We start from the raw sequence: 72,089 nt of genomic DNA, 5'->3' as shown, positions 1-72,089 counted from the left end.
TCAGTCGTCTAGGAAGCGAGACGTCACTTCAAGAAAAAAATGTGAAACTTTGAATTCATGATGATGGAAACAACGGCCGGTCGTGACGAAATAAACCATCATGTGTTTTATAAAGACGCCGTCTTGTCTTATGATAATTACAAAAAGGTAAAGTGAAATTGTATTATACATTTGTGTTATAAAATGTCTTTTCATACACGTCTCGAAATCTCATGTCTACACAATGTCCGAACAGTGAACACTATCTCATCAATCTAAGTAATGAACAATCTCTCATAACATGAACAATCTCTCTAAGTCTCTTACAACAAAATCCCTCTCTCTGAGTCTTTCAACATTCCTCTTAAACACTCTCTCTAAGATACAACAAACTATGTAATAAGACTCTTTCTAAGCATCACTTATAATAAGACTCTCTCTGAATAAGACACCTATGTCTTAAGCTCTAACATATGTGCCCAAGATTGTTTAATATGAAGGGACCAATTCTCCTCCATGAAAACGCTCACCTGCATGTTGCTCAACTGACCCTGCAGAATCTGAACGAATTGCACTACGCCATATTCACTGGACCTCTCGCCCACCGATTATCACTTTTCAAGCATCTTGACAACTTCTTCCAAAGCCGAGATGATGCCAAATCGGCCTTCAATGATTTCATCGCTTCCAGAACTCCAGATTTCTATGCTAATAAACTTGTTTCTCGTTGGTAAAAGTGTGTCGATTCTAATGGTTCTTATTGTTATGTAATGGATGTTATTTTTTTAGAAGATACCAAATATGTGAGTAGTATGTTACATTGTTCTTATTTTGATGACGACTTATTTATCTGCTGTTGTTCATGTTAGTAAAAGTCTTAGTGTGATAGAGACAGTCTTAAGAGTGTTCATGTTGTTGAGTGTTCGTATGTCTTAGAATGTTCATTTTGTGGATATATAATATTGGAGGCATAAACAGGGTATATATAAAGAGAGAGACAGTTCTGTATATATATAATAGACCGTATACATGTTACTACAATAGCCAACGGCATGTAATACACAATGAGAGGAGATTTGATATATAGATAGATAGACCGAGAGTGCGTTTGACATTTACGTTGACAGTTGTACATTTTTATAAGCACAAAGTTCATATTAATATTTATGAATATCTTGATAGATAGACCGAGAGATAGTGCTTTTGACATTTACGTTGACAGTTGTACATATAATATAAACACGTTACCTTTCTCGTTGTAATGATAAACACAGAAAGACGGCAGTTATAAAAACACTTTATGATACGTTTATTTCTTCTTCGACCGGTCGGACATGATTTTGTATTTCAGGGATTCAAAGTTGTTACATAGTTATTTCTACACCCTCCCGCTTCCAGAGGGTGCCTTGACTCTAACGGTGAATCGGTCTGATCTCTCGCTTCTCTGGTCTGACTCTTCTCGCTTCTTCTAACTGACTGATTCTGATTCTGACTTCTCTAACTAAATTCATAATTAATGACATCACTGCATGACCCACGTGCCTCTCAGACACATTGTGTGACATACCTCCGTGTTTAAGCATGCATTGTTATTCACGTGTTTCTTACAAAGCCGACCCTCTTACCTAATTTTCGTAACCCACTTTACAAGTAACATTTTCCATTGTCCGTTTTTAAATTCCTTATTTTAATTTTCATGTTTATAACAGAAACAAATTTCATCATTACATTCCTTTTTCAATAAACAGATATCTAACTATTTTGTGTGAGCTAAACAATGGCAATTCCACATTCCTTATTTTCAATAACATTCTGTATTTATTTTAACTTATGATTGAAATTCTCAATTCCAAGTCTAGCTTCGCAAGTTCGAATCCTTGACTATCCTAGTTCATATTTACATTTAACTAATTCCCTATGTTTTTACTTACATGAAAAGGGGACAGCCCTTATCATGCAACATTATTTCGATTAATAAAGTTTATTATGAAAGGAGTTATGATTTTTTTTAATTGAACGCCAAACAACGACATTATTTTTGCACTAACCTAATATTTTATTACGCATACACAGGGCTTTTCAAACCGGAAGCTGCAAACTGGACAGATGATTTTAACACATGAGCAAGATGATTTGAGTTTTATAATATAATAGATGGATAAACGAAAACTATTGAATTTCAAGTGGAATAAATGGTACCTACGTAATTGTTATGTCACAAATAATAACATATCCAAAAATTCTCATTTTACCAGAAAGGTAATTGCCAGCTAACTATTCTTCATATCTATAGAACGAATGTCACGTTTTGAAATGCATTTATTTAAAATTGTAGTTTCAGTCGATGAAACAATATAATTTGATTTGAGAACAATTCATTTTTAAATGAGTTAATTCGAAACTTTATTTTAGTAACACCAGGTTATTCATCACTCATTATATTGCTGATAAAATTAACTTATCTTTTTAACGTGTGCGAAAGGTAATGGCGTATATGCTAACATGAAGTACATTAGTGTATACGAGGGGCATTCCAAAAGGAATGCCTCCTATTTTTTTTATTCTGCCCGAATCCATTAGTATCATGCCTGAATTTATGCATTCATTACCTGAAAGTTTCATTTCTCTTTTGCAGATATGGACGATGTGATTTTCTAAGAAAGTAACCCTGTCATGGACGTGCAGCAGAAGCAGAGATGCATCATTGAATTTCTAGGAATACGTGCATGGAGAATTGTGGTGACTCTGTAGAAAAATAATTTCTAAAGCACAAAACAGTCGCCTTTTTTAATGGTACCACGTCCATCTTTGTAGTTCTTCAATTTTTTTAGTAAAAAAAAACATAGGAGGCTTTACTTTTGGAACGACCATTGTAGATAGTCAGTTGACTATACAGCACAATCATATTGATACACATGTTCCCGTTATATCACCACAGTTAAGGGACGTTGAGTCTGGTCAGTACTGAACAGATGACCTATAGGAAATAACAGGTGCTCCATGTTCTCTCCACTTATCTCGGCATCGTTTCCAGTATCCCCATCGGCATTCTCTAGTAGGGGTGTCTCAGGCAACAAGCGATAAATTTGCTCTGCCCCAAAACTAGGTGGCAAAGCCTGGGCAGGTGGACCTCCTAGGTAATACCCAGACAGCGTACCTCAGTCTGACAGTTACTGGGCCAGTTCCTGGACCTGCGCCTGTTGATATGATTGTCAAGAATAGATCCTTGACTGGTACTTTTTGTCCAGTCTCCAAGCAGCCGAAGCAGCAAGATATGCTTTACTTTGATATTCGATATTGATATAGTAATAATCAAAAGAGTAACAGTCTAGTTTAACATTATTTGCTATGTAAGCTCTTTTTAGAGTGATAAACTTTTATGAATATCCTAATATTAACATACTAGTTTTATCTACTAGGCTTTTCCAGGGAGTCCTTTGGTTTATACATAAAATAAAAAAAATAGTTAAATTGTAATATTGAACATTTGGAATATCTCATGTAATTCGACCAAATTGATAGAAAACATCATGGCTCCCAGCTATTAAAGTATTGCATGTCAGTTACTATTAATTTGATTAATGTTTTACTTAATTATTAACTATTGATTGTTATTGTCATTCTATGAATAATATTAAACGTTGAAGCATCTATTTATCAAAGTCACAGTGAGTCAAGAAAAATAGATATACATGAATTTGTAAGATTGTAAAGTAATCAAATGAAAATTTTAATATTAATTATGATTCTGTTTTTCTTTTTTTTTGGGGGGGGGGGTGTAGTGGTAGTAGTGATGATGATAAAGCACCAATAATAGTAAAGCAATAATGCTACACACACTGGGAAGGAGGAGAGCTTAAATAAATAATAGGTTCCCTGGAAAGCAAGTAAGAAGAAAGAGAAAAGAAAGATTAATTAGAAAAGAGTAAAAAAGAAAAAGAAAAGAAAAGCGAATGAAAAGGTGTGTATTGAAAGGGAAAGGAAAAAAAGGAACAAGTAAGAATTAGATACGTCCAAAGATGTAGTATTGCTGCCACGTCTGAGGAGGCGGCGCTCCTTGCGCTTTTTTCTTGCCTTGATAAAATATATTGACTTCTTATGAGAGAGGATTTATCCTTTTCACTATACCTATTTTTCTCTGCAGAAGATATGTTGCTAGTCTCTCTTTCTACTTAATAGTTGTTGTCATGGAAGAAGCTCGACTAAGGCCCAATTTCTGATTACTCTATGTAAAACATTCACAGCAAGCACTCACCATCTTTAAACCACTGCTAACTGTTTTTAGGTTACCTCTTAAACCAAACAGAATGTTCATGCACAGAGTTTTTTTTCCAAGAAGTTCCCTTAAGTAGAACACATAACCACGAGATTGCTTCCCTGCAAACTGCAACATGGTTGTTCTTAAGATCAATCACAATAATTTGTCAAGCTGTCCAATTAAGTAACAAAATTTTGTCCGTTTACCTTGTTGTGTTCAATCCTCTCATAGTATTGTTTATAATACAAGTTACTATCTCATTAGTCTTTATCCTCGAATGGCTTTTGGCATTAGAAAGTGCTAACTCATTAGTATAAAAAAGAAAGAATATATAAAAGGAAAAAAGACAAAGAGATATAGAAAATTTTTTTAAAAAAGAATGAAAGAGAACAATAAGGAAATAACGAAAGAATTAAAAAGAAAGAAAAAAAGGAAGATTAATTGAAAAAAAAAACAATAAATGAAATATGGTGGTTGAAGAAAATTACAAATTTTTAAATATTGCATCTTCAAGAAAAGGTTTTTCCATCTGAAAAAAATATAATAACATGAAAGACGAATCTCGCCGTGCTTCCGTACCCAAACCCCGTGACCCCGGTGCCCCTCCTCCGAAATTCGATCATCTGCCTCTTTAAATTCTTCCTTTGGAAATTAGCCAAGGGTGATGAATGGGTAGCGAAGGGTGAATGCTTCACACTGCATCGATCCTGATCCCGAATCCGTCAAGCCCCATCCAGTTGGCATTTACAAAAACCACCTACCCCTTACACGAATTTGGTTCGTCTTTCTTAATCCAGGCGAAAAATCACTCAACTGTGACATTCTTTTATTTAAAAAAAAAAATCATATGATTTTTTTAATAATAATATCCTTGGGATTGAACATTTTAAAGACAAAAAAAAAATTCTTCGTTGTTGGCGTAAAGAAATAGAAAATTAAAAATCTGGAGATGAAATAATGGTTGGGTGGGGGGGGGAGTTGTGTTTATAAAAAGAAAGACAAAATAGCACAACTTTTTATTGTCTTTTAATTTTTATTTTTTGTCATTTTCTTTTTTTAATTCTCTGTTCTATTATTAGTAATGCTGAGATTTTTCGCATATGATTTCTTAGCTATTTTAGTCTCAAAATCAACTAGATATTGACTCCCAGCCTTTAACACAGTTCTATTTTTAAGGTTCTACGTCTATATCACAATTGTCACAGCTAATTTAGAAATAATAATAATAATAATAATAATAATAATAATAATAATAATGATAATAATAATAATAATAATACAACGACTAACGATAATGAAAACGGCTGAAATATTAAGGAAAACCCTTGAATGCGGAGAATAATACACATGAACCACATGCGTGAGGCAGACAAACAGGAAGAAGCATTACAGGGAATGAACAACAAGTTCAGCGAGACAAATAATAAAACAAGAAAGAAAAAAAAATGGGAAGAGAAAAAACTACTCGGAAGATTCATAAGAATGATAACAGATCAGAATAACAAAAACACATGGATGCGAAAAGGATACGTAAACCGAGAGACTGAATCCCTAATAACTGCAACACAAGATAACATAATAAGAACCAACAACATCAAAGCAAAGATAGACAAAGGACAAGAAATTAGCAAATGCAGACTCTCTAGACAAAGAGACAAAACAATAAAATATATAGTAAGAAAATTCAGCAAACTGGCCTAAAAGAAATGCAAGAACAGACACGACTAAGTGGGGAGGGCAGTACACTGGGAATTATGCAAACAACTGCATCTCATACATACAGACAAATAGTACAAGAAAAGCCGGCAACAGTACTTGAGAATGAGATATTACAAAAAGGCTGACTGGGAAGCCATCAAGAATCTCATCAGAGATGCCTCCTGAGGAAATATCTTTTCTCTTCCAGCTGAACAGTGCGTAAATGAGACCACTGAATGGTTCAAAACTGCAATTGAAGCACATGTCCCCACATGGAAATTCTATAGCAAGCCCCACTCTCCCCAATGGTTTACTTCTACTTGTGCAGCTGCCATTGCTCAAAGGCAGCATGCGTATTGCAGATTCAACCGACATATGTCCAATTCAAACAGACAGAAGTATATAGAAGCTAGAAGTAATTGTAAGAGAGAAATAGCGGCAGCTAAGACTGAATACACTAAAACCATCTGAAAATGCATTGAAGCACAGGAATTAGGAACCCGTAATTTTTGAAAAATCTACAACAGTGTAGTAAATAATAGACGGTCAACGATTTCCCCCACTATCAAACAATTGTGAGGTTTGCATGGCAACCGAGAAGGCTAACCTACTTGCCAGTCGGTTTGCCTCTAACTCTCCATTGGACCTGGTACACCACTCCCTGACTTTCCTTTACAGGCAGATGCCACACTAGATGATTTGAAAATCACCCCTTCTCAGGTACATGGTATCATAAAAAACCTAGACACCTCAAAAACATGTGGACTGGATCTCATCACGGCTGTGCTATTAAAAAATGCTCCGCTGAGGTTGTTCCAGTTCTCTCCAAACTTTAAAATAAATGCCTTAATGAATCTAGCTTTCATGACTGCTGGAAAACCGCTTCTGTGGTATCAATTTTCAAGAATTCTGGCGAAAGAACTGACCCATTAAATTATCGCCCCATTAGCCTTCTCCCGATTTTCGCCAAAATATTTGAGTCCTTAATTAATCAAGCTCTAGTCCAACACCTTGCAGCTGCTAAACTCCTGACCAACAAACAATAAGGATTTAGGCAAATCCGTTCCACAGCAGACATCCTAACTGTAATCTCTGAACGTATATACCGTTCACTAGATAAAACAGGGAAGGGTAGAGCGGTAGCCCTCGATATATCTAAGGCTTTTGACAGGGTATGGCATGATGATCTTCTTAGGAAAATTAGATCATATGGTATCACTGGAAGAATACATAATGTAATTAAATCCTTCTTCAGTAAGAGAAAAATCCAGGTTGTCCTTGACGGTCTACATCTAAACAATATGATATAAATGCGGGAGTACCTCGATGGTCTATCCTTGGACCTTTATTATTCCTGATATTCATAAATGACCTCCCTGATAAAATTATTTCTGAGATGGATATATTTGCTGATGACACTACTCTCTATACTAGGCACAAGGGGAAAACAAATGAACAAATATCCAAGGAAATGGCAGAAACACTAGAGGATGGCGTCAAATCTGTAGTGGAAAGGGGACAAAAATGGATGGTCACATTCAATGCTGCTAAGACTAAGCTTGTCTCCTTCAATAATTACAAGAGACCTTCTCTACCACCAATAGTAATGGCCAAGAACACATTACCCGAAAGTACTTCCTTTAAACTCCTCGGCCTAACATTTACAGGGAACATGAACTGGAATATATATACATTGTGAACATTGCCAAGGCAGCTTTGAGGAAGGTGGGCTCTCTCTACCACGCTAGAAACATAGTTATGCCTGAAAGTATCTTGTACCTCTATAAGGCCACCATTCGCCCATGTATGGAGTACAGTTGTCACATTTGGGCTAGTGCATCTACTATTTGTCTCTCACTCCTGGACAGGGTTCAAAAGAAAGTTAACAACCTGATAGGTCCTGAACTGCCATCTAGGCTTCAGCTTCTGTCTCATCGAGAAAATGTTGCATCCCTCTGCCTGTTCTACAAGTACTTTAATGGTGAATGTTTTCAGGAGCTAGAAGCACTTGTACCCCCTCCACGTGAATACCCCTGACAAACCCGACAAGCCCGACAAGCAGCGAAATCCCACCCCTTCACAATAGAGATCCCTAGGTGTAAGAAGGACTTCTACTCCAATAGTTTCTTCCTCAGAACTGCTAGACTTTTAAACTCTCTTCCGGGATTCTATTTTCCCAACTGTACTGATATGCAGAAGTTCAAGTGTAATGTGAACAGACATCTTGCTACTCATCTCTCTTCATAATATCCCTGCAAATTATGTCCTCGATAATAGCCCCCTACTACAAAGTGGCACTGTGCCTTGTTTGGGGTGAAAACTGAATTAAAAAAAAAGAATCACAAAATCCTATGGGGCATGGACATACAAACAGATATACCCATCCAAGCAAGAAGACTGGGTGTCATAATAATTAACAAGAAAGAAAAGTCCAGTCAAAATCGTAGACTTTGCTGTTCCAGCTCAGCACAGGTTGAATATCAAAGAATAGGAAAAATAGAGCAAATACACAGAGCTAGCCAGAGAGCTGAATGGGATAATGATGATGAAGAAAATCAAGATAATACCTATAATAGTAGGAGCACTGGGAACAATTCCGAAAAGCTTTAAAAAAAGAATGGGAGAAATTGGAATCAGAGGAATGGCTGGAAATATAAAACGAATAACAATAATGAAAACAGCTGAAATATTAAGGAAACCCCTTGAATGCAGAAGCTAATACACATGAGCCACATGAATGGACCAGATAAACTGCTGCAGAGGCAAAGCATGAAAAAGCGTTACATGGAACGAAGAACATTAAAGCTGCATATCTATAAGTTTTCTATCCCTTGCCCCATCTCCTCCGTTTTCTCTATCACCGCCCCCCCCCCCAGAGTGATATCAAATAGCCAAGAAGGGTCAAGGAGAGATGGAAAGACCGAGGAGAGAGAACTGAACAGACCTTCGCTGGACAAGTGCAAAGAGAACTGGAACCTTGTGGAGGCTTATGGCAACTCAAATTCCAGTGGAGACAATGGCCACTGCCAGCATAATTAATGGTAAGAAGCTGTTGCGATCACGCAAATTTATTTGCAAATGGTATCAAAAGAGGTGGAGAGTACTGGAAATCTGGGGAGACTTGTTGTCACTCAGCTTCCAGGGAACACCACAGGATGTTTTCAAAGAGAGATTTTTGATGACCTGTGTGAAAGCTCCTTGTGTGCCAATAATAATAATCATTGTCGTCATCATCATTCATTTCGTATAAATCAGATGATTATTTTTGCCTTTGGTTTCCCTAGATCATTTTAGTGAGAATTCTCTGTAGGAAAAACATTAGGTACCTACATAAGGAATCAGGTGAAGGTTGCCAACATCTTAAGTGAAAGTGTCTATGTGAAATGAAAAGGATTCGAATTAACGCATCCTGGTTGTCAGTTCATGCTATTAATCACTTGATCACTGTACGTTCATTTGAAATACTTGGAGAGTGTATCTCGATAGGGTTAGAGACTATATATTTCATTTAGTTCAATTAATGTCACTATTTACACCACACACCACCCAATCAATGCTGAATACATCCTTCGTCCCCCACACTAAAACGTGAATTCACAAATTGTAAAAAATACACACACATATATATGGATACGTCATAATCAAGTTGACCCACCAGTTCCCACCAGATCACCAAAGTTAAGCAACGATGAATCTGATCAGTATCAGATGGGTGATCATTTGGAAATACTAGGCACTGTATATTCTCTCCGCTTATTTCAGCATTGTTCCCAGTCGTCGTAAATTTATATATAGTTGAAACTGGAATTAAAACAGTACCAACTCAGACGAGGTGTGGTCGGAGATTGCACAACTTTTCACACAAAAATTTAATGTGCACCCGGCATATTTCAGTGGGTATTCATACACTGCTGATCAAAAATTTAATGTGCACCCGGCATATTTCAGTGGGCATTCATACACTGCTCATCAAAAATTTAAGACCACTTAAAAATCTTTAAAACAAATAATCAATTTTTGTAAGGATAGATTTTAAACTCTTCCGACTTAAGGTTACCAATACTACAATCTAAAAGGTTATGGAAACATAAAGCTACATTCAAAAGATTTATTTTTTAAATTTATATTTTTATTAAATTAGGCTTTTTACACATGATCAAAATTATAAGACCAGAGACAAAAATTCTATTAAATTGTACAAAAAGTGTATGAAAACATTCAATAATCAAACTTAATAATGAGTTCTACCTCTATTGCTTTTGATGACTTAAAAAATTCTTTGGGGCATGCTAGAAATAAGAGTTTCCATTAAGGTGTGGTGGATCCTGCTCCAGTTTCTGAAGATGGCTTCACAAAGTTCATTTTTTGTTGAATATTGTTTGTCATTTTGATAAACCTCTCTTGTCATCCATCCCCAAACATTTTCAATTGGGTTCCAGTCTGGTGAGCATGCAGGACGTCCCAAGAGATGGACTCCATTTTCTTGGAGAAAGCTCAAGGTCCGTTCTGAAGTGTGGATTGCAGCATTATCCTGTTGAAATAACCATCCATCCTTACACAAACGATGACCCTCCATCATCAAAGATGCTTTTTTGCAGCATGCTAACATAACCAGCTGCTTTCTGACGAGCTCCATCGTCCCTCTGTAAGAAAATGCCCCCCATACCATTACGGACCCTCCACCACTATGACATGTGGAAAAAATTTCAAGGGACATCTTTTTGTCATGCCAATATCGCTGGAAGCCATCAGGACCATCTTAATTGAATGGTTTCTCATCAGAAAACAGAACTTTCTTCTACTTCTCAACGTCCAAGGTTTGGTATTCACGACCAAATCTTAAGCGGTCCACTTTTTGACTTGGAAGCAATTGAGGAATTTGTTTACGCTTTTTATTTACCATGTCTTTTTGTTGTAAGTGTCGTCTGATGGTTATTGGACTGCAATCAGCATCTGTAACCGCCTTAATTTGACTAGAAGAAAGTCCTTTGTTATTCATAACAACCTGTCTGATTCTCCTACTCAATTCAGGAGAAATTTGGCGGGGGCCTACCAAAAGATTTTGGTTTTCCATAATTTCCAATGTTCTTTAGAAAGTTGCAAATAACAGTTTTACTGCGATTTACCTTAGCTGCTATTGCTTGCTGTGACAAACCTTGCTTATGGAATCCTAGAATTCGAGAGCGCTCAACTTCGGTTTGGTTTCTTGCTTTGTGCATGGTAACACCTTTACACAGTGATTGCTAATCTTTAACTGAACTAAAACATTAGAATTACCATAAATCTAACAATTCATGCCCTTGGTCTTATATTTTTGATCATGTGTAAAAAGCCTATTTCAATAAAAATGCAAATTTTTAAATAAAATTTTTGGAATGTACCTTTTTGTTTCCATAACTTTTTAGATTGTAGTATTAGTAACCTCAAGTCGGAAGAGTTCAAAATCTATTCTTAAAAAAAAGTTTCTTTTTAAAGATTTTTATGTGGTCGGAAACTACCGGTCCGAAATGAAATTGTTATGATAAGGTGCAGCGAATAAGAACTTATTCGATGCACAGTTGGGGAGGGTTAATAGGAATTAACTGGGATTAATATTAAATGCAAAAATGGTCACAAATTTTACCTTATTCAATCATCAATTTGGTATAACATAACGGCTATAACTTTTGTCCGTGTTTTAATATATGTTAAAGTGTCAGTTTTAGTCATTTAGAACTGCTTTTAAGCTTCACCACTCACTCATTTTCCGACCAAATTTCAAACAATTATTACAGTTTATAGATCAACTTCTCAGCTACATTGTGAAAATTTTTTCAATTTTCGTTCAGCAAAACAAAAATTATGATTAATTTACTGGTGTTCAAACTCGTAAATAAACGCAAGGAGATGAATGAGGTTTTTTATCACTGGTTTCCATAGCAACTATGTCACTTCAGCGACTACTGTTGTTACCAATTCACCGCTCTCGTAAAAAGAGAAGTAACAAGTAAAACAGAGATAATGAAAGGGAGATAATTGGGGGATTTTATTAAAAGCAGACGAGTGCCGTACATTGTTATTATTTTATATGTGTATGTTATGTTTATGAGAGCAATAAAATAAGACTAGAATTAAACATATATATATATATATATATATATATATATATATATATATATATATATATATATATATATTACAATAGAAAAATGCGAGCATGAAAAGTAATATGGTTAAATTTCAACATGGAAAAGAAAAGGACAAGATATGCTAGTAAAAAATATAATAAATTTATTGCAGCATAAAGAATTGATTATATAATATTAAATTGAATTTTAAAAAAATTCTTGATGCTGGAATATTTTAAGTCATAAATTTATTATGTTTTTACTAGAATATCTTGTCCTTTTCTTTTCCATGTTTAAGCCTAACCATATTACTTTTCATGCTCGCATTTTTCTATTGTAATATATATATATATATATATATATATATATATATATATATATATATGAGGGGCGTGCAATAAGTAATGCCCCTGACCAACTTCCAGTTGTCTGATCTAGCTGAAATTTTGCATGTGCAATGATTTATATCTCTACGGGTTATGTGGCAAATTACAGCTCTGAACTAATTGTGCTTTCTGTTTTATAGGTGTTTGAACAGAATCAGGTGTAAAATGGAGCCTGTTGAATGTCGAGCAGTGATCTGGTTTTTGTATTTGAAAGGACGCACACCACAGGAGACTTTTGATGAAATGAAAGAAACTTATGGTGATAATGCCTCGACATATGACCTTGTAAAATGCTGGCATCGTGAATTCAAACATAGCCGGAAGTCTGTGGAAACAGCTCCCACACCTAATCGCCCCCCCCTTCTACCATTGATGAAGCATCTGCCCGTCAAGTTCAGACTGTCATTTTGGATGATCGGCACATTACTATTCGCCAAATAGCCCAAGATGTCAAGATTAGTACAAGGTTTGGGGAAACTATCATTCATGACCATTTGCATATGCATAAGGTGTCTGCCAGATGGATTCCCAGGTTGCTCACACCATTCCAGAAGCAAGAACGCGTCGAGTGCCTGAGGATGAATTTGGAGATGTGCCAAGAAGATGAGTCAAAGTTTTTCAAAAGACTGATTACACAGGATGAAACCTGGGTCCATCGCTATGATCCAGAGATCAAAGCCCAGTCAATGCAGTGGAAGCACTTGGACTCACCATCTCCAAAGAAGACAAGGGTGCAGCTCTCCACTGGCAAGGTCATGCTCACAGTCTTCTGGGACCAGGACAGAGTAGTGATGACAGATTTCCTGGCAAAGGGTACCACAATTACAGGCGTCTATTATGCTTCACTTTTGAGAAAATTAAGGGAAGCTATCAAAATCAAGAGGCGGGGCAAGATCAGCAAAGGTACCCTCCTCCTGCAAGGCCACGCTCCTGTCCATAACTCGCATGTTGCCAGATCAGAAGCACGGGCGTGTGGTTATGAAATCCTTCCCCATCCTCCCTACTTTCCTAACCTTGCATCCTCTGACTTTCACCTCTTCCCAACCATGAAGTTGTTTTTTGAAAGGAAAGCGTTTCCCAGATGATGCGGCCTTGATTTCTGAAGTCACGTCATGGTTGGAGGACCAACCTGGGGTGTTCTACAAAAACGGTCTCCAAAGCTGCATCAAACGATGGGAGAAATGCATAACTCTGGGTGGTTCCTGTGCAGAGAAAAACTAATAACTGTGCCAAGTTTCGTTGCTCTACTGCTATGGGAAGTGGGTCAGGGACATTACTTATTGCACGCCCCTCATGTGTGCGTGTGTATATATATATATATATATAGTATAACTTACTATATATATATATATATAGTATAACTTACTATATATATATATATATAGTATAACTTACTATATATATATATATAGTATAACTTACTATATATATATATATATATATATATATATATATATATATATATATATATATATATACTACCTAGCTCTACCTACGTATTGAGCACTGTTGAAGTAAATACTTAAAGTTTACGCATAAATCTATACTTTCGTATATTTATTTATGTGATTAAATGAAGTAGTCATATACATAATCTCTGTCTTCCTCTCTCTCTATCCCCATTTATATAACATGAAAAAAAAAAAACACCTTAAAATCAGACCTACCGTATATCAACAGCTGATCTTGCATGCACAAAGCACTCAATATCCATTAAATATATATGAAATGTTGCTTACTTTAATATTTTACTTAAAGGATGTCCCATTAAACTGCGTAAAAGTATTAAGATAAGACCCATTTATTATTGTGTGTGCTAAGGTGCTGTAGATTTTCTTTACTTGCTTTATGTTTTCTTTCATTATAAGTTGGAATAGAAATAGTGAGTAAAATAAAAGATGATACTCAAAGAGGCTAACAAATAATCTGATTGTTCTAAAAAATAGAATGAGTGAATAAAAACTCTAAAAAAATAATTCAAAACAAAAATAGATTGAAATGTCAAAGAAACAAGCAAAAAAAAATAATGAATTTGTCACCATTAACGCAGTACCCACCCCCCTTTCACCCGCGAGATCTGATTTTTTTTATTTAAGATCTTTAAAATGCTTGATTATTCGACTGTAAAAAATTAGCTTTGTGTCATTTTTTTTTCTTCATCCACTCATTAGTTTTATTACATTCATTGAATTTCTTGATAAAAAAGAAAACAAAAATAAAATACAACAAAAAAAAAAATCTATATTTTTATGGATACAGTCACTGTATATCCAAAGATAATATTATGATTTGTAAAAGTCTTAGAAAAAAATATTTCGGAAATTCATTGACCACAACAGTAACTTAAGCCTAAACAAACTTATACTTCATCATAAACGAACATAACACGTTGGTCTTGCATTATATTAATATCTTATTCGTGAACAACTGAATGCTGAGTTATCTTCTCTTGTCGAATAGTAATCAAAATTACTTTTTTATAATGGATTTAATTAAGGCTAAAAGTCACTTGAGGGTAAATGGTTAATGAGATGAAATGTTGAGAGTTAAAGAATGTTATGAGAGGATTGATAATGATTGAGAAATTGGATCAAGCTCGAGTTACTTGTGGCAACGGTTCAGGGCAGAAACCCATGACATTGAATTTGAACAGGAGCGTGTTGTAATCTGCAGTAAAACAGTGCTCTGGTAATGTGTTTCACAGACGGGAAGCCCTTATGAAGAAGTTCTGTATGTGAAAATTACATGTGACACTCGGCACTCAGATGAAGAAAGGAAAGATTTTTTTCATCGTGGTTCAAAACGAGTTCTCGTTGTGAATGTTTTAAAAGTACAAACAAGAGATTGGAGCTCACTGGACCATCTTCGAAGGAAATATCAAAATCTTAAATTTAAAAAAAAAAATACTTGTTGTCATTTTTATTTAAGGTGAAATAATACTATGACTTTTAAGTCTACACAACATGAAATTATATTCAGAAATATTAGCAACTTAGTCCAAATGCAAAGTAAAAAGTGGAACTTGGGTTAACTTTTCGCAGCCATGTAACCCTCTCTTTTCTTGCTTTGTCCTTTAGTCCTCAAATTCCGTGAGTGATGTTTCTGACAAAAGGAGAAGTATTGCTGTATTTTGGGGTCGAAATTTATCCGTCTAAAACTTATTGTTAGATCGTTTTTGATCTTAAAGTGGTATTTTATTTTTACCTCATTACATCAACTGACTTCATGCCTTGTTTGCAGCAATGTCCGTAAAAAATTGAAAAGATAAAGTTTATTCTTGAATAAACCATACCGCATTCGCCTATATATTGTTGTCACATTTGGGCTGGTGCGTCTGCTGCTTGTCTCTCACTCCTGGACAGGGTTCAAAAGAGAGTTGCCAACCTGGTAAGTCGTGAACTGTCATCTAAGCTTCAGCCTCTGTCCCATCGACGAAATGTAGCATCCCTCTGCCTATTCTACAAGTATTTTAATTGTGAATGTATCTCCTCGACAAACCCGAAAGCAGCTAAATCCCACGCCTACACAGTAGAGATTCCTAGATGTAAGAAAGCCTTCTTCTCCAATAGTTTCTTCCTCAGTACTGCTAGACTTTGGAACTCCCTTCCGGGACTTTGCTTTCCCAACTGTACTGACATACAGAAGTTCAAGTGTAATGTTTACAGACATATTGCTGCTCATCTCCCAACATACTTATGTCCCCGCTAGTAGCCCCCTACATCAAAGTGGCACTGTGTCTTGTTTGGGGTGAAAATGGAATTTTTTAAAAATACAATTACTCTATATAAAATTATTTTGAAAAACAACAAGTATGTGAAATGCTGTTGTTGCTATTGCTGTAATTATTGTTGTTGTTGGTGGTGGTGTTGTTGCTGCTATCGTTGATGCTGCTGTTGTCGTTGCTGCTACTGTTGTTGTTGCTGCTGTTGTTGTTGTTGTCACTGTTATTGTTTCTATTATTGTCGTTGTTGTTATTGTAATTGCTGTTGTTGTTTTTGTTGTTGTTGAATGAATCAGATTTTATCGAGCCCATGAAGGTCGCACATCAAAGGTGCCTGGTCTGCATGAAGTCCTCCAAATTTATTACAGCTACTTCTTTGACATACTAGATTGCAGGTGTTTAGCCCCGACACCAATATCAACAAGGCACACAGTCAGATAAGGGTTGGCCTAAAAAGACAAAGAAATGGCAGCTGCAGATGAGTAAGTGTACCACTGCCACCTCCACTTCATTGCTTTGTGTTTCCTTGCCTTACATCCTTTGCCGGTTAAACAGAAAGGTAGAGACGACCAGAGGATATCGACTTCTGACATCGATTCCTCCTGGATTTTCTCCAAAGCCCTGTTAGCTAAGTTGCAACTATTATATCGTTCAGTGTCAAACTTGTCCACCATGCACAGCCTTGCCAGAAATAAGAGATTTAAGCATACTACGATGTTACAACTTATTATTCTAAGATTATGTAGATACATCAATTACTATAATAAAAATATGTAGATACATGGATTACTATGCTAAAACTATGTAGATAAATCTATCACTATACTAAAACTATGTAGATACATCGATTACTATTTTAAAACTATGTAGATACATCGATTACTATTTTAAAACTATGTAGATACATCGATTACTATATTAAAACTATGCAGATACATCTATTACTATACTAAAACTATGTAGATACATCTATTACTATACTAAAACTATGTAGATACATGTATTACTATATTAAAACTATGTAGATACATCTATTACTATACTAAAACTATGTAGATACAACTATTACTATACTAAAACTTTGTAGATACATCGATTACTATATTAAAACTATGTAGATACATCGATTACTATACTAAAACTATGTAGATACATCGATTACTGTACTAAAACTATGTAGATAAATCGATTACTATACTAAAACTATGTAGATACATCTATTACTATACTAAAACTATGTAGATACATCTATTACTATACTAAAACTGTAGATACATTTATTACTATACTAAAACTATGTAGATACATCTATCACGATACTAAAACTATGTAGATACGTCGATTACTATGCTGAAACTATGTAGATACATCGATTACTATATTAAAACTATGTAGATACATCTATTACTATATTAAAACTATGTAGATACATCTATTACTGTACTAAAACTATGTAGATTAATCGATTACTATACTAAAACTATGTAGATACATCTATTACTATACTAAAACTATGTAGATACATCTATTACTATACTAAAACTATGTAGATACATCGATTACTATTTTAAAACTATGTCGATACATCGATTACTATTTTAAAACTATGTAGATACATCGATTACTATTTTAAAACTATGTAGATACATCGATTACTATTTTAAAACTATGTAGATACATCGATTACTATTTTAATACTATGTAGATACATCGATTACTATACTACAACTATGTAGATACATCGATTACTATACTAAAACTATGTAGATACATCTATTGCTATACTATAAATATGTAGATACATCGATTACTCTATTAAAACTATGTAGATACATCTATCACTATACTAAAACTATGTAGATACATCTATTACTATACTAAAACTATGTAGATAGATCTATCACTATACTAAAACTATGTAGATACATCTATTACTATACTAAAACTATGTAGATACAACAATTTCTATAATAAAACTATGTAGATACATCGATTACTATACTAAAACTATGTAGATACATCTATTACTATACTAAAACTATGTAGATACATCTATTACTATACTAAAACTATGTAGATACAACTATTACTATACAAAAACTATGTAGATACATCGATTACTATACTAAAACTATGTAGCTACATCGATTACTGTACAAAAACTATGTAGATAAATCGATTATTATATTAAACTCTGTAGATACATCTATTACTATAGTAAAACTATGTAGATACATCTATTACTATAGTAAAACTCTGTAGATACTTCTATTACTATTTTTAAAACAATGTAGATTCATCGATTACTATTTTAAAACTATGTAGATACATCGATTACTATTTTTAAAACTATGTAGATACATCTATTACTATAGTAAAGCTATGTAGATACATCTATAACTATACTAAAACTATGTAGATACATCTATTACTATACTAAAACTATGTAGATACATCTATTTCTATACTAAAACTATAGATACATCTATTACTATACATAAACTATGTAGATACATCTATCACGATACTAAAACTATGTAGATACATGGATTACTATGCTGAAACTCTGTAGATACATCGATTACTATACTAAAACTATGTAGATACAACTATTTCTATACTAAAACTATGTAGATACATCGATTACTATACTAAAACTATGTAGATACATCTATAACTATACTAAAACTATGTAGATACAACTATTACTATACTAAAACTATGTAGATACATCGATTACTATACTAAAACTATGTAGATACATCGATTACTATACTAAAACTATGTAGATACATCTATTACTATACGAAAACTATGTAGATACATCTATTACTATAATAACACTATGTAGATACATCTATTACTATACTAAAACTTTGTATTTACATCGATTACTATATTAAAACAATGTAGATACATCGATTACTATATTAAAACTATGTAGATTCATCGATTACTGTACTAAAATTATGTAGATTAATCGATTACTATACTTAAACTATGTAGATACATCTATTACTATACTAAAACTATGTAGATACATCGATTACTATTTTAAAACTATGTAGATACATCGATTACTATTTTAAAACTATGTAGATACATCGATTACTATTTTAAAACTATGTAGATACATCGATTACTATTATAAAACTATGTAGATACATCGATTACTATACTACAACTATGTAGATACATCGATTACTATTTTAAAACTATGTAGATACATCGATTACTATACTAAAACTATGTAGATACATCTATTGCTATACTATAAATATGTAGATACATCGATTACTCTATTAAAACTATGTAGATACATCTATCACTATACTAAACCTATGTAGATACATCTATTACTATACTAAAATTATGTAGATACATCTATTACTATACTAAAACTATGTAGATACATCTATTACTATACTAAAACTATGTAGATACAACTATTTCTATACTAAAACTATGTAGATACATCGATTACTATACTAAAACTATGTAGATACATCTATTACTATACTAAAACTATGTAGATACATCTATTACTATACTAAAACTATGTAGAAACATCGATTACTATACTAAAACTATGTAGCTACATCGATTACTGTACAAAAACTATGTAGATTAATCGATTACTATATTAAACTCTGTAGATACATCTATTACTATAGTAAAACTATGTAGATACATCTATTACTATAATAAAACTCTGTAGATACATCTATTACTATTTTTAAAACTATGTAGATCAATCGATTACTATTTTTAAAACTATGTAGATACATCGATTACTATTGTTCAAACTATGTAGATACATCGATTACTATACTAAAACTATGTAGATACATCTATTACTATATTAAACTATGTAGATACATCTATTACTATATTAAATCTATGCAGATACATCTATTACTTTACTAAAACTATGTAGATACATCTATTACTATACTAAAACTATGTAGATACATGTATTACTATATTAAAACTATGTAGATACATCTATTACTATACTAAAACTATGTAGATACAACTATTACTATACTAAAACTTTGTAGATACATCGATTACTATATTAAAACTATGTAGATACATCGATTACTGTACTAAGACTATGTAGATAAATCGATTACTATACTAAAACAAGGTAGATACATCTATTACTATACTAAAACTATGTAGATACATCTATTACTATACTAAAACTGTAGATACATTTCTTACTATAGTAAAACTATGTAGATACATCAATCACGATACTAAAACTATGTAGATACGTCGATTACTATGCTGAAACTATGTAGATACATCTATTACTATACTAAAACTATGTAGATACATCTATTACTATACTAAAATTATAGATACATCTATTACTATACTAAAACTATGTAGATACATCTATTACTATACTAAAACTATGTAGATACATCTATTACTATACTAAAACTATGTAGATACATCTATTACTATACTAAAACTATGTAGATACATCTATTACTATACTAAAACTATGTAGATACATCGATTACTATTTTAAAACTATGTAGATACATCGATTACTATTTTAAAACTATGTAGATACATCGATTACTATTTTAAAACTATGTAGATACATCGATTACTATTTTAAAACTATGTAGATACATCGATTCCTATACTACAACTATGTAGATACATCGATTACTATTTTAAAACTATGTAGATACATCGATTACTATACTAAACTATGTAGATACATCTATTGCTATACTATAAATATGTAGATACATCGATTACTCTATTAAAACTATGTAGATACATCTATCACTATACTAAAACTATGTAGATACATCTATTACTATATTAAAACTATGTAGATAGATCTATTACTATACTAAAACTATGTAGATACATCTATTACTATACTAAAACTATGTAGATACAACTATTTCTATACTAAAACTATGTAGATACATCGATTACTATACTAAAACTATGTAGATACATCTATTACTATACTAAAACTATGTAGATACATCTATTACTATACTAAAACTATGTAGATACATCGATTACTATACTAAAACTATGTAGCTACATCGATTACTGTACAAAAATTATGTAGATAAATCGATTACTATATTAAACTCTGTAGATACATCTATTACTATAGTAAAGCTATGTAGATACATCTATTACTATAGTAAAACTCTGTAGATACATCTATTACTATTTTAAAACTATGTAGATCCATCGATTACTATTTTTAAAACTATGTAGATACATCGATTACTATTTTTAAAACTATGTAGATACATCGATTACTATACTAAAACTATGTAGATACATCGATTACTATATTAAAACTATGTAGATACATCTATTGCCATACTAACACTATGTAGATACATCTATTACTATACTAAAACTATGTAGATACATCTATTACTATACTAAAATTATAGATACATCTATTACTATACTAAAACTATGTAGATACATCTATCACGATACTAAAACTATGTAGATACATCGATTACTATGCTGAAACTCTGTGGATACATCGATTACTATACTTAAACTATGTAGATACATCGATTACTATACTAAAACTATGTAGATACATCGATTACTATACTAAAACTATGTAGATACATCTATTACTATACTAAAACTATGTAGATACATCTATTACTATACTAACACTATGTAGATACATCTATTACTATACTAAAACCATGTAGATACATCTATTACTATACTAAAACTATGTAGATACATCTATTACTATACTAAAACTATGTAGATACATCTATTACTATACTAAAACTATGTAGATACATCTATTACTATACTAAAACTATGTAGATACATCTATTACTATACTAAAACTATGTAGATACATCTATTACTATACTAAAACTATGTAGATACATCGATTACTATTTTAAAACTATGTAGATACATCGATTACTATTTTAAAACTATGTAGATACATCGATTACTATTTTAAAACTATGTAGATACATCGATTACTATTTTAAAACTATGTAGATACATCGATTACTATTTTAAAACTATGTAGATACATCGATTCCTATACTACAACTATGTAGATACATCGATTACTATTTTAAAACTATGTAGATACATCGATTACTATACTAAACTATGTAGATACATCTATTGCTATACTATAAATATGTAGATACATCGATTACTCTATTAAAACTATGTAGATACATCTATCACTATACTAAAACTATGTAGATACATCTATTACTATATTAAAACTATGTAGATAGATCTATTACTATACTAAAACTATGTAGATACATCTATTACTATACTAAAACTATGTAGATACAACTATTTCTATACTAAAACTATGTAGATACATCGATTACTATACTAAAACTATGTAGATACATCTATTACTATACTAAAACTATGTAGATACATCTATTACTATACTAAAACTATGTAGATACATCGATTACTATACTAAAACTATGTAGCTACATCGATTACTGTACAAAAACTATGTAGATAAATCGATTATTATATTAAACTCTGTAGATACATCTATTACTATAATAAAACTATGTAGATACATCTATTACTATAGTAAAACTCTGTAGATACATATATTACTATTTTTAAAACTATGTAGATCCATCGATTACTATTTTAAAACTATGTAGATACATCGATTACTATTTTTAAAACTATGTAGATACATCGATTACTATACTAAAACTATGTAGATACATCTATTACTATAGTAAAACTATGTAGATACATCTATTACTATACTAAAACTATGTAGATACATCTATTACTATACTAAAACTATGTAGATACATCTATAACTATACTAAAACCATGTAGATACATCGATTACTATATTAAAACTATGTAGATACATCTATTGCTATACTAACACTATGTAGATACATCTATTACTATACTAAAACTATGTAGATACATCTATTTCTATACTAAAACTATAGATACATCTATTACTATACATAAACTATGTAGATACATCTATCACGATACTAAAACTATGTAGATACATCGATTACTATGCTGAAACTCTGTAGATACATCGATTACTATACTAAAACTATGTAGATACATCGATTTCTATACTAAAACTATGTAGATACATCGATTACTATACTAAAACTATGTAGATATATCTATTACTATACTAAAACTATGTAGATTCATCTATTACTATACTAACACTATGTAGATACATCTATTACTATACTAAAACTTTGTATTTACATCGATTACTATATTAAAACTATGTAGATACATCGATTACTCTATTAAAACTATGTAGATACATCGATTACTGTACTAACATTATGTAGATAAATCGATTACTATACAAAACTATGTAGATACATCTATTACTATACTAAAACTATGTAGATACATCTATTACTATACTAAAACTATGTAGATACAACTATTTCTATACTAAAACTATGTAGATACATCGATTACTATACTAAAACAATGTAGATACATCTATTACTATACTAAAACTATGTAGATACAACTATTATTATACTAAAACTATGTAGATACATCGATTACTATACTAAAACTATGTAGCTACATCGATTACTGTACAAAAATTATGTAGATAAATCGATTACTATATTAAACTCTGTAGATACATCTATTACTATAGTAAAGCTATGTAGATACATCTATTACTATAGTAAAACTATGTAGATCCATCGATTACTATTTTTAAAACTATGTAGATACATCGATTTCTATTTTTAAAACTATGTAGATACATCGATTACTATACTAAAACTATGTAGATACATCGATTACTATATTAAAACTATGTAGATACATCTATTGCTATACTAACACTATGTAGATACATCTATTACTATACTAAAACAATGTAGATACATCTATTACTATACTAAAATTATAGATACATCTATTACTATACTAAAACTTTGTATTTACATCGATTACTATATTAAAACTATGTAGATACATCGATTACTCTATTAAAACTATGTAGATACATCGATTACTGTACAAACATTATGTAGATAAATCGATTACTATACAAAACTATGTAGATACATCTATTACTATACTTAAACTATGTAGATACATCTATTACTATACTAAAACTATGTAGATACAACTATTTCTATACTAAAACTATGTAGATACATCGATTACTATACTAAAACTATGTAGATACATCTATTACTATACTAAAACTATGTAGCTACATCGATTACTGTACAAAAATTATGTAGATAAATCGATTACTATATTAAACTCTGTAGATACATCTATTACTATAGTAAAGCTATGTAGATACATCTATTACTATAGTAAAACTCTGTAGATACATCTATTACTATTTTTAAAACTATGTAGATCCATCGATTACTATTTTTAAAACTATGTAGATACATCGATTACTATTTTTAAAACTATGTAGATACATCGATTACTATACTAAAACTATGTAGATACATCGATTACTATATTAAAACTATGTAGATACATCGATTACTATTTTAAAACTATGTAGATACATCGATTCCTATACTACAACTATGTAGATACATCGATTACTATTTTAAAACTATGTAGATACATCGATTACTATACTAAACTATGTAGATACATCTATTGCTATACTATAAATATGTAGATACATCGATTACTCTATTAAAACTATGTAGATACATCTATCACTATACTAAAACTATGTAGATACATCTATTACTATATTAAAACTATGTAGATAGATCTATTACTATACTAAAACTATGTAGATACATCTATTACTATACTAAAACTATGTAGATACAACTATTTCTATACTAAAACTATGTAGATACATCGATTACTATACTAAAACTATGTAGATACATCTATTACTATACTAAAACTATGTAGATACATCTATAATTATATACTAAAACTATGTAGATACATCGATTACTATACTAAAACTATGTAGCTACATCGATTACTGTACAAAAACTATGTAGATAAATCGATTATTATATTAAACTCTGTAGATACATCTATTACTATAATAAAACTATGTAGATACATCTATTACTATAGTAAAACTCTGTAGATACATCTATTACTATTTTTAAAACTATGTAGATCCATCGATTACTATTTTAAAACTATGTAGATACATCGATTACTATTTTTAAAACTATGTAGATACATCGATTACTATACTAAAACTATGTAGATACATCTATTACTATAGTAAAACTATGTAGATACATCTATTACTATACTAAAACTATGTAGATACATCTATTACTATACTAAAACTATGTAGATACATCTATTTCTATACTACAACTATAGATACATCTATTACTATACATAAACGATGTAGATACATCTATCACGATACTAAAACTATGTAGATACATCGATTACTATGCTGAAACTCTGTAGATACATCGATTACTATACTAAAACTATGTAGATACATCGATTTCTATACTAAAACTATGTAGATACATCTGTTACTATACTAAAACTATGTAGATTCATCTATTACTATACTAACACTATGTAGATACATCTATTACTATACTAAAACTTTGTATTTACATCGATTACTATATTAAAACTATGTAGATACATCGATTACTCTATTAAAACTATGTAGATACATCGATTACTGTACTAACATTATGTAGATAAATCGATTACTATACAAAACTATGTAGATACATCTATTACTATACTAAAACTATGTAGATACATCTATTACTATACAAAAACTATGTAGATACAACTATTTCTATACTAAAACTATGTAGATACATCGATTACTATACTAAAACTATGTAGATACATCTATTACTATACTAAAACTATGTAGATGCAACTATTATTATACTTAAACTATGTAGATACATCGATTACTATACTAAAACTATGTAGCTACATCGATTACTGTACAAAAGTTATGTAGATAAATCGATTACTATATTAAACTCTGTAGATACATCTATTACTATAGTAAAGCTCTGTAGATACATCTATTACTATAGTAAAACTCTGTAGATACATCTATTACTATTTTTAAAACTATGTAGATCCATCGATTACTATTTTTAAAACTATGTAGATACATCGATTACTATTTTTAAAACTATGTAGATACATCGATTACTATACTAAAACTATGTAGATACATCGATTACTATATTAAAACTATGTAGATACATCTATTGCTATACTAACACTATGTAGATACATCTATTACTATACTAAAACTATGTAGATACATCTATTACTATACTAAAATTATAGATACATCTATTACTATACTAAAACTATGTAGATACATCTATCACGATACTAAAACTATGTAGATACATCGATTACTATGCTGAAACTCTGTGGATACATCGATTACTATACTAAAACTATGTAGATACATCGATTACTATACTAAAACTATGTAGATACATCGATTACTATACTAAAACTATGTAGATACATCTATTACTATACTTAAACTATGTAGATACATCTATTACTATACTAACACTATGTAGATACATCGATTACTATATTAAAACTATGTAGATACATCGATTTCTGTACAAAAACTGTGTAGATAAATCGATTACTATACTAAAACTATGTAGATACATCGATTACTATACTAAAACTATGTAGATACATCTATTACTATAGTAAAACTCTGTAGATACATCTATTACTATATTTAAACTATGTAGATACATCGATTACTATTTTAAATCTATGTAGATACATCTATTACTATACTAAATCTATGTAGATACATCTATTACTATACTAAAACTATGTAGATACATCTATTACTCAGTGGCGTACCTATGTAAAATGGCGCTCATGGCAAAGTTTTAATGTGCGCCCCTTCTTTATAATTTATACCTTAGATATACCTAACCTACATAATATTATAATACAGGCACAATTTTAACGAAAGATAAACCATGAAATGAATGTTTTAATAAAGTACTTATATGGTTATTCTTGCTTTAAAAAATAAAATTCTAAATTATCCAAAAGGAAAGGACTACAACATACTTCATTTATTTTTATTATGAAGAAATTGAAGGATAACAAACATACCACAATAAACCTCAATAAATCCGGCCTTTTTTGCTTCAATAATAACATTCTAAAATAACACTTTTCGTGCCTTTATGGAAGCAAATTCGTCTATGATTTTATCAAAGTTAGTTTTCTCTAATTCTTCCCTTTCTATACTCATCAAAGCTAGATCACACAATCTGTCCTGACTCATTGAGGCTTGGAGACATGAAAGAATTAGTTTCAGTTTACTGAAACTTCGCTCGCAGCTTGCAATAGATACTGCTATTGTCAACATTATTTGCAAAGCAATTCGAAGATTGGGAAATACGCTCTCATCACCATATTCAACTATGAATGTCAGAAGGTCTTCAGGACGCGATAACTTTAAGTTGGCACGACTTGATATCAACATTTTGCAATCAATAATCTCCTCATATAATTGCTTGCCATCTATGTCTGAACTGTACACAGCTCCTAAATTTTCACACATAGACTCTAATTGTTCACAGTCAGGACCGTAACAAAGGCCTTGGACATCCAACAGAAAACCAAATTTGGAATCGATGTCAAATAACCGGGAGAATCGATCATCCATCTCTTTGTGCAGGCGGTCTAGAGCTCCCTTCATGACTCGTTTCATTTCATCTGTTCTTGATAACCCGGAATCTCGTGCATTTTCACCAGCCATTCTTGTTTTCCCCTTGTCCTCCTTTTGATTTCAACGTCCCATTTTTCACAAAGGTTCTTGCCATCTTCCAAGCATTCATCAACTAAATTTTCTCTTGCATCATTGAAATGATCTCTTAGGCCTTTTATGTCTAGGGCAGCATTGTGAAAATTCATTGTCTTGTCTTGCAATCGTTTTTGCACTCTATCTATTGGCGTAAGTATTTTGTGCCAAAAACCCAACAATGTTAGAAACTCGTATGTTAGTATGCGATTTACTAGTTGTTTAGCGTCACTCTGGGTATCAATTGTTTGGCTGACATCTTCTATCATGCTGTCTAGTACATCAACGATTTTGTCAAGATACATTTGTACAGGCTTCACTGCTTCTGTTCTAGAACTCCAACGGCTTTCTGCTTCAGCCTTTAAAACCAGTGGGACAGCATCTTTTAATTTCTCCCACCGCTGTGTGGAACGGGAAAAGAAGCTATACAATGAGTCAATAACTCCAAAGAACGAGACCATTTCTGTGTCTTGCCTGGCTGCCTGAACACCTACAAGGTTAAGTGAATTGTTATCACAATTTACAAACACTGCCAGCTTGTTTTTTTAAATTTATTCTTTGCTGCACACCATTTCTGTGTCCCGCCATCACAGCAGCATTGTCATAACATTGTGACCGACAATCTTCTATCTTCATCTGGTCTTTCTCCAGTTGTTGCATGATAACTTCAACGAAGCTTGCAGCATCCTTCTGACGTATATGGAGAAAACCCAGAAAGGACTCTCTAACACAAACTGTTTTCCTTTCAAAATCAATATCCACAAACCTTACAACTTCTGAAATCTGCTCACGATGTGCCTGGTCCGGGGTTGAGTCGAATAGAAGACCATAATACTTAGCTTTTTTAATGCTGTCTAGTAAATTCTTGCGAACGGTAGATGCCATAATATGAATAAATTCATTCTGAACACCTGGGGAAATGTAAGATAATGCGTAAGGATGACTTTCAATAAGAGCGAGGTGCTCTCGCATCACAGGATCAAAGACGGCAAGAAATTTCAATAAACCAAGGAAATTACCCACATTTGAGTTACCATCTGCCTGAAGTGATTCCCTGTGTCCTCGCAAAGCAAGGTTCTGTTTTGTCAAGTATTTGATACCGTATAATATTCTCATGAGAATGTCACGCCATTTCTGCTTTTCTTTTTCAATTTGTAACTGGAGTTCTACGTCAAGAATCCCTTTTTTTCAGTCAGATTTCTTTCCAGTTCTTTCCACAGTGTAAAACACTCTCGATGATTCTTAGCATTTTCGTGAACGGTCATCCTTTCAGGTGCTGACTAAATCCACCCTCCTGCTGCAATGTGGATTGATGCTCTGATCGGGAATAGAGCATGCAGCAGATGCAATATGCAGACTTTTTGGAAGGCGAATACACTAGCCAAGAGCGAGTCACCTCCTCGCCATTTGCTAATTTCCTCTTGAACCAGTTACTACTCATTGTGCGATGATTTATAGGCAGAAAAGGTCCATGACTGTTCTGAAAATATTTTGAACCAAGCTTTGTGATTTCTGTTCTCATTTTATCTGACAAAATAGGTTTTCCAGTATCCTTACTAAAATTTAAGAGTCCAATATCGTGTTCTGCAATGAACTCTGGTGCATCAGATTCCATAAATCTATGTACTTTGTCGTTTTCTGATTCCATGCTCCCAACATGACAAGCCTTCTCCCTCAACTTAGGATCTCCATTAGATTGTGCCTTTGAACCATCTTCAGATTCAACAGTACTAACAGAAGGTGCAGGCTTCTTGAACAAACGCATTAAGACTTTACTTGACTTTTCAGCTTCTGCTGCTTCCCGCTTTCGCCTTTTTCGTCCTTCAGCCCCACTTTCCTTTTTCTTTGTTATGGTTCGTTTCATGGTTTGATCTGTAAAAATAACCTTAAGTCCTGATGGTAATACGAATAATGAAATTTAATAAAATTAACAAAAGATAAAAAGTATATGCGATGTGGATGTAACAGGGTTTTTAATAGTTAATTTAGTGAATATAATTCTGGCATTTTTATTGTGTTCGCTTATCTTTCGCGGAAAGACAAAACAAAAGTTGACAAAATGCGTCCTAGCCGCTAAAAACTGATGGGGTGCAGTTATGACAGCCGGCTTATCATTATAAGCCTCCGAGTAGTTTTTGATTGTGTTCGAAAGATTAAAGTCTAAAATAATCTTCAAAAGAAAAAAAAAAATGTATTTTCACACGTGAAAAAAAAAGTTATGAAGAAAGATACGAAAAATCAAAAATATAGCTAAATTTCAAAGCTTTAGAATTTTCGTAAACATTTTCATTATAACTTTTTTTTTTTTTTGTAAAAATACATGTTTTCTTTTGAAGAATAACTTTAGGCTTTAATCACCATCAAAAACTAATGGGAAACTTATAAAAAATGATAATAACCTGACCTTCATAACCAAAACAATAATTATTTTAGCATGCAGATTGAGAGATGAGTTTTGCATTTAAATTTAACATAAAATTGATTTCCCATACCATGACCATTCTTACTTTTAAAGCAATTAACAATTTTTTTTCCAGATATTATTACAAATTAATATATGCTCACAGTCACTTATATTTCTATAGTAGCAGATGAATGGATGCAATGTAGCTTGATTTTTATTTCAGTGGAATCTTTAAGCCACATCTTGCAAAATAAATGAATAATTCTCAAAAATGCCCAGAATTTATTTCCGATAACAAATTTATTGGTGCTCATGCAGAATGCGGACCATGATATTTTTTGATAAGATCAAGTTTAATTTACAACATTTTTGTTTATTTAATTGTTAGGTGGAAGAAGAAAAGTTATAAAATGTTATCTCCTCCTCATTTAAAAAAAAAATGAATTTCTAAATAACATTATTTCAGCAGTCACGGCTTATATTCTGCATACATACCAAATTTATTTTATTAACCATCCGAAAATACTTAAATAACTAAGAAATATTTTAAATTAAATTTACATGTGAATAAATTCTAAAAGAATTGAAATATTTCTTTGTCAAGTTTTTCAGTGTGTTCATGTGTAATCTTTTAAAATAAAATGTAGAATACCACTTTTGTTTATGAGAGAGAATTTTACTGAAAACTTATTTTAAAATAAATAAATAAATAATAATAATAATAATAATAATAATAATAATAATAATAATAATAATAAGAAGAAGAAGAAGAAGAAGAAGAAGAAGAAGAAGATAAATAGTAGTTTTATATAGTAAAAATATCTACTTAAATTCTACATTTAGATTAAAATATAACTTACATTTTTATGGTGACTGACAAAATTTCAATCTTCTAGTCTGTATTTGTGGGTCTTGTCAGTTCCAAGACAAACTCAACTGGCAAAACGGTTTCAGTAAAATTAATTTTTATTGCTTTTTATCTTCACCCATCCCCCTGTTATATATTTAGAACTTGGTTTTACAAACCAGTAAACAGAGAGCAGCCTCAACCAATAAATAGCCAGCAGCTTAAAAACCAAAGTTAAGACCTTTTAGCACCTTCTTGTTAGATTTGTCAATGCTGAAGGACTGGAATCAAAAGGTCATGTTTTATGGTTGTTTTTTTTTCCTACACAGCTAAAATAAATCCGCATCATATATTTGTTATTAGGTTTTAGTTGTACTGGTAGCTTAAAAATAAATATTCCTCATTTTATCTTTTAGTACCAGCTATGGAAAAGTTTAACATTTTTTTTTTCAGAATCGTTTTTGAAATTGGAAATTAGGCTAATAATTTAGATAATTTTAGGTCACTTTTATTATTTTGGAATTTCTTAAGAATTTTATAGGGGTTACTCTCAAGGACATCCCTGAAAAAAATTATTTTGTAAATTTATGATTTTTTGACACTATATGATAGGTTAGAAATATTCAGGAAGCTGGAAGATCGGAGCAAAAACTCGCATTTTCAGGAAGGTATAGACGAAAGTTTTAAAAGTTGGATCAAAATACTGTGGTATTTTGAGGGTTAAAAAGTTTCTGAAGAAGTTTTCTAATAAAAATTGTTGGATTGAGATAGTACTAAAAGTTTAAGATTTTTACCATCCTATTACTAGTTTCTTATTTAAAAAAATAGCATACTTTTATCATAACTTGGTGTTTCCAACCCTTATCAATTAATTTTGAAGACTATAGGCCTGTGAAATTGTTGAAATTGTTATCAGAACTTTTTAGTATCTGGCTTACTTGCAAATTTATTCCAAAATTAAGGTGTGATGTCAGTTTAGCAAATGTCTAAATTAATTATTACATCTAATAGGGGAGGGAATATTTTTCATTATCATTGAAAATAGACCCGACTTTCAACAGAAACTGTGAGTGAACGGAACAAGAACTTTTTACCATTTTTGGTCTAGAAAAAATATATGAAAAAAAAATGCATTACCATATCAGCCACACCCTTTTTTATTGGATTTTAGTGCATGTGGGTAAAAAATAAAAAAAAACCCTTAATATCTCTATAAGGATTCACTTTTTAGCAAATCTGATGCCATTTTTGGATTCCTTGGGTCAAAATACTTACCTGTGCAAATTTTCAGAGCCACACGATCTTTCAATCAGAAAATATTCAAAGAAATGACATCACAAAATGTATCCCGGGAGCCACATTATGCAGCAAAAACTAAAACAAAAAATGCTCTAAATCGGAAACCGCGTGGAATTAGATGCTCAAATTTTCAGGATTTCTTAGTTTCTATATTGTCTACCTGCACTGCAAATTACAGCCTAATTTGAGCGTATGGGTGTCCAGCCCTGGATAATTTGACATGGAATGCATAAAAAAGGGTGGTGGCCTTCCGTTTATTCCGGTTTGAATATATCGGAATTATGCGGAAAAACTCGCTCCAGTAATTACGCATATGTTCAAATTTTAATTTTTGTCAAGCAAATTTTGCGCCCATGTCAGAGTGGCGCCCATGGCACGGGCCATGCCTGCCATATCCTAGATACGCCACTGCTATTACTATACTAAAACTATGTAGATACATCTATTGCTATACTAAAACTATGTAGATACATCGATTACTATATTAAAACTATGTAGATACATCTATTGCTATACTAAAACTACGTAGATACATCTATCACTATACTAAAACTATGTTAATACATCGATTACTATATTAAAACTATGTAGATACATCTATTACTATACTAAAACTATGTAGATACATCTATTGCTATACTAAAACGACGTAGATACATCTATCACTATACTAAAACTATGGTAATACATCGATTACTATACTAAAACCATGTAGATACATCGATTACTAAACTAAAACTATGTAGATACATCGATTACTATATTAAACTATGTAGATACATCGATTACTATACTAAAACTATGTAGATACATCTATTACTATACTAAAACTATGTAGATACATCAATTACTATACTAAAACTATGTAGATACATCTATTACTATACTAAAACAATGTAGATACATCTATCACTATACTAAAACAATGTAGATCCATCTATTACTATACTAACACTATGTTGATACATCTATTACTATACTAAAACTATGTAGATACATCTATTACTATACTAAAACTATGTAGATACATCTATTACTATACTAAAACTATGTAGATACATCTATTACTATACTGAAACCATGTAGTTACATCTATTACTATACTAAAACTATGTAGATACATCTATTACTATACTAAAACTATGTAGATACATCTATTACTATACTAAAACTCTGTAGATACATCTATAACTCTACTAAATCTATGTAGATACATCTATTACTATACTAAAACTATGTAGATACATCTATTACTATACTAAAACTATGTAGATACATCTATTACTATACTAAAACTATGTAGATACATCTATTACTATACTAAAACTATGTAGATACATCTATTACTATACTAAAACTATGTAGATACATCTATTACTATACTAAAACTATGTAGATACATCATTACTATACTAAAACTATGTAGATACATCTATTACAATACTAAAACTATGTAGGTACATCTATTACAATACTAAAACTATGTAGATACATCTATTACTATACTAAAACTATGTAGATACATCTATTACTATACTAAAACTATGTAGATACATCGATTACTATATTAAAACTATGTAGATACATCTATTACTATACGAAAACTATGTAGATACATCTATTACTATACGAAAACTATGTAGATACATCTATTACTATACAAAAACTGAGTTCTTAATTACTACTACTAGTAGGGTGGGAAGAAAGTTCTTACGAAATTATTAATTTTGATTTCAAGTGATGTATTTACAAAAAAGTTTTCTTTATAATACCTTCACTTTATATATAATTTGTAAAGATCGTTTTTTCGTATAAATTTGAGTTTCAATCAACGCACAATTGTTGAAGAACGTGCTTCTGGATTAGACGTAGCGTATACAATGATTTTCAACTATTCGAAAAAGATTAAAAAGACAAAAAAAAAACTTGATAGATGGGTGCCTCACGAATTAAACAACAACAAACAGAAACACCATCATAAACTCTCATCTTCCCTTCTTTTACGTAACAAAAACGACCCGTTCCTCAACTAGGTTATAACTCACAATGCCCGACCGCAAGTTGTAACATATAAATCTTGTTTTCTGGTGACGATGGAGTCGCTGAAGGCGTTCTTTATATTGTTTAGGTTTTTGAATCATTTCTCATGCAGAAAGTGGTTGTCATTCTTGAAAAAGTGGTAGTCGGTAGGTGAGATATCTGGTGAGTATGTCGGATGAGGCAGAGTTTTTAGCCCAATTCGTTCAATTTCTGCAGGGTCGGTTTAGAAATGTGTGGTCGTGGATTGTTGTGTAGGAGAATTGGGCCTTTTCAGTTGACTGATGCTGGGTGTTGTTGTTGTTGTTGTTGAAGTTTTGGATGCATTTAATCTATTTGTTGACAGTACTTCTCTGCCGTGATGCTTTTACCTGCATTCAAAAAACTGTAATGGATGAAACCGGTCGCAGACCACCAAACAGTCAGCATGACCTTCTTTTGGTGCAATTCTGACTTCGGGAAGTGCCGAGGTGTCTAACCATTGAGCTGAGTGTCGCCGTCGTAAAGAACTCACTTTTCATCACAAGTCCCAAACCAGTCAAGAAACAGGCCGTTATTGATGCATATTCCAATCTCTCTCAAGTGGTTGGAAATCATCGTATACATTACGTTTAATTCAGAAGCAATTTCTTGAACAGTTGTACATTGGCTCTGACAAAAGCTCTTAATGGATCTTTGTCGACCACTTCACTCATCATCTTCAAGACTCTTGTCGCTGCTGCCCCGAAATTTTCTGAAACGACCATTGTGCTGTGCGTTCATTAATAGTTCCTGAACAAAACGCTTCGTTGATATTGCGAGCTGTTTCAGCAGCTTTTCGGCCTCGCTTGAATTGACATAAGAAAATTGGCGAATTTGCTTTTTTTTTCATCTTGTATTCAACGACTGTGATTTGAACGATTAGATTGAGCGAAAAAAAAAGCACTATTGAAAATGATATATGAACTAAATGTATTATAAAGACAACTTATTCGAAAATACATCATTTGAAATCCACATTAAAAATTCCGCAAGAACTTTCTCGTCAACCTAATATATTAAACACACATGTGTTAAGATAAGCTCAATCATTAATCTGATACATTCCCAAACAAAAACCAGTGCGTCCCCCTAGATCAGATCAATAGATTAGAAAGGAAAACTCAACATGACTTTTGTGAAGCCCATTCGGTGGCTGATATAATCATAAACTCATGGGCAGAAGAACCAATAAATCTGATTGGATAGCTAATTAAACTAAAAATCACGTGTGTATATATACACACTGCTGATTTTTTTTTTTTTTTTTACACTGTGATCACCACTTATCATGGCCCGGAAGCCACTCAGGGATAAGGGTTATTGCAAGTACATTACGTTAGTGTGGAGATTTGATGAAGTGTTTAATTAAGGGGGCGGTTCATTAGGAATTTGTTAACATTGGACTTGAAGACATCCAAGTTGTAGTCCGGAGGGAAGCAGGCAGACGGAACACAGTTCCACAGGCGTGCAGTTCTTAGAAAGAAGCTTTGTTCATGGAATCCGCGTTTTGATTTAGGCACAGATATAGAGTGGGGGAAATTTTTCACAGTGGATTCAGCTAGACGGGTGTTTTTCGTGAAAGATTGGCGAGGGGGGACCAGAGATTGGAGTTCAGACGAGCACCTGCCATGGAAATAACGATAAAACAAGGATAGGCTTGCAACGTCTCTTCTGTGGGAGAGAGGTTGCAGGGTAGAGAAAAGGGCATCCCCCACTAAGCCACGAAGTCTATTTTGTACTCTGTCAAGGCAGGATAGGCTGGTTTTAGCAGCTCCTGCCCAGATATGGCAACAGTATTCCATCCTTGGACGTACTTGGCTTTTATAAAGATAGAGAATTGCATCAGTAGTGAGATATCTTCTGGAGCGGTAGAAGGATCCCACCATCTTTTCAGCGACCTTGGCAACAGACTTGATGTACGCGTTCCATTTCAGATCCAAAATTTAAGACCACTTAAAAATCTTTAAAAAAAACACTTTTTTTTAAGGATAGATTTTAAACTCTTCCGACTTAAGGTTACTAATACTACAATCTAAAAGGTTATGGAAACAAAAATTTGCATTTTTATTAAATTAGGCTTTTTACACATGATCAAAAATATAAGACCAAGAGTATAAATTGTTAGATTCATGGTAATTCTAATGTTTTTAGTTCAGTTAGAGATTAGCAATCACTGTGTAAAGGTGTTACCATGCCTAAATCAAGAAAACTAAACGAAGTTGAGCGCTCTCGAATTCTAGGATTCCATAAGCAAGGTTTGTCACAGCAAGCAATAGCAGCTAAGGTAAATCGCAGTAAAACTGTTATTTGCAACTTTCTAAAGAACACTGGAAATTATGGAAAACCAAAATCTTTTGGTAGGCCCCCGTCAAATTTCTCCTGAATTGAGTAGGAGAATCAGACAGGTTGTTATGAATAACAAAGGACTTTCTTCTAGTCAAATTAAGGCGGTTACAGATGCTGATTGCAGTCCAATAACCATCAGACGACACTTACAACAAAAAGACATGGTAAATAAAAAAAAGTAAACAAATTCCTCGATTGCTTCCACGTCACAAAGTGGACCGCTTAAGATTTGGTCATCAATACCAAACCTTGGACGTTGAGAAGTGGAAGAAAGTTCTGTTTTCTGATGAGAAACAATTCAATTAAGATGGTCCTGATGGCTTCCAGCGATATTGGCATGACAAAAAGATATCCCTTGAAATTTTTTCCACATGTCATAGTGGTGGAGGGTCCGTAATGGTATGGGGGGCATTTTCTTACAGAGGGATGATGGAGCTCCAGGTGGTGCAGAGTCGTCAGACAGCAGCTGGTTATGTTAGCATGCTGCAAAAAAGCATCTTTGATGATGGAGGGTCATCGTTTGTGTAAGGATGGATGGTTATTTCAACAGGATAATGCTGCAATCCACACTGCAAGACGGTACTTGAGTTTTCTACAAGAAAATGGAGTCCATCTCTTGGGACATCCTGCATGCTCATCGGACTGGAACCCAATTGAAAATGTTTGGGGATGGATGACAAGAGAGGTTTATCAAAATGGCAAACAATATTCAACAAAAAATGAACTTTGTGAAGCCATCTTCAGAAACTGGAGCAGGATCCACCACACCTTAATAGAAACTCTTATTTCTAGCATGCCCCAAAGAATTTTTTAAGTCATCAAAAGCAATAGAGGTAGAACTCATTATTAAGTTTGATTATTGAATGTTTTCATACACTTTTTGTACAATTTAATAGAATTTTTGTCTCTGGTCTTATAATTTTGATTATGTGTAAAAAGCCTAATTTAATAAAAATGTAAATTTTAAAAATAAATCTTTTGAATATAGCTTTATGTTTCCATAACCTTTTAGATTGCAGTATTGGTAACCTTAAGTCGGAAGAGTTAAAATCTATCCTTACAAAAATTGATTATTTGTTTTAAAGATTTTTAAGTGATCTTAAATTTTTGATTAGCAGTGTATATATATATATATATATATATATATATATATAAACACAAATTCTATGCATTTTAACCTTACGATTTCCTATGAGGATTAAACAAGGAAGATACTAGTGAGCTTAATTGCTATATATTTTTATAACTCTCTACCTTGTTCTACTCGTATTAAACACTGGTTGAAGTTAATCCGAAAAGCAATATATATATATATATATATATATATATATATATATATATATATATATATATAATTTAAGAGAGAGATTTTATACTCTTTTTTTTCTCCATGTTTAAAGGTTTCAGGTGTTACATATCTGCATAATGAAAGGGCTACACTCACTGACCCCTTCACATGTTTACTGATTATTTCATATATCAGTGTTTTTTCTTTTTCTTTTTTTTTTTTGCTCACTGCTTATATTATTTATCAGAAGAAGAAAACGCTAAAATAAAACAAAAAGAACTACATTCTACTTCCTCTTTTCTCTCTCAGATTAAAGTGTAAACCAATGATCTTTGATGCTGATTGGCACCAGTGGCGTTGGATGGTCCAATAGCACCATTTTATTTAACGACGCAGAATCAGTCTCTTTTTATTGTTTAAGGCAGGGTATTTGCTAGATCAATATTCAGTGTTGATAACAGGGTCACAACGGGTGATGACAGGGTGATCTCGCTTTTCGAAAGCTTTTATTTGGCTCGATAGTTAAAGCGAAAATCATTGGCTGAGAACGATTGAACTCTTCCAATCTAAAACTGTTCTTATTTAATCTCTTTACAAAAATTCAATGTATAATATTGATTAAGTTCCACATTTTCAGATTATCGAAACAGTATTTGAATAAAAAACTCATTTAATATTTGCAGAACCTGTGTCAACTTTTACAAGTTTTATCATATTTATATATTATATGAACCCGTTCCTTCCTAATGTTAAACTTATCCCTAATAAAAAAGTGACCCAATAGGTTATCTCCACTTGTCTATAATGAAAATAGATTATTTCCCCTTGTCTATTACATTCATTAATTACCTCCCTGTACTTCTAAAATAGACTCATTTGATTGTGCACATTAATGCTTTTTGACCAATCACTAAGCACTTAATTTAGCGAAATAAAAGCTGAAAATCTTATGTGCAATGCACATCCCTCTTTGAATAGTCTTCACTAGACACAACATATTTACATATGACAAAACCTTTAAAAGAAAACCTTTTTTACGTGTTGTAAGAGAAAATAAACATATAAATACAACGGTTTGCTGTGATACATTAAACAGTGTCCTATCAAAGTTAATAGATAAATGAGCTCAAAAGCAGGTAGGTTGGTCTTTAAATTAAGCCTCAAACACACTTTGATTGCAAGATATTTATTTTTATTATTATAATTTCAATACATATATTTTTTATTCAGGTCTTTTTTATTATTATAATTTCAATATATATATTATTTATTAATGTTTATAATTCTAATAATTTCAATACCCATATTATTTATTCATGACTTTTTTATTATTATAATTTCAATAGATATATCATTATTAGTGACTTTTTATTATTGTGATTTCAATACGTATATTATTATTCATGTTTTTTATTATTATAATTTCAATACATATAGTATTATTCATGTTTTTTATTATTATTATTTCTATATATATTTATTGATTTTTTTTATTATTATAATTATTATACATATTTATCCATGTCTTTTATTATTATAATTTCAATACATATATTATTTATTCATATCTTTTTATTCCTATAATTTCAATACATATATTATTATTCATGTCTTTTTTATCATTACAATTTCAATACATATATTATTCATTAATGTCTTTTTTATTATTATGATTTCAATACATATTTATTCATGTCTTTTTTATTATAATTTCAATACATATATTATTTATTCATGTCTTTGTTATTATTATAATTTCAATATATATATATTATTGTGCATGTCTTTTTTATTATTTAAAATTCAATACATACATTATTAATCATGTCTTTTTATTATTATAATTTAAGTAGATATATTATTATGGACGTCTTTTTATTATTATCATTGCAATACATATATTATTATTCATGTCTTTTATATTATTATGATTTATATACATATTTACTCATTTACTCATGTCTTTTATTATTATAATTGCAATATATTATCTATTCATGTCTTTTTTATCATTATAATTTAAATACATATATTTTTTATTTATGTACTTTTTATTATTATACTTTCAATACATATATTATTCATTAATATTTTGTTTATTATTATAATTTCATACATATATTATTGTTCATGTTTTTTTATTATTATAATTTCTATACATATTTATTCATATTTTTTATTATTATAATTATTATTGATATATTATTACTCATGTCTTTTTTTATAAATATGATTTCGATACATATAATATTATTCATATGTTTTTCATTATTTTGATTTTCATACATATATTATTTATTAATATCTTTGTTATTATTATAATTTCAATATATATATAATTGTTCATGTCTTTTTATTATTTAAATTTAATAACATATTATTAAAAATATCTTTTTTATTATTATAATTTCTATACATATTTGTTCATGTCTTTTTATTATTATAATTTCAATACATTTTTTATCTAATCATATCTTTTATGTTATTATAATTTCAATACATATATTATTATTTATGTCTTTTTATTATTATAATTTCAATATGTATATTATTTATTCATGTGTTTTTTGTTATTATTATTTGAATACATATTTTATTGTTCATGATGGTTTTATTATAATTCCAATACATACATTGTTTAATCATGGCTTTTTATTATTATAATTTCAATACATATATTATTTATTCATATGTTTTTTATTAAAATAATTTCAATACATTTATTTATTCATGTTTTTTTAATTATTATAATTTCAATACGTATGAAATTTATTCATGTCTTTTATAATTACAATTTCAATACATATATTATTATTATTATTATTATTATTATTATTATTATTATTATTATTATTATTATTATTATTCATGTCTGTTTTATTATTATAACTTCAATACATAAATTATTTATTCATGTCTTTTTAATTATTATAATTTCAATATATATATATTAATTATTCATGTCTTTTTATTATTATGATTTAAATACATACAATAATTTTCATGTCTTTATTATTATGATTTAAATACATACAATAATTTTCATGTGTTTTTATTATTATAATTTCAATACACATATTATAGTTCATTTCTTTTTATTATTGTTATTTCAATACATAAATTATTCGTCATGGCTTTCTTAATATTATAATGTCAATAGATATATTTATTCAAGGTTTTTTAAATTTCTATAATTCTAATACATATATTATTATTCATATCTTTTTATTACTATGATTTCAATACATATATTATTATTCATGTCTTTTTCTATTATTATAATTTCAATACATATATTATTATTTATGACGTTTTTTATTATTATAATTTCAATCCATATATTATTCATTAATCTCTTTTTATTATTATGATTCAATACATATATTAGTTGTACATGTCTTTTTTATTATAATAATTTCAATACATATATCATCTATTCATGTCTTTTTCTTATTAGGATTTCAATACATATATTAATCATTAATGTCTTTTTAATTATTATAATTTCAATACATATATTAATCATTAATGTCAATTTTATTATTATAATTTTAATACATATCTTTTTAATCATGTCTTTTTTATTATAATAATATCAATACATGTATTATTGATCATGTCTTTTTATTAATATAATTTCAATACATATATTTTTAATCATGTCTTTTTTATTATAATAATATCAATACATGTATTATTGATCATGTCTTTTTATTAATATAATTTCAGTACATATATAGGTCTATTAATGTTTTTATTATTATAATTTCAATACTTATATGGATTAATTATGTTTTTATTATTATAATTTAACTACATATATTATTTATTCATGTCTTTCTTTTTATTATAATTTCAATACATATATTCTTATTCATGTTTTTATATTATTATGATTTCAATACATATAGTGTTATTTATGTTTTTTATTATAATTTCAATACATATATTATTTATTAATGTTTTTATTATAATTTCAATACATCTATTATTTATTCATGTCGTTTTTATTATTATAATTTCAATACATATATTATTATTAATGTTTTCATTATAATAATATCAATACATATATTTTTTATTCATGTCGTTTTGTTATTATAATTTCAATACATATTTTATTGTTCATGACTTTTTATTATTACAATTTCAATACACATATTATTTATTGATATTTTTTTATTATAACAATTTCAATACATATATTATTTATTCATGTCTTTTTATTTTTATGATTTCAATACATATATTATTATTCATGTGTTTTATTATTATAATTTCAATACATATATTTTCATTAATATCTATTTTATTATAATAATTTCAATAGATATATTATTATTCATGATTTTTCTTTTATTATAGTTTCAATACATATATTAGTATTCATGACATTATTTATAATTATAATTACAATACATATATTATTCATTATTCTCGTTTTTAGTATTATTTATAATTACAAGTCATATATTATTTATTCATGTCTTTTTTGTTATTATGATTTCAATACATATATTATTTTTACCATGTCTTTTTATTATTAGTATTTCAGTACATATATTATTCAGTAATATCTTTTTTATTATAATAATTTCAGTGCATATATTATTCATTAGTGTCTTTTTATTATTATAATTTTAATACATATATTATTTATTCATGTCTTTTTTATTATAATTTCAATAAATAAGTTATTATTAAGTACTTTTATATTATTATAATTTCAATACATGCATTTTTATTCATGTCCTTTTTATTATTATAATTTACATACATATGTTATTATTAATTCCTTTTTTATTATTATAATTTCAATACATAAATTATTATCAATGATTTTTATATTATTATAATTTCAATACATACAATATTTATTCATGTCATTTTAAAATTATAATTTCAATACATATATTATTTATTCATGTTTTTTATTATTAGGATTTCGATACATATATTATTTTTCATGTTATTTTTATTTTTATAATTTCAATACATATGTTATTATTAATGTCACATGAATGAATAATATATGTATTGAAATCATAATAATAAAAAAGACGAATAATAATATATGTATTGAAATTATAATAATAAAAAAGACACGAATAATAATAATATATGTATTGAAATTATGATAAAAAAGACATAAATAAATAATATATGTATTGAAATTATAATATTCAAAAAGAGACGAATAATAATATATGTATTTAAATTATAATAATAAAAAAGACACGAATGATAATATATCCATTGAAATTATGATAATAGAAAAGATATGAATAATAATATATGTATTGAAATTATGATAATAAAAAAGACATAAATGAATAATATATGTATTGAAATTATAATAATAAAAAAGACATGAATAATAATATATGTATTGAAATTATAATAAAAAAATATGTTCAAAACGTAGAGGATTTGAGACGTGTTTGAGACACGAGAGACTGTCAAATGATGTATTCGAGACATGTATGTTCGGAGGAGTAGTGTTCGAGGCGTGACCGGTGTTCAGAGAAGCAGACATTCGAGATATGTCCGAGACATAGAGTATTTGAGACGTGTTGGAGACGTAGAGGATTCGGGACACGAGAGAGTGAAAAAGGATGTGTTCGAGACACGGGTGTATTCGAGATGTGTTCAAGACACATGGATGGCGTTAGAGCAGAAACGAAAAGTCACATGCGGTCGGAAAAAGAGAAATGAACATTTAGAAAAAAATGCGTTGTTGGAATTAATCCAGATATGAAGACTTTTGTTAAAAAAAAAAAGAACCGAGTCGAGTTTTTCTTGTCTTCTGTTATCTTGCGACGTGTTAACATATTAACGATAACGTTACAAAATCACTTCATTTTGCAAACGGAGAATTAATCCACTTTATTTTGTTTACAGAATTCTTCGTTATTAGAATTTCAACTTGGTTTACTCGTTCGGGAATGAGTAATAATTTTACAATGAATTTAAACCTTACTATCAATTGCCAATATTCAAACTCTTCAGCTTAACACTCACAGGTAACATAAATTTGAATGAATACATAGATGATATTGCCAGGTCTGCTGCAAAGAAGATTAACTTCTTCTACCGAGTTAGTAAACTTCTCACGCTTCCCAATATCCTAGATCTATACAAAGCCACCGTTCGCTCATACGTAGAGTATTGTTGCCATATCTGAGCTGGTGCGCCAACTACTAGTCTTTCTCCTCTTAGACAAGGTCTTAGGAACGAGTCTCCAACCTAATGGGCCCGTATTGTTTACTAAGCTCCAGCCCCTGTCCCATCACCACAATATTTTATCCCTGTGTTTGTTTTACAAGTACTTTAATGGAATGTTCTCTGATAAACTCGCTACCCTTGTTCCCCCTCAACATAAGTACCTCTGACCAACACAATCAGCAGAAAAATCACATTCTTCCAATGAAGAGGTTTCCAGATATCGAAAGCGTTTTTCCTTGAACCGCTTGCTTTTGAAGTTTTCTCCCTACTCTCTGTTTCCTCGATTATATCACCACGCAAAAATTAAACGTTATGTGAAAAACATCTCGCTACACCGTCCCCCTCCTTTTAGGAAGTTCCTATGGATATGGCTCACATCCATAGCAGTCCTTTACATCCCAGTGTCAATGTGCCTTGTTACATAAGTAAAAAAGAAAAGAATGAAAATCTGTACGAATATGAAATAAATTGTTTGTAAAATATTTTTTCTTTCAATAACCAAAAACTGGTAACAGTGATCCATTGGCATAAAACAATGGGACTTCTTGTAAATACATTGAGGACATTGCAAATGCTGCTGCAAGAAAGGTGGGTTTCCTCTATCGTGCTAGAAGACTACTTACACCTGAGCATATTATAAGGCCGCCATTCGCTCATGCATGGAGTATTGGAGCCACACATGGGCTGGTGAATTTGGAGCCACACATGGGCTGGTGAATTTGGAGCCACACATGGGCTGGTGAATTTGGAGCCACACATGGGCTAGTGAATTTGGAGCCACACATGGGCTAGTGAATTTGGAGCCACACATGGGCTGGTGAATCTACCACTAGTTCCTCCCTTTTAGATAGGATCCACAAAAGAGTCTTTAATCTAATAGGTCCCACTTTGTCAACTAAGCTCCAACCCCTGCCCCATCGCCACAACGTTGCATTTCTGTGCCTGTTTTACAAATATTTTAATGAAATGTGCTCTGATGAATTCATTGCATATGTGCTTCCATCGACGTACATATCCCCGACAAACTTGCTTTAAAAAAATCACCCTTTCACTATTGAAGTTTCTAAATGCCAGCCAGTTTTCTACTCTAATAGTTTCTTCCCTCGAATTCAATCCCAGTACAGGACAGGGCATATTCTATTTTCAACTAGCAGTGCCCGTGTACCAGTGTTGTCTGGTAGAAGTATAGCCCCTGCCTCACCTGTAAAAAAAAAAAAAAAAAAAAATTGATTTTTAGTGGGAGCCACTTAGGCCTATGAAAATAACGGGCACTGGCACTGTCACCTATGGCCAAAATCAATGTACCGTGGCGAATTATCAACACATTTCATATATTGAAGTGTTTAGCTTCCAAATAATAGCGTCCTGTGTATTATGATTACTTGACGGTACTGATATGCAGTAGTTTAAATGTAATGTAAACCAACATCTTGTTAATCTTTTCTATGCATGGTTCCAATAATTTGCCTTTTACGTCCAAGTGGCGATATGCTCTGTTTGGGTTGAAGTTGAGTAAAAGAAATCTAAGAAAATTATCAACTAAAAGACATTGTCTCTGATGAGTAATGCTTAGGGGTTAGGGTTAAAAAAAATGGTTTGTTACAAAGTTGTTAAATTGAAAAGGTTAATGGACACTTAAATCGATAAACATTTTAGGAAACGATATTAAACCCTACAGTTTAAGGAACACATTTAAGAAGTTCTTTAAAAAAAAAAAAAAGGCGAGCCGTTAATTGCTTTCTCCCCCTGCAGTGTCACGATAAGACAAAAATGCTTCTTAAAGTTCGTTAATTCAATTGTCATTTGTATTTGCCCCCTTTACGAAAGAAAAAAAAATGTTTTCAATTTATTTCCATCTTTGCTTTGTAATTTTTTATTTTAGGCGTTTATTTTTAGAAAGGAATTTTCTCACTAAAAAAAATAACGTTCTTCATTATCACTTAAAGCCAGAAACTCCTTCTCCCATCCGCATCTGAAATTCGAGATAACGTCTTATCAGAGGTGACGTCTTTTGTCTTTATCGTTCGCGATACTTAGTGAAAATAGAAATGTCCGATGGAAAAGAAATCGATTTCTTTCGTCTTACATTTCTTACTTCTTTATTTTGAAAAACAAAATGAATGACAAGATTTATTATGTTTTAAAGTTGAAAGTAGCAAGGTAAATTGGCGTTGCCCAGAGTTTTATAATTTAGTTAAAAATTAAGAATAAACTTTCTCCCATATATATAATTAATGTAAAAGGAAAAGAGAAAGATAAATTCCACAAAAGGAGACTTATCCGGATAATGCCAAGCTCAACAAAAATTATTGGAGCTTATATAGTAGGACAACAAGAGAATGAAATGAAGACACAAAACTATATATTGGTAGATATAGAATGGATAATTTATTGAATAATGGAATACAGGCAAAATTTGGGGGATAGAAGGGACTCGTTATGCCAGGGCATTTCGAAGCCTAATGCTTCTCATTAGAAGAGTAGAGAAGGTGCTAGGTAGCATGGAGAAGATGCGGCGTCTAGCGTAAGGTTCATTAGGGATGAAAAAGATTAAGAGGAATTATAGAATGATGGGGTAAGCTTTATTGAATTCTAAATAAATAAGGAGAAGCTTATTATATATAGTATGATATATAAGAATATATATGGTCTTTAACAAAGTATTGAGATTAAGGGGTATATGTATTATGGTTAAATAGGGGGTGTATTGTTGCTGTGTGGTAATTTATTTTAACGGTTTGTGGGGTGTCTATTTTCTATGGAGTGATAATATAACTTGGATTTGAATACAGTTGAACCAGTCCAGCTATGGGTAATTTCGATCACAAGAATCTCTGTTGAAAAAATACAGTTTTTTGCCAGCCAAATTAGGAGGAATAAGAATTCACCAGACCAAAACATCTACGAAAGACCATCCCAACAAAATGTTTGGAAAAATATGGAAATTTAAAGGACTGCTATAAACTATACTTCTAATATCTCTTGGAGATTAGAACTACTACATTAAGTAGTTATGGTGATTCGATGGACCTGTCCCTCGTGTTCATAAACGAGAAAGTATGTATTCAAATTTCTAGGCCTGGCCTGTCTATATAAACATAAATTTGTTGTTATTGTTTATAATGATATATAAGCAGTTTTTTAACACTATTTGCTATTATGAGCCTAGTTTTTGCATTTAAAAATTATTAACAACAAATATATATATATATATATATATATATATATATATATATATATATATATAGGATGGAACGATAAATTTGTCGCCCTAAGAAAACAATGCTACATCTTTATTTTAAAACTGTTATTGAAAAAGTCAATTCAGTTAACTTGATTATATAGTAGAGCAGACATCCATTCAATGTAGCCGCCTTCAGCCTCAATTACCGCTTCGATACGGATCCAGAACTGGGAGCATGCATTTTTTTTTTAATTACATTTTCACCCCAAACAAGGCACATTGCCACTTTGGTGTAGGGGACTACTATCAGGGGAAACAACTACTAGGGTACTATGTGGGGATTTGGGCAGCAAGATGTCTGTTCACGTAACACTCGAATTCTGCACGTCAGTACAGTTGGGGAAGCAGGGACCTGGAATGGAATTCCAAAGTCCAGCAATTCTGGGGAAGAAACTACTGGAGTAGAAATATATTTTATATCTAGGGATCTCCACTGTGTGAGGGTGGGATTTAGCTGCCTGTCGGGTTCGTCAAGGGTGTTTATGTCATGGGGGCACAAGTGCTTGCAGTTCGTCAGAGCATTCACCATTAAAATACTTGAAGAACAGACAGAGGAATGCAACATTTCGTCGATGGGACAGAGACTGAAGCTTAGATGCCAGTTCAGATTGGCGACTCTCTTTTGAACCTTGTCTAGGGGCGAGAAACTAGTAGCAGATGCACCAGCCCAAATATGACAGCAATACTCCATACATGGGGAATGGTGGCCTTATAGAGGTACAGGATACTTTCGGGTGTTAGTAATTTTCTAGCACGGTAGAGAGAGTCTACCTTCTTTGCAGCAGCCCTGGCAATGCTTTCAATGTAATTGTTCCAACTCATGTTTCCTCTGAACGTTAGGCCAAGAATTTTGAAAGATGTACTCTCAGATAAAGAGTCACTGGCCATTGCTATAGGTTGGGACAATGATAGTATGACGACTGTTTTGGAGGGGATAATGAGTGTTGTTAGTGTTAGGATGGCTGTTAGGAGAATATTATTATTATTATTATTATTATTATTATTATTATTATTATTATTAGTTGTATGATTGTAGATGGAGGATTAGTAACTATATCAGATGCAGGATGGGAAGACGGATAACTTGAAGACGAAATATTAGTGTCTGTTATGGGAGGATTGCGTGGGAGCTCAGTAATTGTGCATGAATATATAACATCTTTATTGATGCAATCATTATTGAGTGGGCAAAGATGTTTGTTATTAATATTGCAGTTAGTTTTGGGTTTAATTGGGAAAGGGATTTTTTGGGCTGATTTAATATTTTTGTTAGTAGATGTTAAGATTCTTTGTGCTAAATTAGGCATTGTTGAATAAGAAATCCCGATTGAGTTTTTATTGAAAATAGAGCTATATCTGTGTGGGTATTTGAAAGAGTTGTGTACAATGTTGAAGAATTCCTTAGGTATATTAGTTTTGACATTTACGCTAAATGGAGGATGAAACCAAATATTTTTCTTTCTCCTGATGCAACTAGATGGGTTAGAGGTATTACGATTAGTATTTTGGTTTGGATTATATATGTAGACTGGTTCATTGTTATTGATAGCGGCATATCTTGTTATTTGAACTAGTTTCTTGAGAGTCATATTGTGTGTGATTACAGATTTAAGGCGGCCAACAGGAGGAGCATAATGCTTGTATTTAACCTTTTCCTTGTCTCCCGAGTTTCTTAAGGCATTATTGAAGAAAGTAGCATTTATTTACTTTAAATCCCGCTCGAAACTGGAGCACTACACACTTGAAACCACCGGACTAACACGTAAATTCTCGTCTCTTCGCCATAACACCAAAATGAAGAAAAAGAAATTCACGAACCGGACTTCCGACCGTGATGAGGCTATGTATTAGCGAAATATAGGACTTACAAAAAAAAAAAGAAGCAATAAGCAATGATTTTATCATTGTGTTCGACACTTCAAAGTTTTAAAAAATTTATCAATTATATATATATATATATATATATATATATATATATATATATATATATATAATGTGTGTTTATTTGATTTATATATATATATATATATATATATATATATATATATATATCCCTTCTTTGGTTTTTATACATAAAGTAAATTTCGCAGTGTATAAGGATTATTTGATACGGTAGATATTCATAAGCGTACTCTATTTTCAAAAAAAGAGAGATATAACATATGTATTTGGAATCAAGTCATTTGAAGCTATAGCAGCAAATTTTAGTCTCCCCTCCATCAGTTTTGGGGAAATATCAGATATTTTGTAATGTATATGCAGAACTAGGAAAACCAATGACTGTGATTGAAGCATTTAAGTGCAAAAAATAGACTCTGTATAATAGTTGATCCCCTTAATGTGCAACCTTTAGGGCAAATGTCACATTACACACTACACAATTCAAGTCATTACCTTCCACCGAGATTGCATTTGTTAAATTCTGATCAATAGTCGTTGAAATTTGGAACTTATAAAATTGTCAAAAAAGGTGGTATATCTATCTATCTATCTATCTATCTATCTATCTATCTCTTTCTCTCTCCCTCCCCCTCTCTCTCTCTCTCTCTCTCTCTCTCTCTCTATATATATATATATATATATATATATATATATATATATATATGCATATGTATATATAGTAGCAGTTTAGTCTAGCTTTGCTCAGGCCCTATGTACTGTTCATAACTTTATGTGCATATGTATATATATATTAAAAAGACTGACTCTTTTCCAGGTAACCTACATCTAACTTTTCGAGTGTTTAGACCCAAAATTAGTAATGGAGTTTGGTAGATTCTGCAAAGGTCAACTCTTTTAAATCTGATATATTGGCAGCCATATTTTCGCCCAAAACTGATTAAAAAGCTTAATGATTGATTTGTTAAGATTCGTGAAAAAATCAAAAGAACTGTGGAATATTGCCTCTTAAAACTTATTATGAATAAACAATCTTACTGTTTATTATTAAAGTTTTTTCTTTTCTTAATCGATGCAGTTTTTTTTTGATAGGAGTCACCACTTATAGTAAAGGATTAAAAAAGTATATTAAGAAATCAAACGTGAATAATTTTGTCTTCGGAAGACCGGTGATGTAGTATAATGTTCGCACGGCACTGATAAATCATAGCATTACTCGTTTCTTTTGTTAGAACAAAAATATAATTTCTAAACCAAGTAACTGAAACAATTATGATTTAAAATGATAATTAAATTTCTTTTTCCACAGCATGTTTTATGATCTGTTAATCTCGTCTCTCTTCTCTCTCTATCTTCTTCTATCTAATTTTTCTATCTATCTGCTTCTATCATCTTCTCTATCTCTTCTCTTCTTCTCTATCTATCTATCTCTTCTCTATCTCTTCTCTTCTTCTCTATCTCTTCTCTTCTTCTCTATCTATCTATCTATCTATCTATCTTCTTCTATCGTCTTCTATCTATCTTCTATCTATTGTATCTTCTTCTTTCTTCTTCTATTCTTCTTATTCTATTCTATTTTCTATCTATCTATCTATCTATCTTCTATCTATTCTATCTATCTTCTATCTTCTATCTATCTTCTATATAAATAAAATGGACTCATTTTTCCGTATGAGTTTGACCTTAATAGGATTAAAAGTCAAGATATTTCATGAAAATGTAATGTGCACAAACTGCAGCACAGGATCGGAGGCCTATTACCTTCCTCGATAACCGTATATTCCTACATTTTCCACGGTGAGAGTTCACTGCCAAAATCGGTTAGATTCAATGGAAGTTGGAACATCTTTTGTCTCTATTAGATTCATCCTTTCTCCGCTCCCCTTTTACACCGCATCGGATGCGTTCACAAAGAACTGTACGAGGAAACACCGGTTTGGAATCGTACATGCCGTTTTTTTTTTTTATTCTTCTTTCACTGGTTTATGCTTTCTATTTTTACCCTAAATAAAATAAAAATAAAAACAAATAAAAAGAAAACGCGATTATTATTATTGTTTTCTTTTTTTTTTCTGTTAGTATAAGACGCAACCTAACCAGTTTTTACTTCGGGTTTTAACACCTCTAACCTTAAAATATAACTATACCTTTATTTACTATTGCTTGCAACTAAACATTTATTTTTACACAAAGAATCAATTATTTACTGTTTATTATTACAACGCAACGATATCGTGAATTCACTTGCATTACACTTAAATTAAAATTAAAACAAATAAATTCATTTAGAATTTGAGAAAACAAAAAAAAAATCATTTAGAATTCGTTCACTGCGGAATTGATATTTTACCTAATTCACTTTTTAGTTAATTCATCACGTTTTGTTCTTTCTCTTTTTTTGCGCTTCCGCCTCAATGATTCGAGTTTGAGCCCCCCCCCATCAAACATTTTTGGGATTTTTCAAACACCCGGGCACCGCCGGACCGTTCATTTATTAAATCGTTTTTTTTTTACGATTTTTCTCGATAGTTTTAACATTATTTGTTTTTATAATATTTGAACAGGGTTATTACTTCGCTTTGTTTTCATTTTACCACTCTCCAACCACACACGCACCTAAAAACTCGGGCAACGCCGGGTATCCACCGCTAGTATTAAATAAAAATGTGACTTTTCGTTTATGCAACAATTTTGTATGGGAAATAAGTATCTGATAAAGTTAATTAAGTGAAGATTATAAACAAAGTTTTTTTAAAAATTGAAAATTGATATTTCCTAGAATAAAGAGGAATTAAAAAAATAATTTAAATATTATTATTTTTTTATTTTTTCTACAAATTACGACATTAACAATTAATATTAAAGGGAATTCTGTAAGTTAATGGGTTCAATATCAAACTGGAAGTTGATTGTTTTAGATTTTGTCGGCTAAAATATTTTTATCTAGGTAACCTATCTATATATGTCTTTTCCATACTATTTCAAGCCAATGGTAGGACTTTTACTGTTATATTTCACTTGAATAATAATTGAATAAAAACTTTATGGATATATTATAGATTTGTACTAATTTTTTCCCCTATATTTTGAATGTTTTATAAAACCTGTTTTTCGTATGTCTGCGACGCGATATTATGTTATTCTTTTTTAATCTTTTGTGACGTTCAAATAAAATTTCTTTCGTTTTATTCAGTGTAAAATAAAAAAATGTCTATATGCAAGTTAAATTCTAACCCTTCCTCTTCAATATAGAGTAAAAATTACGGTTAATTAATTAAATTTTACTAGTTTTTACTTGTATTTTTTGTTATGGGTGTCAAACCTACTTTAATCTTCATAACGACACATAAAGATTATAAGGAGACATAAAGATCATAAGGAGACATAAGGATTATAAGGAGACATAAAGATTATTAGGAGACATAAATATTATAAGGAGACATAAAGATTATAAGGAGACATAAAGATTATAAGGAGACATAAAGATTATAAGGAGACATGAAGATTATAAGGAGACATAAAGATTATAAGGAGACATAAAGATTATAAGGAGACATAAAGAGCATAAGGAGACATAAAGATTATAAGGAGACATAAAGATCATAAGAAGGCATAAAGATCATAAGAAGACACAAAGATTATAAGGGGACATAAAGATTATAAGGACACATAAAGATCATAAGGAGACATAAAGATTATAAGGAGACATAAAGATCATCAGGAGACATAAAGATTATAAGGGGACATAAAGATTATAAGGAGACATAAAGATTATAAGGAGACATAAAGATCATAAGGGGACATAAAGATTATAAGGAGACATAAAGATTATAAGGAGACATAAAGATCATAAGGAGACATAAAGATCATAAGAAGACATAAAGATTATAAGGAGACATAAAGATTATAAGGAGACATAAAGATCATAAGGAGACATAAAGATCATAAGAAGACATAAAGATTATAAGGAGACATAAAGATCATAAGGAGACATAAAGATTATAAGGGGACATAAAGATTATAAGGAGACATAAAGAGCATAAGGAGACATAAAGATCATAAGAAGACATAAAGATTATAAGGAGACATAAAGATTATAAGGGGACATAAAGATTATAAGGAGACATAAAGATCATAAGGAGACATAAAGATCATAAGAAGACATAAAGATTATAAGGAGACATAAAGATTATAAGGGGACATGAAGACCAAAGGAGACATAAAGATGGTGCAAAGTTATTCTGTGTACGTATTAACTTTTACTCGTTTTTGAACGTTTAATATAAAATCAAATGAATCATAATTGTCTATGATTGTTAGATTACGTTAAACATTTAATGATGTAAAAACGGCATTCGTAGTTATTGATTCCAGCAACGAAGATGAAACCAAAGCTAATGAAACGGTTAACACACGGGTCGTTCAAATAAAGCCATGAGAAAACACATCATGTATAGAAATGCATAATAAAAGCTTATGATGTTTCAACTACGAAAGATGTGACCAAAGCAAATCTACTATGGAGTTGCGTTTTCTCATAAAAACAATAAACAGGCCTCACAAAATATTTGGGTCATTCGTATAAATTGAGGATTCTTCCATTTTATTCGGCACGAATCCTATTTGCTTGCATTTTTTTTCATTAATTTTTGTTTGTTTGTTTATTTTTAATACTGGTTGCATTTTGGAATGTTGCGTTTTGTATATTTTCATTAAAATAAAAAAAGCTAAACAGAATTAAGAAAATAAATTTGTTTTCGGTTCTGATCTAATTTAACTGTCAAGTTTTGTGGTCAATTTTGTTTTCCGTTTTAACATTTTTAATGTTAAAAAAATAAAGAGAAAACTTAAAAAGTGCAAAAATAGACGATAAAAAAGGACAGATTCGTAAAAATATCTCGAAAATAAAAACCAATATTAAAGACCATACATCTTCTATGGTTTGAATTCATAAGATGAATTTAAAGCACTTTCCTTCCCACCCCTCGCCCCCTTAATAAATATATATATATATATATATATATATATATATATATATATATATATATATAATGTGTATATATATGGCAATGCATTTTAATTGCCAGAAATATATCTCTATGCTACTACTGCTGCTACTACTACTAAGGTATTTTGCACCGTTGAAGTAATTACCGAAAATCTAAATATAATAAATTGGATAATTATATTTTAAAAATAATATATATGCCGCTCCCCATGTGGGGGTACTAAATTGGTTAAGGGAAAAATTATTCCCAACTCGCATTTAGGTTAAAATGCACTTTCGTAAATAATTGAATTCATTCAAAAACGTATCACAAAAACAAATAACATCTAAATAAATCGCGATACATCCAAGTCGTGCGAGATGGGCGAGCGGATAAAGAGTTTAGGCTCATTACCGTAGGGTACCGATTTCGAATCTCGCTAGATTCATCACTCTGATGAGTCGTAGACGACGAAACCCGTGTCAGTGAATAATTATATTTTAAAAATAATATATATATATATATATATATATATATATATATATATATATATAAAAATTCATTAATGAATAATATATATATTCTCTACATACCTATGCATTTCATCCTTCTGGAATCAGCAGCGTCGAAATAAACATTTCCGCCAGTCACACAACCCGAATCATACTTAATTCCACATCTGAATTAACAAATGAATTTAATCTTAGGGTTAAAAACAAGAGTAGAAGTAAATTCTATGTATATATATATTATATGGAAAAATGCGCGCATGAAAAGTAATATTCTTAAGATTTTATTAAACCTGGAAAAGTAAAGGACAAGAAATTCAACCTGGAAAAGTAAAGAACAAGATATTCTAGTAAAGTAAAAAATAAGAATTTTTTAGACTTAAAATATTGCAGCTAAAAATAAAATTTGAATATTGATAAATATTTTATTTATTATTTGCATATGTTGTTGTTTATTGTTGTAAAGGGTGTCAGTCGCTGGATTGAACTTATTTCCCCCCTATTATTTGCATATATTTATGTAGTGAAAATTGTTTGAATAAAATTAATTCATTAGTTAGTTAGTTAGTAGATGGAATTAATAATTTTATAATTTACATAAAAATTAATAATTTTATTATATCATAATTAGGATCATTTAATTCTTTCTAACTCAACAATAAACAACAACATATGCAAATAATAAATAAAATATTTATCAATATTCAAATTTTATTTTTAGCTGCAATATTTTAAGTCTAAAAAATTCTTATTTTTTACTTTACTAGAATATCTTGTTCTTTACTTTTCCAGGTTGAATTTCTTGTCCTTTACTTTTCCAGGTTTAATAAAATCTTAAGAATATTACTTTTCATGCGCGCATTTTTCCATATAATCCATGATTTTTCCAGGCATTGCTATTGTATTAATATATAAATTTATAATATTTATTAATGATTGTCCAAAAAAATTAGCTCTCAAACACACATTTATGCAATATTTATCATTCAATCACAGTAGTTCCGAGCCAGGGTCTCTACCGAGACTGCGGTTCGTGAATTCGTGATCTGTATAGAGCGTAAACTAACAAAAAAGAAGATGGCACTCGGTGTCTTTTTAGATATCGTTGGAGCTTTTGACAACATACCCTTCAGTAGTATGTTCAAGTCGCTACGAGAACTCAATGTGCCACCAGTACTCATCCGATGGATTGAGTATATGGTGAGGCACAGAACAGTTCAAGTAGAACTACTGAGGGCAACTGTTAAAAGGGAAGTAGTTAAATGAAACCCCCAAAGTGGGATTTTATCTCCTTTACTATGGAACTGTATGCTGAATCCTCTTTTAAAGGAGTTTAAAAATAGGAATATTTATGCCCAGGCTGCTGCTGATGACATCGCAGTGCTGGTCGCGGGTTCAAAAGCATCATTGGTCAGACGCATTGCTAAAATGGGACTACATTTTTCATCAAATGTGATAACAAAAGATTTTAGTTCATTCAAAGAATATGTATATCATAGAATTCACTAATATTTTTAATCGATAAATTCACCATTTTTTTGCTATAAAATTATAAGGAGAGTTAAAAAAATTAGTTATTAAAAAAAAGTTCGTTTTTTTAATTATAATAAAAAAACGATACACGGGATTGAACCTAAAATCTTTCCACCAACCCCCGGTACTCTAACCGTTACGCTAACATGTCATATTGGCAAAATCGCAGTAAAAAATATTTATATACAAAAAAAAAAATATGCAAAATAAAAAAGCGTTAGTCACTTATGTACTTACTCTCCTGTTTGTGAACCCACATATTTTGTTGTAACTTTTTTTCTACTGAACCAATTCTCGAAAGTTTTTTTTCAAAATGTAGCTAATGAGGTGTTCTATCCAACTACATAATGAAGTGAATAGTATCAGTAAGTAAAGAATTGCCTTTTAGAAAGGTTTTATTAACTGTAAAATACACGTACGCTCTTGAAAGGATCGAGCGGGAAAATGAAACAGAGGGCGCTTTTATTATGAATGTCAATCCCAAGGGGGATAACTCTTAACAACAAATTAAATCATAACATTTTCCCCGTCCTAAAGTATTCAAGTAAGGGGTAATTAATTATAGACAAATTTTTTTTTTTTTTTTTTTTTTTTTTTTTACAATCACATAAGAATCATTTTATTTACAAATAACATATGAACCCAAACTGCAGTTTTTTTAGTATTTAGTCACAAAATCCTTATATTTACTAGGGAATTGTCGAACTCGGGACGACCTCCGCACAGATTGGCAGGAATGCTGATTTTCAGTATTATTTTTTAGTGAAATCTGATTTTCTTCAAGATCAGACGATTGATTTTTGTCTTCCTCATGACCAATGTTTTCATTAGTAGAAGGTTCAAATAAAGTCTCTGAAGTAGTAGGATTATTATTAGAGTTTTCTTCCTTTGATGAGTTTGGAGCTAAGTCTCAAACGTTGACAGTGGTTTCAGTACCAGAAGGTAGTTGAACATAAGCGTAGTGGGGGTTGACATCTATTAGGGTGGCAGGCGTTACAGGAGGGTCATGTTTACTTGTTTTAGTGTGGTTTCTAATATATATTGGGCCTGGTTTAACCCAAGAAGGAATTGAAATTCCGGAAGCAGATTTACGACTATATTTAAATAGTCTATCATGGGGAGTCATATTAGTGGCAGTACAAAGTAATGATCTAATTGAATGAAGTGCGTCCGGTAGTATGTCTTCCCAATAAGGTAGTTTCATTTGATTAGAATGTAATGTTGTTTGAATGGCCTTCCATAAGGTACCGTTGAGTTTTTCAATCTGTCCATTACCTTCAGGATGATATCTACTTGTTTTAGAAGTAGCAATTCCTTTTTTGTGTAAAAAATCCTTTATTTCTCTTGCTAAGAAATCAGAAGCACGGTCAGTATGTATCATGTCAGGCAAACCAAAAATTGAAAAGAGTTTGTTTAGACAGTGGATAATGGTTTTGCTTGTCATATCTCTGCAAGGAAAAGCGAAAGGAAAACGGGAATACTTATCAATTAGAGTAAGTAGATATTTGTTGCCATGTATAGAAGTAGGTAGAGGGCCTTTAAAATCAAGATTTAATCGTTGAAAAGGTAATATGGCTTGAATGAGAGTCCCTCCATTGGTATTGGCGAATTTGGGTTTCAGTAATTGACAGGATGAGCAAGAGTCAGTAATATTCTTAATTTGATCCAAAGTAAAAGGGAGGTTCCTCGTTCTTATAAAATGGCTTAGTCTTGAAACACCAGGATGACATAATTGTTTATGTAAATCACGAAGATCTTGTAGATTGTAAGTAAGAGCAGAGATGCGAGAGAATGTGTCAGCAGCAATATTTTCAGGTCCAGGTCGATAAACTATAGTGAAATTGTATTGGGATAATTCTATACGCCAACGTGTCATTCTTAATTTTTGATTTTCTTTTATTGTCGAATATGAAGCTGATGCTCTTCTGATCTGTGATGACTTTAAAGTGCCTGCCGAGTAGAAAATGTCGCCACTTACGGAGAGCTTCTACAATAGCGGCTGCCTCTTTTTCTACTGCATGGTGCTTAATTTCGTTAGTATTGAGAGTTCTTGAAAAAAATGCAATAGGACGACCTTCTTGATTTAGTGTTGCAGCAATGCAATAGTTACTAGCGTCCGTTTCTACTTCAAATTCTTTATTTGGATCTACCGTTATTAAAGTGGCGTCTTTTAGATCATTTTTCAATGTTTGAAAAGATTCTAATACAGATGGAGGTAGTGGAAATTCTTTGTTTTGATTTAGTAATAAAATTTTATCAGAAAATTTTTTAATGAATTTGCAGTAATAGGAAAACATTCCAACTATTCTTTTTTGAGATTTAAGATTCAGCGGAGGTGGCATTTCGAGTAATGGTTTTAGTCTTTGATAATCGGGAGCTATTTGATTATTTTCTATGGTGTAGCCGAGTAGAGTAATAGAACTAGAAGAAATTATGCTTTTATTTTCATTTAAAGTGATGTTATATTGTTTAGCAATTTTGTAGAATTTTTGAAGATTGTAATCGTGTTCTTCTTGATTTTTTCCACATATAGTTACGTTATCAACATACACAAAGGTATCGGTTAGATTTTCTTTTTCTATAATATAGTCTATGCTCCTCTGGAAAGCACTTACTCCATTGGTGACGCCAAAAGGAAGACGAGTAAATTGAAAAAGTTTTCCACTTACTTCAAACGCAGTGAATTTACGATCAGCATGATTTATAGGTATTTGGTGATAAGCAGATTTTAGGTCGAGAGTAGAGAAGATGTTATATTGAGCGATGTCGTCTACCATCTTATTGATATTAGGCATTGGGTAAGCGTCTAGTTCCGTGAATCTATTAATGGTATCGCTGTAGTCGACTACCATTCTTTTCTTATGATTCTCATTCGAAGTTACAAGAACTTGCGCTCGCCACGGAGATATCGAAGGTTCAATTATGCCTTCTTTCAACATTCTAGCAGTCTCTTCTTTTATGAATTTGTTGGCGGCAAAAGTGTAACGTCGGGATTTTGTCGCAATAGGAGTAGTATGAGGAGAAAGATTAGAAAAGAGAGGAGGGGGTGGAACGTTTATGGTAGGAAAAAAATTATTCGTGTTTATAGCTCCAATTATAAGTTTGTCTCTAGGACCGTCGAATTTAAGTGTTACTTTTTTATATTTTTTTAAAATATCTTTTCCGATTATTAAATCAATGAAAAGGTTTTCAATGATTTCAATTGTTATTCCAGAATGGGTTTTATCTTTCAGTATTAAATCCACGACAGCTTCGCCAGTTATTTTAGCATGTTGATCGGAAGCAGCCAGAGCTATAGTTTTGTTTTTAGGTATTGTGAAGAGTTTAAGTTTTTTAGCAGTATTTTCATTAATGAATGTTTTTACACTGCCGGAGTCCACCATAGCGTTCACGAAGTGCCCGTTAATTTGGCATTGAGTGAATGTGACATCTTTGGAGTTAGTTCCTAGTCAGGATAGAGAAGGTGAGGGGTAGTCAGAGTCGTCATAAAGAACAGCAGTATGAGTGTTAGAAATAGAAGATTTACACACTTTAGCCCAATGACCATTTTTTTTGCATTTTTTCATTCGGCGTTTCGTGCAGGACATAAATATAGAGGATGACGTGATTTTCCACAGAAAAAACAAACCCCTTTTGGATGCATATTTTCTTTAGTCACAGCTATACGATTGTAGCCCGAAGGATTATTTGTAGCTGCTACAGTAAAGTTATTTGCGTAGCTTATCGAATGCTTTTCTGCTTGTTCAAGAGATCTGGCCGTGGCATATGTGTCTTGTAAAGTCAGGATGGGTTTTTCTAACAGTCGTTGTCGGATGGACAAAGAAGAAATTCCGCCGATGAAAGCTTCCCGAATGTATTGATTTTTGTTTTCTTCAGCAGAAACCGCTTCGAAGTTACATGTTTTGGCAAGCATTTCCAATTGTAGTATGAAGGCATCTATATTTTGTGTTGTTTGTTGCTTCGTCGTCATCAATCGATATCTATTATAAACAATATTTTCAGGTTTTAAATAAGCGGCGTCCAATGTTCTTAATGCACTATCGTAGTCGGTTTTATCGCTTATTAAATCGAAAACAGAGGCTGAAATACAATTGATCAAGGCAAAGAAATTATCTGAAGTGTTTTCGATTAATCCGTTATTATGTGAGCGGATATAATTCTGGAGGGTTAATTTCCAATGCCTATAGGATTTTTCGGAATTAGGGCATGTAGGTTCCACCTCGAATCTGTCGGGACGTAAGATTCGATCCATTATTTTTATTTTTTTTAATTTTTTTTTTTTACAGTTAATAAAATTGAAGTGAATAGTATCAGTAAGTAAAGAATTGCCTTTTAGAAAGGTTTTATTAACTGTAAAATACACGTACGCTCTTGAAAGGATCGAGCGGGAAAATGAAACAGAGGGCGCTTTTATTATGAATGTCAATCCCAAGGGGGATAACTCTTAACAACAAATTAAATCATAACACATAACCTGTTTGAAATTTGGTTGCGAACGTAATTAGTGGTGGGGGTTTGAATGTGTCTCGATTCATTCAATTTCGGACTTAAGCATATATTCAACCACTACCGTGGTTGAATGATATCAAGGTTTGCCATCATAACAGTTTTCAACCGTGAGGTACATGCATTGTGTGTATGTGTGGGTAACATAATACCTCTGCCAAGATGGGTGAAGTAAACATCGAATTGAATAATTTTACACAACTTTCATGTCTCTTTACGAGGATTAACATCAACATATAATGACACTAAACCTTATATAGAGAATACTTATTCCAAGTTTGAGCAAAATCTCTTACCTGATATTGATTCTCTAAACTGTCTAAAATTGAACGCTTAAGCTTAAGAGGTATTAATAAGAAATTCAACTTTCGACCATCTTGCTTAATTGGTGTCAAATGATTATGGATCAAATTTAATAGCAATCCGAAATATCTGAAATTTAAAATGGTTGGTCGTGCTTATATCATACCCCTAAAAATTCTTTAAGTTATTTTTAAGAAATTGAAATTTAGAGAATACTGGAAGATGTACACTGCGTTGCTTGTATTAAATGTAGCGTTAAATGCCATTAATAAACAACAGACAGAAACCGAGGCATGTGCATGCGAGTATTATGTTTTTTAAACAGTTCACTTTTTGTAAGTAAAAACAAAAAAACTCAAGCTGAGATCAAAACCAAAACCTAAAGACAATGAGTCAGGTACGATTACCATTAGTCAAGCCTGACATGGTATCCAAAAAGTGTTTTCAAACCTTCTTATTAAGATAATATGAACGATTCGCATATAGGCGCAGTCGTAAAACAGTTGAAAAACAGTACCCATTAGCAGCCCTTACTTCCGGATGAAAACCGATTGACAAGTTCTCCACATGTCTGAATAACCTATATATATAAAATATCATGCTTATAGATTTAAAATTCGTTGAGTATATAGGTTTGGAAGTGTCCTCACACTCACAGTCTTACGTGTATAGATTATATTTTAACAAAAGTTGGTAATATCTTAATTTCCACAAAAGGCTTCCACCTCGCTTTGCCTCATTTTTTTTCTAAATCTGTAATGATCGATGAATTACTTTACGAGTTAATCCTATATTTAAAAATATTTATCAAGATATACACATAGTTAGCTTTATATAGAGATTACTATATTCATGTGGCATGCTGTAGTAGCTGCAGACTGTGGGGTATGGTGATCCGGGTTCGAATTCTGTCGCAGCTGCATCATCATTTTCATATATATTCTTCAAAAACGTATGAATCTCTAACTCTGACTTAAATATTAAAGTAGGCTAGACTCTCAAGCCTTGGTTGTGCGTCTTACTTCTGTTTACCCCAGCATTGTTTTGTAAAAAATTTTTCATTGTTATTACCAGTTCAAAAGATGTGCGATTAGTTATTGTGCAACTCTATATTCATTATAGCCAACTCCATGCAGAAAACTCTTATAGAAGGTATCCATTTCCCTTCGAAACTGAAACAAGTCTGGTATACATCTATATATATACATACATATGTGGGCATGCGAGTATAAATGTCCGTCTGTACATAAATATTTTAGTTTACAAGCATGTGGGAATATTTAATTTTAAAATCCCAAGCGGAAACTAGCATAACTTCTAGTCCTACAAACTGAACACTTAGGCCCTTCTTGAAACACGTGCACACACACACGCGCGCACGCGCATATATATATATATATATATATATATATATGTATGTATGTGTACATATATATACATATACGTACACATACGTGTACATATATATATACATATATATGTGTATATATGTATGTGTATATATATATGTATATGTATATAAATATATGTATGTATATATGTATATATATATCTGTATATATATATGTGTGTGTGTGTCTGTGCATATATGTATATGTCCATTCATCATTTTCTTGCAGACAGATTCACTGGCCCGTCTCTTTACTTGAACGAAAAGCATGAAAGAACTCGACAGCCAAACACCTAAAACACACAAAAAAGCAAAAAAAAAAAAAAATAAAATAAAAAAAAAAAAAATAAGAAGAAAAACAAAAATAGCGAACCGATAATTTTGAGATGGTATGTATTTATTTGATAGGTTATTTATTTCCGCAGCATGAGACTGGTTTTATTTCATTCTATTTATTTATGTATTTATTATTTTTTTTTGTATAAAAACGCGACTAAATCTGTTTTCACTCTTGGGGATCACTGGAGAAGGAAGACTATTTTTATTTATTTCTTCTCACTTTTCGCGTATTTTTTACACAGAGAGGTTATTGACTTAATCGATGCCATCATATTATATGAAATTGATTGATCCAAGTTCGATTCCCCTCAAATCTCCTTTATGCATGAATACTGTTGTGAAAGATATAAAAAAATACTTGTGTTCAGTTAATCGTCTAGAATGAACAACTTGTGTTCAATTAGTCATATACAATGTATCGTTTAGAATGTGTATTTGATTGCGGCATTAAGTCATTCAATAAATGTTGTTTGCTATAAACTGAACCAAATCATCCTTCTTTTATTTTTTAACTTCACATTCCTGCCGAAAAGTTAGATTTTTATTTAGTTCCTACAGAAGAAAAAATATTAAAATAAAAACTTACTTTAAAATAAAAATGTTTTCCCGCAATAAATAACAGTAGTAACCATACCTTCGATACAAATCTCGATGCGTCCGTTCAGTCTCAATAGATAATAGACACCTTTGTAATAGTAGGTGAGCGTGTAATTGTAGAAGCAAGGCTTGCGCAATCACAACCATAAATCTCCTGAATCGGCACTGCTTTGGTCTAGTGCCATGGAGAAACTCAGGACTAACTGGAAACAATGCTGATATAAGCGCAGAGCACATACGGCACCTGGAATTTCCAAACTGTAACCCATTTTAATACAAACTAGGCTCAACGTTGCTTAACTTTGGTAATCTGATGGGAACCGGTGTGTCAACGTGATTATTCCATATATATTTACAAGTCTAATACAAGTCTGAGAAGAATAAAAAAAGTTAATCTCTCTTCTTATCTTTCTGTAGTTGTCTTTTCTCTTTACCCCCTCCGTTTCCCTTTCCTTTTTCTCTTTATATATAAATCTATTTTTTTTTGCTCTTCTCTGAATGAATCCATCTCCCAGTTTCACTATACATGCTTGCTTTATTTTCTACCTCTATTTCACTGTTCTATTTTGACTCAAATGTAAATTTTGACCTTTAATCCTTGATAATTATTTCGAAGTACCAACAAATAAAATGTTAACATTTAATCTAACCTTTTAAAGAGTTCCGTTTGAGACTTTATTTAAGCGTCATAGCTAGTATTCCGAACGTAATTAGACCTCGGTAATCAAAGGTTTCTTAAGTGCAATGTCCTCAGTCGTTTAGGGCCCTAATATCGCCATTTATAATATTTTGATTGCAGAAATCCCCCTCTGGAATAAAGTACACTAGGTTTGCTCCAAAAGATATCATATACAATTTTATTATGTCTAGACTATTAGCTACTATATTATGTAACTTTTCAACGCCATATTACACACATTTATTCATTATAGTAAAATCCTATATTACATCCTAGGAGCAACATCATCACAGTCGCAACAGTCTAGTGGAAGTAGTTTCTATGTTTCCCTCTAAATAAAAAGCACTCCTACCGGTCCTATTTAACACACGGATGAATTCTACATTTAGGACATATATGGGGTTGCACTCTTATTATTTGGCTCACATACTTACATACATAACATAATCTTTTCATTTCCCGATTTTGAAAATAATGATTTCTCCCTTCTCACATACCGCCTAATCTCATTGGCTGAGAATTGACTATTCGTTCATTCCAGAATGTAAATCTTCCTACAAAAACAAACACTCCAGAGATTTACAAACATGGCTTCCTTCTATAAAAGAGGAAATCGTTTTAAATAAAATACCCAACATAGAAACATAGAAACACATCGAAACATGTTCATAAGCCAAAACTGCTTTTAATTTTACATTGAATATGCCGTACATGTTAACTTTTATTATACAGCTAGGCTAGTGTGCTATGTTTTTGTGTTTACATATATCGTACATACTGTTTTCCGAGACATCCTCACATGCTGATAGCCATTATTTCGTCTTCCTTTTGTTAAAGCTAGATAAACCTTTCTTTTTAAGGACAATTAACTAAAATTCTTTCTTTATATGCGAAATAAAATAGTAAAACAACCGATTACGCGATTATTACAACCAAGACCTGGATTTTGTGTGATTTTGAAGCCTTTAAACTGTCTAAGACGTTGGATATAAATCTTTTTATTAAAGTATAACTGACTAAAACATTTTTTCCACCGTCAACTGGATCGTTCTTTGCAAGGGGTAGGCCAGTTTATGCGTTGATATTTTTGCAAAGTCATTCACACCTTGCGATACGTACGTTTTAAAGGCGTTATTTCGAAGACCTGTAAGGTCATAAGTTCGCCGTAAGCTAGTCAATAAAGCATTTCCTGCTTTTAAACCACTTTTGCCTCTTAGCATTACACGTTCGCACGTGCCAACTGTGGCTATTTTTTTCTCGCACGGTTACTCACCGCCATTGACATTTTTGGGGTAGGTGCTTATTTTTTTTTTCTACTTTTTTTCATTATGGCTCGCACAGATAATAACTATTATTACATGCTTTGTTTTTAGGGTTGAATACAAACAGGTCACAAAGCAAATTACATTGTTTTTGCCTAATTTCCGCAATTGTATTTTCTTTTGGGTATATATATTGAAAAATGTTTGTGATTACTTTAAACTCTTATAACTAATATATTAAATGTTTTGCTTTTAATTTTAAACGAAAATATGTCACAAAACAAAATACACAGTTTCTGCCTAATTTCCCCCAATTTTATCTTATTTTAGGTATATATATTGAAAAATGTCTGCGAACAATGTTTCTTTCAAAATTATTTTAAAAAGTCGGTATTGTTGTCTAACATTAAAATTTAAAAGGTGTACATTGTTTCAAATTATAAAGTGTTCTATTTATATTGTTTAAAAGAAATAATAATTGTCTATTATTTAAGGAAAACGTTCTCTTTTCATTGTTTCTTTTTCTGCTTATTTAAAACTGTCACTTTCTGAAATACCATTTATATGTTTACATGGTAACGTACAAGTGACTACAGGGATTTAGTTTCTTTTAAATGATAGAGGGTCCGAGAGTATTTTGCCACCTAAACTTCAGTCTTGCCAACAAAAATATCATACTCTGAACCATACCTTGCCCACTCGATTAGTATGCATGAGCTGAGCAACTCTGCAACCACCAAATTTTGTTGCTCATTCATAATATTTCCACGTGGGAATCCTGACAGTGATTAGCAAAGTTACATTTCGGGCAAATTTTGTGATAACCCCACCCACTCACAAATTGGCGTGTCTATTCTGAAAGCCGTTATAAATATAAGAAAGTTGGGGGGGGCCGTTCAGAAAGCTGTTCTTAACATGAGGAGGTTGGGGGTATCTATTCCGAAAGCCGTTCTTAACATGAGGAGGTTTGGGTTGGGCAACAACAACAACAGCCATATTTAATTTTTTTATGCGGTGAGGGACATGCTACCACCGGGCAACGCCGGTTAACGGGTCCCACTAGTTATTTATAATTAGTAGTTCTAAGAGTACAAATTAATCTAACGACATTGAACTCTGATTGTGTAGAAATAATATCAAGAGCAGTTTTTTAGTATAGACTAATTAGGAAAGTAAAAAATTGCATTAAAAGTTCAAAATGTAGAATTAGCATTAAGTGTCAAGATCTGACGTCACGGACAGGAAGTTCGAAAGGAGATGTGGAGATGAAACGAAAATGATCTACTTCTTAAGCTTATGAGCTGTGTTTGGGCGCTATTATTCGAAGCTGTATCTTTGTTTACCCCTCTAAAGAAAGGCGAAGGAAGTTCACATAATGCTGTAAACGCATAAAGCAACAAAGTAAGTAACAAGCGTGTTCGCATTTTTTCCACATTCAGTGCTACTATGCTACTAAGGCAAAGTTCCTTTCCTTAAACAATTCTAAAAACACTTTCTAATCGCTGATTGCCATAGCGACATGAACTTGAGTAAATACATAGAAGATGCTGCCAAGTCTGTTGCAAAGAAAGTTGGCTCCATCTACCATACTAAAAAAAACTTCGCACACCTACTTGTACCCTATATCTTTATCGAACCATCATTTAGCCATACATAGAGCAGTGTTGCCATATCTGGGCTAATGTACCAACTTTGTCTTCCAAAGTGCACCAACATGCTGAAATTTAAATTTAATAACTACTTACGCCTGCCAGTATCCTATATCTCTATAAGGCAACCATTCGCCCATGTATGGAGTACTGTTGTCACATCTGGGCTGGTGCATCTGCTGCTTGTCTCTCGCTCCTGGACAGGGTTCAAAAAAGAGTCGCCAACCTGATAGGTCCTGAACTGTCATCTAGGCTTCAACCTCTGCCCCATCGACGAGATGTTGCATCCCTCTGCCTGTTCTACAAATACTTTAATGGTGAATGCTCTGACGAACTGCAAACACTTGTACCTCCCCGACGTAACAACCCCCGACAAACCCGACAAGCTACTAAGTCTCATCCCTTTACAGTAGAGATCCCTAGGTCCAAGAAAGCCTTTTACTCCAATAGTTTCTTCCCCAGAACTGCGGGTCTTTGGAACTCCCTTCCGGGATTCTGCTTTCCCAACTGCAACGATATGTAGAAGTTCAAGTGTAATGTTAACAAACATCTTTCTACTCTTCTCCCTTCATAATGACCCCGCTAATTAATTCCCTAATAGTAGCCCCCTGCTTCAAAGTGGCACTGTGCCTTGTTTGGGGTGAAAATTGAATAAAAAAAAAATAAAAATAAGAATGAACTTCTTGCTATACAACTTTCCACTTATGATTCTTCCCCGTATAAATCTAACCCTAATCACGATTGCCCCTTATGTATTAGTGGCAATATGCTTGGTTTGGGGTGAACACAATTAAAAAATAAACGTTTATCAATTATTATAACTATTAAGGCTTCCCCTTCTTTGTTTGCAATGACAGACGGCTGCTACTGTCATTGCAAACAAAGAGGGGGAAGCAAACAACTCAGCAATGTTACTGCCATGAATGGAAAAAGATGTCACAATCTACTGAGTATCTACTTATGGCTCAAAGAGACGAATAACTGCTTTTACCAATAAAAAAGATGGCAACAATCCATGAGGATTGAAGAAATCTGACATGCTAAGTTACAAGATTAACAATAACACTAGTAATAACGTAGTAGTAGTTCCTTTTCTCATGTGTTTCAGGAATAGTGTCAAATGCCATATTTCCTTTTCCTAATTGATCATAACTTATCAATCCAAAAGCCACTCAAGGATAAGAGGTAATGAGATGGAATGATTGCTAGTTGAGAGATGAAGAACTTAAACACAGCCTGTTGCTATTGGATCACCTAAAAATGCACTGAACATTGATGTTATTTTTTCCCTTTGCAAAAGTCAATCAGGTTCTGCAAGTCAAAACGAAAAACAGCAATTTTCCTCTACACAGCAACCAAACAAACACTGTGAATAAATATTTAAAGATGTAAAGAACTTGAAGCATAAAACAGGTTTTGATTTTTTTTTTACACAGTGGTCACCACTTATCAAGGCCCGGAAGCCACTCAGGGATAAGGGTTATTGCAAGTACAGTACGTTAGTGTGGAGATTCGATCAAGTGTTTACTTAAGGGGGCGGTTCATTAGGAATTTGTTAACGTTGGCCTTGAAGACATCCAAGTTAGTCAGGTGGGAAGCAGGCAGACGGAACAGAGTTCCACAGGCGTGCAGTTCTAAGAAAGAAGCTTTGTTCATGGAATCCACGTTTTGATTTAGGCACAGATAAAGAGTGGGGGAAATTTTTCACGGTGTATTCAGCTAGACGGGTGTTTTTCGTGGAAGATTGGCGAGGGGGGGGATCAGAGATTGGAGCTCAGACGAGCACTTGCCATGGAAATAACGATAAAACAAGGATAGGCTCGCAACGTCTCTTCTGTGGTAGAGAGGTTGCAGGGTAGAGAAAAGGGCACCCCCACTAAGCCACGAAGTCTATTTTAAGATTCTCTTACATAAATTTTGCAAATGTTTTAAGAAAACATTTCTAACACAGCAGTATTTCACAGGTTTTCGTAATTCTTGAATATGAATTTGAGACCTGATAATTACGTAGGTGCAATTTGTTTTATTTGAAATTCAATATGTTCTTGTTATTATAATATGGAAGCACCGGTTACATAAACACCGGTTGCATAATCTTCAAAGTATTAATAAACATTTGCGAATAATTTTAACGTCTTTAGACTATGAATTATGGAATATACTGCAAAAAAAAGACTAAATAATGATTTAAATCGTGGAAAAAGAAAGCAAATAGTAGAAATGTAACTGCTATTGCGTTTGGCTACAGTTACGGTGAGAAATCCACTTTTAAAGTTAAAGGAAACCTGAATAGGATTTACTGGTTAAATGGTTTTAATTTCTCCGTTTTTTCATAACCAACCGATTAACTGTAAAATGTAACTTTTAATCCTTTGGTAATAGTTACTTATTTTAGGATTTTTTTTAATGTTCCATTTCTAAAAAGAAGTTTGATGTCATGCGTTGATAGTTAATTAGTTTCGTTTTATTAACACGGTTTCAACGACTGAGCAAGCTGAATTTTAAATATATACGAGTAATTTAAACGTCTTTAATTTGTCAATTACAGAATATATAAAAGAGTCTAAAATAGTTTTAATCGTAAACATGTTTGGTTTGTTTCTTTTGGAAACGATTCCAACTTGCAATGAAAAATCCAAAACTAATCGTAAAATGCCGATGTAAAAAAATAGCAAAAGGTATTTACAGTTTTATTTTTATTTGCCTATTTTAAACGCGAATTTTTTTTTTTAATTTAAATACACAATTTGACCTTTGCCCTCGTGGGGATGCAAGTAAATATGACTTTTTTTTTAATCTAATATATTTTTGTAAGACATGAATATAACATTTACTTAGAATTTTAGTTTCAACATTCACTGGCAAATAATGGAAGCAAGATCGTAGATGTGCCATGCTCTCTACTGATCCAACTCATGACAACAGGACCATTGCCAACACCCTCAAAATACAAACCCAGACGGTTCAATGCTCAATGCATCGGATGACCCACGGGTATGGTCTTTGGTGTGGTTTCAAGTGAGGGCCACATCATGCCACCTCACATCTTCAAAGTCGGCTTGAAAGTCAACAACAAAGTGTACCGGGATGTGCTGAAGAGTATGATGATCCCCTGGTACAATCAAGTGGCCGCTGGCAAACCCTGAACAAATGAATGACCCGGCGCCAGGCCACAAGTCCAAAGAGACTTGTCTTTAGAAAGAGTGCTACGACTTTGTACCCTTCTCTCACTGCCCCCTTCTCCCCCCCCCTCGAACTGAACCTGCTGGACTACTTCGTTTGGTCATATGTCGAGAACATCACCAACATGACCTCCCATAACACCAAAGCCGAGCTCTCACCAGCGCTTGGGAAAAGGCATGCTCCCAGTTTAGAACCTGTATCAAGGCGGTGATTGAGGCTGAAAGCGGCTACATTGAATAGATGTCAGCTCCACTACATAATCAAGTACTTTTTCAATAGATTTTTAAAATAAAGCTGTAGTTTTCTTTTAGGGCGACAATTTTTTAGGTACTTTTTAGAGTGATCCGGGCGTAAATAATAACGTTATTATTTAAAAAGCCATTCTTAACATGGGGAGGGGAGGGTGTTTTGTACCTATTCTCTACTTTAACCTTACAATTGAATGAAAAAAAACATATCATAAAACTTTAATTAAACTTGGAAATACGATTTAAAAAATAGCGCGGATCACTCTCTGCACTAGCACCTTTTATTTTTTATTTTATTATTATTATTATTATTATTATTATTCCTCTTCTTGGCTTGAGGTTAAACGTTTTGCAGCAATACCCATGTTGTTCTATACTTAACTCATAATGCCATGTTTCGTTGTTTTTAGGGCATTGGCGACAATGCCGTGAGTCATTAAAAAAAATACTCGAAAACACGGTCAAATGATTGTTTTCTAATAGTATTTCCAAGTTAAATTCTATTTTTACGATATTTTTGTTTATTAAATTGTTAGATGAAAGTACAAAATAGTTACAAAACAATCCTCCCATGTTAAGAACGGGTTTCTAAATAATAACGCTATTTCAGCAGGGTAACAGATGCGTAAGTACTCGCCATTGCTGGTGTAGCCATAACAGACATTTACGATAAATCTGGTTCGTAATATGCACAATTACCGACTTTCGGGTCGTACAATGCATAAGTACCCATTTTTTTTTTTTATAAGTAGAAACATTTTTTATTGCGTGCTTAAAAATTAAATTTTGGGTACTCATGCACTTATTGAACCGTGCTGAAATAATAACGTTATTATTTAGAAAGCCATCCTTAACATGGGGACAGGAGGGTGTTTTGTACCTGTTCACCTAACAATTTAATAAAAACATATCATAAAACTTTAATAAAACTTGGAAATACGATTTAAAAAATAACGCGAATCAGTGAGTACACTAGCACCACCCACCACACTCTTTAATTTTGCATGGGTAAGCAGGCATTTATGTTTATATTATGTTTAATATATTTTTCAGGTATTTCTATTGGATACAAAGACTATCTTTATTTTCGTTTGTAATTCCAAGCTCCTTTCAAAAGTTTAATTGGAAATGTTTATTTTTTTGTTTCCTTTTCCAGTTTCGTTATGTATTTATAAGTTACGAAAATTTTATTAAATCGATAAAATTCCAAAATAACTGATAAGCAATATATATATATATATATATATATATATATATATATATATATATATATATATATATATATATATATAT

The 72,089-nt window shown here is 31.5% G+C and overlaps 2 protein-coding genes across 2 annotated transcripts; both read right to left on the bottom strand.

Annotated features, from left to right (window-relative positions):
- Positions 1-27,355: 27,355 nt before the first annotated feature.
- On the bottom strand, positions 27,356-27,898 carry LOC145303632 (uncharacterized). Its single transcript, XM_080145197.1, has one exon. It carries the CDS (start codon positions 27,896-27,898, stop codon positions 27,356-27,358), a length of 543 nt encoding a protein of 180 aa, XP_080001323.1.
- Positions 27,899-28,513: 615 nt separating this feature from the next.
- LOC145303621 (zinc finger MYM-type protein 1-like) lies at positions 28,514-29,116 on the bottom strand. The gene has a single exon (XM_080145187.1). The coding sequence runs from the start codon at positions 29,114-29,116 to the stop codon at positions 28,514-28,516; it is 603 nt and encodes a 200-aa protein (XP_080001313.1).
- Between the last annotated feature and the right edge of the window lie 42,973 nt (positions 29,117-72,089).

This window comes from Euprymna scolopes, chromosome 2, assembly GCF_053919585.1.
Source record: "Euprymna scolopes isolate OS-2025 chromosome 2, ASM5391958v1, whole genome shotgun sequence".
Lineage (NCBI taxonomy): Eukaryota > Metazoa > Mollusca > Cephalopoda > Sepiida > Sepiolidae > Euprymna > Euprymna scolopes.
Note: the sequence above shows the minus strand (reverse complement) of the source record. Positions and strands in the feature narration are given on the sequence as shown.

What these genes read in the sequence shown, in the direction of transcription:
- LOC145303632 (XM_080145197.1), bottom strand. Translation starts at nt 27,898, where the DNA reads ATGAAGGGAGCTCTAGACCGCCTGCACAAAGAGATGGATGATCGATTC.
- LOC145303621 (XM_080145187.1), bottom strand. Translation starts at nt 29,116, where the DNA reads ATGAGAATATTATACGGTATCAAATACTTGACAAAACAGAACCTTGCT.